The following is a 72,089-nucleotide window of genomic DNA, read 5'->3' on the forward strand; positions in this document are numbered from 1 at the left end:
TAGAAAGTAACATTAGAGAAATCTTTGTGACCCGGGGCTGGGAAGTACTTTTAAAAACACCAGAAGTATATAAAATGCATACAAGTACATAAAGGCAAAAGTGGATTAGAGTAAGGATATTTACTCAACAAAGAATTGCAGACACAGCTGACAGCAACAGACTGAGAGGTGAAGCATGCACATGTGTCGGCGAACCGGCTAGAGGTCCAAAGGCGCTTGCACCTCAACAAGAGTATCGGACCTCCAACAGACAAGTGGGGTATGAACAGGATGAAAGGAAAGTGAGGCCAAATAAACATATGAAGAGAGGTTGTAAATCATCTGAAATGGAAGAAGTGAAAACTAAACTTTTTTGTGTAGTTGTCAATAGAAGGCTGAGTAGGATGAGTGTGGGGATGGGGTGCAGGAATGCTGGTGGAGGGCGCATAGACTAAGGCTCCGTTTTGAACAGCAATCTGGCAGCACTTGCTTAAATTAAATATACATATCCCCTGAAGCCAAGCCGTTCCCTCCTGGGTGTACATCTCAGAAAAGTTTTTCCAGGCCCATCTGAGCACATGTACAAGGACGCTCATTATAGTATCATTCACGGTAGAGGAGGGAGGCAAACTGAATGTATATTACCCAAGGAATAGATACATACAGCATTATGGAATCATATTGTGAATGACAGTGACCTATTTAGACATAACAGAAAGGCTCTACCCAGTACAGTATGGCTGAATCTTAAAACTACAGTACTCAGCCCTGGCTGGTGTGACTCAGTGGGTTGAGTGCAGGCTGTGAACCCAAGGGTTGCTGGTTGGATTCCCAGTTGGGGCACATGCCTAGGTTGAGGGCCAGGTCCCCAGTGGGGCCACGTGGGCAGCGACCCCACATTGATGTTTCTCTCCCTCTCTTTCTCCCTCCCTTCCCCTCTCTCTAAAAATACATAAATAAATAAAACCTTTAAAAAATATAAAAAAACTATAGTACTCAATGTAGAAAGAAAACCAAATGAGGTCTATAGCATTTTATAATATATGTCAAGTAAAATACATGTATAAATAGTAAATAGCATATATACATATATATATATATATAGAGAGAGAGAGTATGTATTGTGTGTAAACCTCTCTCTCTCTTTCTGTTTATCATCTATGTATCTCAACGATATTCAGATGGTTGCCTGTGGGAGAGAGAAAAATAGGAGCAAAGATGAACACACAAAATGAACACACAAGTGGGACCATGCATGACCCAGTTGTATAGTGTACCCATAAGTAAGGCATATGATTAACTCAGTTCTGGGCACCTGAGATCAACACACACATACATGAACTAGGAGTTAATAATCAAGAAGTTTAGGAACTAACTTCACTAAACAAACCCCCATTAAAGACCATTCAGCAAAAATGTTTTAGCTCTGGCTGGTGTGGCCCAGTGGGTTGAGCAGCAGCCACCTATGAACCAAAAGATTGCTGGTTTGATTCCCAGTCAGGGCACATCCTGGGTTGTGGTCCAGGTCCCCATTTGGGGGTGTGCAAGAGGCAACCAGTTGATGTTTCTCTCACACATCAATGTTCCTCTCCCTCTTTCTCTCCCTCCCTCCCCTCTCTCTAAAAATAAATAAATAAAATCTTTTTTTTGTTTAAGACTGCTTTATGTGCAACAAGCAAGCCTCTGTGTTACAGAAAGATTTGCTGGCTTCTGCAAGCTTAGACTTTGATTCCTCTTGCACTGAGGTTGATGCAACTTTATTTTTGGCATAGAGCCACTTTTCTGCAAGTGGAATATCCAAGACATTCCTCTGTACCAGTGGTATTTGGGAATTTCACTTAGCTTCATTATGATAAAGCTTCACCCAAACTGAGAGCATAATAAGCAACTTCTGTTGAATTTTCTGTATTCATATATCTAAGGAAAGGTGAACTGTTTCCAAAATTTATGCAGATGCTAGAATACTAAGATGAAAAGTAGTGGGAAAAACAACTCACATGCCTCAGATGCAAACAACAACAGCAGGGTTTCAAAAACTGTTTCCAGATTTTCAGAAAGTCTTTAACTCCATCAAGGAGTAAATCAATTTGCAAGTGCTACTGGCAGCTATTTAAGGGGGAGGATGGAACATGTTGATCGAGAAGAGCAAATTAAAAGAGATAATGGGTTAACTCTTCATTCACACATCATTTAACCTATTTTTACAGACTTTTTATGTTTTTACCACATGTTCTAGGAATGTAATTATTAGAAGTCACTAGTTTTCAAATCAAATTTTACCTATTAGAAAACCCTAACCTGGAAGGGATTATAATGTACAAATTGCCAGATATAGAAACAGGCACAAGGATGTAAAGTACGGCACAGGGATGGAGTCAGTAATATTGTAATAACTATGCATGGTGGCAGATGGGTACTAGACTTATTGGGGGGATCACTTCATAAGGTATATAAATGTCTAGTCACTACATTGTACACCTGAAATACTATAATATTGTATGTCTACTGTAATTAAATTTTTTTTAAAAAAGACAGAAACAACTTTACAAGAAAAAAGGAGGCAAAAACCAGAAATGGAATGAATCACTCTCCAGTCTGAGATGCATTAAAACTTTCTGGAATCTAGAATATTCTACCTGCATTAGGGAAATGCTGTGTATTTATTGTGTCCTCTATGGGTCTCATACTAACAAACATTAAATAATTATTTATATGCATTAAAATAAAAGGTTAATTGAGCTCAAAAGGTTAATGGACTTTCATATTAGCAGAGTTTTTCTTAAAAGTGTTTCCTATGCCAGTGATTTGTATTTATTATTTTTATAGTTTAATTATTGATACACTCATCCTCAGATCTATTCTTTCATTCATTAAATAGTGAATGCCAGTTGTAGGCTAGGGACGGCCGGAGTTTGGTGTCACCCTCATGGCCTGCTTGTCCATGACAGGGTCTATGTCCAAACTCATTTCCCTAATTCTAGCACCAGCCAAGTCCATCAGAAATAGGCCACACATGGATCCCTGGTTGAAAGGAAGCTACAGAGTGTCACTTGGCCCCCATCTCCATTCAGTTCCATTTGGGACATTGTTCACTTTCCTTCTCAAGACTTTTTAGGGAGGTCTTTCCCCCCCAGTCCTCATATCTCTGTCACAGATTCTTGACTCAGTATTTAAGAACATAGGTGCTGTCATGGTATTTTTTACTCTTTGTGAGAAAACGTAGTACTTTATCATTGCTTCTCAGCATCAGAACAAAGGGAGTGAATGAGATGTTTACTCAGTGCCAGGCACTGTTCTAAGAATGTTCCATGGTTTATTCATGTTGGCCTCACCACATTCCTTTGAGGAGATGGAAAGCCACCCAGCTCTGAGCTCTCAGATGCTAAGCAAGTCAAAAACTGCTTCCAGATTTTCAGAAAATCTTTAACTTCATCAAAAGATAAATCAATTTGTAAGTAATATTGACAGCATTTATTATGACCATTTACAGATGAGAAAAATGAAGCCTAGAGAGGTTAAGTAATATGTTCAAGGCTGCAAGGCCAACAACGAGAGAAGACTTGAATCCCATCATGGGACCTGACTCAAATAGTTTTTCAAATCAGCCGCCATTCCTGTAGACTTGACCTGAGAGGTGGAGGGGTATTCTGTTCAGGCAAGAGCCTGTTGTCTATGGAAAAACAAACCTGTTCCCACCCTTGGTCTCCCTCCTTGTGGTCTGAGAAGATGTCATTGAAGGTCCCAGTGAGGATCCATTGCTCCAGCAAATGAATGAACCAAAAGAATCTCCTGAAATGAGGACTTTCCTATATTTGGTGGGAGAGGAAGGGGGTGAACTGGGAAAGGAATAAGGTTGGGGATGGAGGACAGACAGATCACACTGATGAAGTCATTGAAAAGGAGAGTGTGGGGGGCCATTAACAAAAAGTCACAGGGGAAATGCCAGCGCTAATTGGAATAATTTGGCTAATGAATGTGTGACAGAGTGAGTTGTCTTAGCAGGGGAGGAGTGTCACTGACCCTTTACTTTTTCTTGTCTGTCTTAGTGAAAGACCTTTGCTCCCCAGTTTCCTCCTGTGCTTGTCCTGGTCAAGGGGATTTTGTAAAGGGCAAACACTTTGCTTCTAAATCTTCTAAAAATGGGTTGCTTTTGTTTTAAACTCTAGTTTGTAGCTTGCAGAATTGGTAATATCTTATTGGGGCAGATGTGTGTGGAAAGTGGTAGCTGACAAAGAGTTATTTCTTATTTTTCTTCTATTTTCTTAAGTGAAGGGTTTCTTAGATGTAGAATAGCTCTCATAAACTAACATTTTGATGAAATTAGAGGCATACATATTAATGCCACTTGTTTTTCCAAATTTCACAGAGAATGGTCTTAAAGTATATGTTGTAGGTTCTGTCAAACTCGCATGTCAGACAGGGGCTGCTTGAGAGCTGAATTTATTTGAATTTATTACATGAATAGCCCCTCACTCCCCTGTCCCTGCTGCATGTATCCTGCAGTATGGCTTAGAATCTGCTAAGTCGTGGCTGGTGTGACTCTGTCAGGAATCCTGCCTATGCCTTTGGCTCATGATTGCTGATTGAAGAATGTGGCATATGTCCTCTATATATAGAAATGCACATATCCACACATGGCTATGTAGCTGCAGATAGACACACCGACACTCCCACACATGGGTCTGTGCAAGATTTTTTCTCGACTCTTTCCTTCAACCCAATGATTTCCTAACGATCTGTTACCCATCTAAGACAGATTGCTTTTCATGGTTCAGCGGGCCCAGCACAGACATTCATTTTAATCAATAGAGCAGTCACAAGAAAGAATAGATGTACTTGTTTTTTTCTTTTTACATTTAATTGAAAATTTTCAAGTAATTACCAACTTGTGTAGATCTTCATGATTAGGGAGCTGTAGTAGGTAAGTAGAACAAGTAAGTGCAAAATCATCAGCCAGCAGAATGTGGGTCTGCAGAGAGGCTGGACTCAAGTGAAGTGACGCTGACTGTTCCTATGCAACAGCCTGGCTCCCCTCTCTCCCACAACTACCAGCCACACACACCTAAGTCTCAGAAATGTCTCTATTAACCTGTCTCCTTCATCATTGCTGCTAACACCTTAGTTGAAGTCTTATCTTCTCTCTCTGTGCTCCTGCACAACTGGGCAATCCTTCCTTTAAACTGCTCATTGAATTTACTTTCTAAGGAAAAATCTAACCTTGACTCTTCATTGCCCATTGGCCTTGAGTGTGTTTCTTAAGCACTCTAGGCTCCAATATTCTTACTGACAAAATATGCCTACTAAGTCCAGAGGCTTTAGCAGAGAAGTCACAGTTCCTTACCTTCTGCCTGTAACTTTCTTTCCATGTGCTACTGGATTAACTTGTCTCTGAACCCACTATACCTTTTCACACAAATCTATCTCTTGCTGGCAAAATTGTACCCTTCCTTCAGGACTTGGGCAAAATGTCCCCTCAACCATAAAGTCATCATTTTTTTAGGGATTGAGCATCTCTCCATTTTGAGCTCCCCCGAAGGTTTGTTAGTTATTGCCTGATAACCACGCTGGCTATCGGGAACATTGATTGATGATCGCATAAACAGGCTTTGGACTCTATGAAAGGAGAGGCAGGCCTCATCTTTTTGTCCACTGTCACCTAGCAGAATGCCCAGCACAGAGTTGAGTCAACAGTATGAAGGAGCAAGGATATAATCTGGAAAGGCTCTTGTTCATATAGCTATGTCTAGAAACTGGTCTTTATGTCAAATTTTCTGCCAGGAAACTTAGAGAAAAGTTTTCTATTCAAAGTTTCTCTGTGGGTTGATGTTGGGTCAGAATCTAAGGCCCTCCCAGGGCTCCTAGATCATTGCAGACAAGTTATTAAAGGAGAACACCATTTTTGGGGGGTGATCTAGTTTGGTTTTGAAACATTTCTGTATTTTTCTTGATGTACTTCAAATGTGTAGATTATTTTCATCCACAGTTATTTTCAAACACAGACTATCCATGTATTTTCTTAATAGGAATATAATTTATTGAGGTACAGATTATCACTCTCCTTTTATGGTGGAGATACTGAGGCTTTGGAGGAATATCACTAGGAAAACTGGTAATAATTCCCACTACCCAGACCAATTATATCAGGATACTGAGGGTAGGACCAGACCTTGGTTTTTCCAAAGCTCCCCACGTAACTCCAATGTGCAACCAAGTTGAGAACCCTGCACTAGCTATAGAAAATTTAGATTCTACACTCATGGTGACTTGAAGGTGGTAGAAACAAGGCTAGAACCTGAGTCTCTGACCTGTGCTGGAACTCTTTGTTGTCTCTTCAATATAACTCCACATTTAGTACAGGCATCAATTTCCATGCCAGAGAGGCACCTTCTGTTCTCTCTTCCTGTGTAGACTAGATATGCTAATATTCTTCCTTTGCATAGGTTCCATATGAATCCAACTGAGTCTCTCACATGCCAATTAGAGGGACTCCTATAGAACCTTTTAAAAAGAATATTAGAAACTATAAAATTAGAGCAACTTAAGTCACAGAAGGCAGTAGAGATTATAATATTAAGAAATAATAATTTCTGCTATGAAAATAGATCTCTTAGAGTAGGTGGGACTTGGACATCTTGGTGAGATACTTGGAGGTCTGAGGTCCATGTATTCATCATTCTCCTCCACAGCAGCATTTGGAGCTGGGACCTTTGAGCATTGAGTATGTAGACCTAATCTCTAAGCCTCAACTTTGGGCAGGTGGCATAGGCTGAAACAATCCATGTCTTCTTAGTGAGTTGTTCTAGTCAGCTTTTTGCCTCAGAGCATATGGTAATTTGCCTACCTCCTATCCCACAAAAAAAGAGAGATCAAATGCAGACTGAGTATTCTGTAGGCAAAATCATACTTAGAGTGTCTCAGGTTATCAGAGTAAGTGGTAGTTGTCTGATTATAAAGTGGAAAGATATTATTCAGACATGGATATATCTGTAATCAGCAATGATGAAAAAGGAGGTGTACAGGAAGTGAATGGTAATTAAAGGGGATTAGGGACTTTTTTCTTGGGTGTATTGAGTCTGCCACATGTCTAGAGAATGACCCATTGCCTTTCCAGGGTCCCATCAGCACTGCACTTCTCAAATAGCTTGGGAATATGGATGCAAATACTCTAATTTTGGAAGGAATCAAACAGCAGCATTCATGAAAGGATCTAATAAAATAAATTTGGTTTCAGAAGATTATTAGGCCAAAGTCTGCCTACCAATGTGCAGGGGCCTCACCTGAGAAATCTGAGGCTGAAAGGATTTTGAGATGAATAATTTTACTTCAAAGGGAAAGAAGGCAAATAGCTTTATCTGGTCTTGGGACCATGAGCTCTGGAGCATGGAGACCTGGACCTAGTCTCATCTGCCAGCTAATTGATGTGCAAAATCATCTTTTTGTTGTCAGGCTTATGTAACTCTTAGCTGCTGAACAGACATATATTAATAATCAAGTAAGCAAATGTTATCTGGCTTTTTTGAATGCGGATACTTAAAATTTACCATGGAAACATGATTGATAGCTTGTAAAAGAACTCGGCATTCCTGCCCTCAGACTGATGACTGTGGTCAGAGAGTTTTGGGGGTCCCTGAGAGAGCACATGGTGACTGTCTAGACAACTGATGTGTGCTTGCACAGAATACTGCCATAAATGCTCAAGCAAATGCAAGGTCTCCTGGTTTTGTGACGGTGTATGAACTTGACCTCATGAACTGAGAATTTGTACAGACCTTCCCTCTAATTATGATCACTTCCTTTCATTGGGAGCAAAGCAGTGATAACCTTGTTTCATATGCAAATTGAAGGAAATGTTCCACCTGTCCCTGTGGTTTCCCTTGACTTGGAAAATCAGTCACAGACCTGCGACTGTCTGGAGGGGAACATTCACAAGCCTTCCTTGTCCCTTTAAATGGATGTTTAATAAGTTTAGAAATGGCAATGCTTCCAACATTGAAGAATAAATTAGAGCCTATTTCCTTGGATAAATATGAAACTTTAAAATAGTCCAAGAAGACCCCTGCAATCCCTACTAAATGAGATTTGATTTTTCTTTAAGCTGTTTTTAATAGCTGGAATTACAGAACATCGCTGTTTACCACCTAATAGGTTTGTGAGCAGGCAGCTCGCTTTGTGCTCATGGTGATGCCATTTGCACCTGTATTCAGGAAGCAAACCTGCAGGTCTCCTAGTAAACTGAAGCTGAGCACACTGCTTGCGCACGGCGTTGTTCCTGCCTGCTGCTTGTGTCTCCCTTTCTAGTCCCTGTTACTTCTCTGCACCTGTCTCTTCCTCTTTCCCTTGTTTCTCAGTATGTTTAAATTGTCTTATTATTATTTTCTTTGACCAAATTTTGTCTTTAGTTGGTTGTGTTTTGGAATCAGGAGATGGAAGAAACAAGAGCCCTTGTGTTTCATTAGGAGAAATATAAGACCCAGCTGACTAAATTTTGCTTGGCCCAGGAAGCCAGGTCTTTGGTGTACCTTTTATTCTGTGAGGAAGTGGCAGCTGGGGGCTTGGGTGGAATATGAAGAGGCAACCTGCTTTTAAAACTGAATTTTCCACCCAATATATTAATGATTAGTTTCAATGATTAATATAAATATTAATTAGTATTAGTACCATTTTGAACACTAACAACATGCAAGACCAGAATTTTGTGTACATCTGTCATTTGTATTCTCAACTGCTTTGAGGTATGGATGCAATTATTCCCATTTTCCAGATGGTGAGCCTGGATAACTTTGATGCCCGGAGTCTTGGGTAGAACTGGTGAAATGGCTGAACAGGATTTGAACAGAGCTCCACCTGACTCCATACATAGGCGATGTCTGTGAGGCTGCTGGCAGGGGCTGGCTGTGCTGGGCATCCTCCTGAGCACTCTGCATCTGTTAAACCATTCAGCCTTCACACCCTCCCTGTGCAGGAGAGACCAGCATTATATTGCACTTTACAGCTGAAGAAACTTAGGCACAAGGAGTTCTTTGTCTTGCCTAAGTCACATAGTCTAGTCAAGAGGTGGGGGTGCTGGGGCTATGGGACCGGTTTGTCTGCTCCTAGAGTCTATGCCCTTAAATGGCTATGCCTTACCTCCTCCACTTCTCTTAGTTCCAGAGAGAGTACCTACAGCTGTGTGAATTCACTCAACAAACATGTATTAAGCACCACAAGATTTGGTCTTTTTCACACTCATCTCTGTACACAGAAACAACTAGAAACACGACCTTGGGGCTGGATGGTTGCCCACATCCCTTTTCTGAACATCTTTAAGCTTTGATTTCAACATTCCTGTCTTTCAATGAAAGCTGCCAAGAGTGAGGTGTCCTTTTAAGTCGCTGGCCACCACCACACCCAGATGGGTTGTTCTAGGTCTCACACCATTCTGTTCATGGTCCTGTTTCCTGTGCTAGAGAGCAGGGGCCACAGGGAATAGAGTGGCGGAGTGAGGGAAAGAGCCCCCCAAACCAGCAAATCCTTCCTTCCTTCCTTCATCTATCTATTCTTCCCTTCCTCCCTTCATCCATGCAACAAAATGAACTGACTATTCTGCACCTATATTAGAGGCGGGTACTTGATACAAAAGATCAACCAAATTCTCTCTCTTTTTTTTTTTAGGAAGAAGAAGAAAGAAAAAGAAGGAGGAGGAGGAGAAGGAGGAGGAGGGTTGTCAGAAAAACCTTTATAAAATACATGATCTGGCATCTTCTAGAAAGGGGAGATGGCAAAGAGATTCATTAATATTTATAAATTCCCTGTGACACAGAGCGGTGGTTGGTCTTTTGATTCTCTATTGATTTAGCTTTTTCTGACCTCACTCATCACATCCATCAAGCCATTTTCCCTGTTTCCCTTACTCACCTTGTCAAATTCTTCTTCCTATTCGCAGTGTGTCATGGGAACGTGAGAAATAAGACACTGAAAACAGTGTGAAAGCAGATTAAGAAATCATTTTAAAGTATTAAAGTAGATATTAGTTTTTATGCAAAACTTTATCATTTATAACTTATTAAGCATGTTATTTGTCACCTGGTTAAGTAAGAACAACCAATATTTCATTGGAAGATCTGATTTCTCAGTGTCTTTAATCAACGTAAAATGGAAGTCACAGAACCTCCCCTGCAGAGAGTGGAAGGAGGCCAGCCTAGAGGTCAGTGGCAGCTGACCTTGGATTTCTTAGTTTTTTGGTAGATTTTGTAGACAGTCTGAAGCCCTCTGCATATCTAGGATGGGCAGTCATGAAAAGTGCACACGCCTTCCATCTCTCATGTGTCTCCCCAGCGGGCAAAAAAGGGCATGGGTAAATCACATTCGCAGCATCTCAGACTCTCCTGTGCTGGCCTTCACTCACCAAGTACTTACCAAGTGCCTACCAGGTGCAGGTACAGTGTAAGTGATTGGGATACATCAGTAAACAAATCCAACTGATCCCTGCCCTTGTGGAAATTATCCACTAGCAGGAGGAGATAAATAATAAAAAATAAACACAATAAATACATACATGTGATAGTAGGTTACCAGGTACTAAGTGCAATAGAGTAAAAAGGCAGGGGGGAGTGGAGAGAAAGGCAGACTGTATGGAGTGAGCTAATAGTCCTTGTTGGCAGACAGCAATGTTATAGAGTGAGTTTCTGGTATTTTCCTGACTGGAGAGGCATTTGGATCCCAAAGGACTACAGCCAAGTGCACAGTCCCCATCCACCAACTCTATGAGGTTGCTCTAGGGCAGGAAAAGTCCTCAAGGAGTCTTGTGAACTGTGTTGCTCAGTTCTAAGAGGAGGCTACTTTCTTCCCACCACCCAATCTATGCCCCCACCATGAAGGACTCTGCTAAACCCTGGGACCCTCCTCTCCCTTCTCCTTCTAGGAGGAAGGGGCAGGCCTAAACTGGAGAGGCAGAGTATACCATACATAGATATGGAAATGCAGAAGTGCCCCTTCCCTTTTCAAAGGAGGTTGAGGAAAGCCAGGGTTCAGGAACACAATGTCTGCCAGCTGTTGGGCAGTCTGGGGAGCCTCAGCGTGAAACTGCTCAGCGGTATGGTCAGCAAATGTCTTCATCTGGACAACTGCAGTGGATCAGCTCTTTCCTCTTCTCATTTGTGCTGGCTTTGGGGGATATCTGGATGGAAATATAAAACCAGGGGCTTCATTGCTGGACATTGTGGGAGAGCTTCTTAAGAGAATGAATATGTGAATATCCTCTGAGTCTACTTGGTGCAGGACTCTAGTCTGAAGCATCGCAGTGGTTTCATCTTAGAGGTGGGTTATGGTTCTAATGACTGGTCACAGGGCATCCCAGTGATGGGGGAGCTGGGGAGCAGTGGGCAGCACCTTGTTACAGGGCATTCCAGTGGTGAGGAGGTTGGGAAGCAGTGGGCAGTCTGATCACAGAGCATCCTGGTGGGCAGCACAAAAACCCCATCTTCAGAATCCACAGTGTCACATAAGGCAGAGCTCTGGAGACATGCGGTTGTTAAGAATCAGTGAGTGAAATAAGGAAGGGTTTATAGTTAGCATATGGAAAGTCACAAAATCATATATTTCATTATACTTAGCACAGTCTTTGAGAAATTTCTGGCTCCCCTGGTGGAAGTATGTCGGGTCTATAGCTGGCACTGACCAAATGCACTATAGTGGGGAAAAAAGTTGAGAATTGTTGACTTAGGAGGAGGGATGGAGTGGAAAGGGCTTACTTTCTCAGAGGCAGCTCAGTGTTTTTCAAATATGTCTTTTTATAAGAATCCTTTGAAGAGCTCAATGCAAATACTGATTCTTGGGCTTCACACCCCTGAAAAAACCTGTCAAAATCTCTTAGGACAGATGTGGGCATTCTGTCTTTAACCAGCACTCCTGTGGTTCCTCCAGGATGGAGCAGGTGGTTCTCAGCAATGATGCACGTCGGAATGAACCCAGGAGCCTTTAGGGATTGCTGACACTCAGGCCTCACCCTGAGAGTCAGCTGTAATTCACCTGGGTTGGGGCTGGAAGACAGCTGCTTGTGTTTTGAAACTTGGCAGGCAATTCTCACGTGTACTCAGGGGTGAGACTTTTGTGCAGGAGAGATGGGGTGGGATCCCTTCCTCACTCACTGTGTATACTTGGGTGAGGAACTTCTATGTGCCACCCCTCAGGACATCATGGGATGAAGTGGTGTTGTCCTTGCTCTGTCCCTCACAGGTCCTCTGGAAGAAGTGGTACGGGTGCCCTCCTCCATCTCCATGTGGAGTGGGCTCTCAGCCCTGAAGCTCCCCCTGGGTCTGCGTCTGGACCTCTCCACTGAGCCCCTCCTCCACACCCATACTTTTCTTTATGAGAAAGACAGAAGGCATGCGTTGTTTAGGTGACATGGTGACTGAGCCGGGTTCTGTCTGCAGCGGCCAGTCCTGGGTGTCTCTGGTAATGAGGAGGGAAGGCTCTGGGCAGGAAACGTGCTTTAGTGCTGCCCTGTCCACCCCCACATTATCCTGACTTATTACATTGTAATAAATTGAACCATTCCACTTCATTATTTCATATTTGAGGAGATTTATAGATTGTCCTGGTGGCTGAAGAGGCAGTGATTAAAGAAGCAGTGTGCTAATGAATACAGCTCTGCACAAAGCCAGTTTAATTAATGCACAGCCCAGGGGCTGTAAACCACTTGCTGATAACAAACCTGCCCATTGAAGACTTGAACTGACAACTTCCCACAGAATAAGGAATGATGGGTGACATGTGGAACTTACTCAAGTGGCAATTAAGGCTACTAAATGGAGCCTCCCTCCGCACTACCGGCTCACTGTAGCAGAGCCCAACACATGTTTAGTTTTTTTCTGCAAAAGAGATTCTATGCCCCCTGGTCCCCTGCCACCTACCCTCCTCCACCCTCTTCCATCCCAGTGGCTCTGGACTTTGTGGTCATACCTGAACTTTCTGAAAGTTTTGTACCTGTTATCCTTCACAAATCTCCTGTGATACAAGACAGTTCTTTTCCCCCTAAACTTTTTCCAGAGCTCTGGAAATTTAATTAAGTATGGTATTCTTTTGAAAGGCTGAATATCTTTTTTTTTTTTTTTTGCTCTTCCTTTTTCAGTTTTTTGGTGGAGAAATACCTGTTGGCAGCTTGGCTTTGCAGAGTTCCACCTCACCAGCTGCTCAACTGCTAAGCAACTTGACTTTCCTGTTGGAGCCACATGGGAGCGGGCTGGAGCCAGACAGCATCTCTGGAGCAAGTCCTAAATATTCTCTGTCCTTGTCACACTGCTCTGTACCTCAGAGTCTCTCAATAAATGCTGTTTCCTGACAAATTAAGTCCAGAGGGTGACGAGTAACACAATAACCTTTCTCTGTTCTTTTAATGGTTTCCTGCCAGGATTTGATGTTTGGAGACGTGAAACATTGTGATAAGGTGGTTTTTCAGTGAGCTGATAGCAGTGATGCTTTCTGCTATGAGACAGAGCATTATTAGCGGTATGATTAACGCTAATAATAGTGATTCTAATAACAAAAGGAATGCAGCCATAATAGATAAAAATCCCAGCCAGCAGAATGATTTGAGGAAAGAAATGATAATGAAGTGGGGTCTCTTGAATTAACTGTTCCGTTTAGCAGACACATCAGCAGAACCAAGGCCCAGAAGAATGAAATCAGGAGAGACTGGTGACAGCACTGAACCAGATGTAGCAACTGGGGAATGGCCAAGTCAACTCAGTTGTAATCTGGGTGGCCCCACTGTCACCCATCTCAGGGAAGTTGTGTGGCCTGGAAGAGACTTCTTGATGCCTGCCATGTAACCCAGTTTTATTTCAGCAACAAGATAGTATTGCTCCTGGCCTCCTCCCTGCAAGGACTCCCAGGGGCAAGGCTCTTCCAAGAGAGCAGAGCTCCTAGTCAAGAGGGGCAAAGCCACTTTCAGCCAGATAGGTCGGACCTGTAGACGCAAGGAGCTGGTTTTATTTCTCTCCCCTTTCCCTTGCATTAATGTACTCGGTGCACAGTGGCCCTAAACTGCTGCCTGCCTCTCTGGTGCACAGCTAGGGTCTTGGTTGCTTCAAGTTACCCCAAGATCTGTGATGTCACTTTGTAACTACCTTATTTTGTTGCCTAAATTTTCTCCTCTGCCTGCAATAGATCATCTTAGCTGTGTTGTATCCCCCTTGCTAAAGTCATGTCCAATCTCCTCTCAGAAACATATTGTTTCCTTCCCTGTATAAGACAGCTGCAATATTTACATAAAATTAAAGTTTTAAGAATTCCCAAGAAATAGCTGGGGTGGGTCAGTGAATCAGTATTTTAATGTAATATATTAAAAACATATTAATCCCAGAAACAATAATTAGCAGTAAGCATTGCATTCTTCAGCAATTGTACCTTTTCTCTTAAGTGTTCAGGGACTATTCCAATATTATTTAATTGACTTGCTTTTTATTAGCTCCATTTGACCCTTGGAGAAACTGAGGTACCTAGAAGGCATGTGAACAAACGAGGCATACTGGTACAGTACTGGCAAAACAGTGTGCAGCTCTAAGTCAGAACTCACGAGGGAGCTTTGCTGGCTTGGGGAATTCTGCATTATTTATCTCTGATTTTTGGTAGGCAATTCTGAATACTTTGCTGGGCATTTTATGACCATAATGAGGAAGTGCCTGAGACTGAGAGGTTGAGAAGGGGGATGATTAGCAAAATCTTGTGATTTTTTAGCATACTTATTCTAGATCCCACCTTCGTCAGCTTCACTGGATAGTAGGTCAACTATCAGGTGCATTTTGAGTTAAGTTGAGAAGGTGTGTACATTGAGAAATAGAACAGAATTCACTTCCAAATGACACTATAAGCTTTGTTTTTAATGGAGGAGAACACTATGCACACATGTCTATAAACATGGAAGACTAAGCAATGTAGAAGACAGGAATTTTAGCCAGCAGAGCATATAGTATAGGCAGTCAACTTCATGTTAAAGCCAAGGGGCAAGGATTTCTTAACCCAAGTACTACCTCCAACAACCTTACACTGGTTCAAATGTAAAGCAGGGCCTAGCTGGAAAGAAGACACTAAAGAAATTGAAATCCTGTATGAGGGCTGACCAGAGATGACTAGTTTTCTTATTTGTCCAGACAGCATTGGCTTCTAAGAGCAGCTGGAGATAGAGGAAAGAAGGTGGAATTATTTTTGCATCTTACCACAGGTGCTTCATCAACAGCAACCTGGGAAGAATGTGTTGATAACTCAATTATCAAACTCTTGATAATTGAAATTTTCTAAGAGGATATAGAAATGATTACTTTTTTGCCCTTAAATGCATATATGCTAAGCAGAATTCCAATAATTTTGGCCATCTCCAACCTTCTTCTGCTTTCTTGTATTCTTTTTAGAGCATGAACTGATTTATTCTACCTTCTCCATTCTTACCCTTTTGATTTATAACAAAGGTACCACCTTCTCAGGAGAAAGTTATTGTGTTATACATGCTTTCCAACACATCCTTCTATTTCTTGTACCATTGAGCTGATCAGAAGTATTGAATCAATATGGCATCTGCTGCAAAAGATATGAAATTCAGTATTTAGAAAGAACTATCAAATATCAACCAAAAAGGTGTGGCAAACTCACAGGCCTAAGGAAGCAGGGCTTTCACCTAAATGAGTGAGATAAACTCCACTGATTAGTGCTAAGTGGCTGTGACTAGGACCAAGTTTTATACCTGTACATTTTGAATTACTTTTTACAGTGTGTTTATAGGCAAAACCAAATGGCTCCAAAATAGGCAGAGAGCCATAACTTGTTTCAAGGGCAGCTAATTTGTTATCATTGGTGGCCATGTGCTTCTAAGCAAATGCACCTCCAAGTTGTAGAGGCAACTTAACTTCAAGGAAAAGAGGGCCTTGTACATTTTCCTGGGAGTCTTCACATCAAACGAATGTCTTTTATGCCCTTCTGCTCACCAAATGTTACCCTCTATCATCCCCCTACTCCTTCTTTTCTCCTGTTCTCCACCCCAAATATCCTCTTATTCCTCTATTTCCTTCTTTCTTTTCTCATTTTTTTAATAGGCATGTTTAGGCATAGATAGTTACCAGAGCCACTTGTGAGACGTGGTAAAAATAAGGAGAATGAGAGCCAGTGGCCCTTCTTTTAGATCATCTAAGATGGCAAACACTTAGGGAGGGTTACTTTACAAACCTTTGCCTATGCTTGCAATGGTTAATAAATTCTATTTAGAATTTATTGTTCTTTATCTAAACAATTTTTTGTTTCATTTTAAATAGTTTTCTTATTTTTTCTTAGATGGATTTAGAAAACAACCAATTATTTCTGTTATTATAATTAGTCCTGATAGATTTACTAACACATTCAACTAACTTTCGACTTTGTAGATTCTAATTCCTAAGTGTCAGGAGTCTAGTTCCTGGGGAAGCAGGAATTTGAGAGCAGGTGTTGGATGTGGGAGTGCTCCTGGGCACAGCATTTGTAAGGGAGTAAGAGAAGCAGGGCTTGGCAGTGGGAGAGGTTGACCTGCTCTTTAGTCACAAGGATACCCTCAGTTTATCCCATGGGACATTCCAGAAGCTGGAATGGCTCTTCAGATTTGCCTCTGATTGAAGCAAAGGAGCCAGGCCTTTGCATTTCCATATCAATTCCTCAGCTAAGCAGCTTCATTTGACAGGGTGAAATTCTGGAGAGGAAGGGATGAGATTCAATGGGAAACATTCTAGGGAGGGAACTCTTCTATTTCCAGAGAGGTGGGGTTGGAGGATCCAGTCTGTGTGCCAGAAATATGGACAGGTAAGATTCCCATCCAATTTCTCTCTGGATCAGGTATTACTTTTCTTGTGAACTATCATGTGGGATAAGATTAACTTCTGGCTTTAAGAGTCAGGAACACTGAAACACCAATATGACAATTATTTATGGATGAAACATCATGCTTTCTTCTTTTACCCTTTCCCTTTTCACTCTTTTTGCAAGTTTTGTGTACAATTCTGTGACAATGTGCAGGGTTCTCCCCCCGCAAAGCCTCCACTGGCTTCCTGCCAGCATGTTTTGTAGCTGTGTATAAGTGACACATAAAACCTGTTCCAAGGAAAACAAAAAGATATGCCACTGTATTTGAGGGCATGCACAGAACATTTTCTAAAGGACTCCCCCAGAGGAAGAAGTTTAAAAATGCAGTGCTGCCTGTGTTGTGAATGTTAGCAGATGCATGGTGCCTGTGCCACCCATGTTCTAATTAGAAAGGCTCACCTGAGGCTGAATTCTGAACCCTTGTTTCCCTTCACTTACATAGCAGATTCCACCTGTGTCTCTCGTCCACTGGTGTTTCCCAGGTGTGTCTGAGGTGAGTTGGCAAGGCTGGGAGGGGTGGTGATGTATCACATGTCAAGGATTGCATGTGAAAAGAAAACAAAATGCAAGAGACGGTGCCTGTGGTTTACAGTGTTGATGGTGTTTACTGGGTGATGGATGAATATGGCAAGTGAGGCAACGTGGCCTGATCAGGGTGAAATGGCTGAGCAGGAGAATGGAGAGTGAATCAATCATGAGACCTGCTCCACCAGCTGGCTGGGTTCATCAGTCTCACAGCCTCTCTCAACACGCTTATAAATTACCCCTGATGGAGGGGTGGCACGCTGGGCCAGGTTTCAGTGACTTCTCCAGCAGAGATCAATAGGCTGCGGTGAATAGAAACAGCACAACTCCAGTGGGATAGTTGGTGATGCACTCCAACTCTGTTTCATCACCCATGCTTGCTTTTATAAGCTCATATAGCTTTTGCTCAAGCTTATAGCCTCCATCCAAAACCAAAAATCTGAATGAATTTAACATTATATATGTAGAGTACAATAGTACTCAAGGACATAGCTTCCCGGATGTGAATTCTGCTCTCACTTACTAGCTCTTTGACTTGGATAATTCACTTGATTCAACTTCTTTTTGCCTGAGACTCCTCCCTTTTAAAAATGGCAGTAATAATAATAAATACTATTTCTTCCTCATAAATTTTTTCATAGAGCTGAATAAGTTAATATTCATAAATCAGTATTCCATAATTTTAGCAGTTATTGTTAGGGGCTTAGCTCTTATTGCCTGGTCAACCTCAACCCTATGTAGTTTCAGAAGATGAGCTTGTATCTTGCTTCACTGATAAAGCAATGCCTTGCATGTCATTCTAAATCATACACACCCACATCCATCCTCACTTATTTTCTTTCAGTTTGAGAGGAGGAAGTGCATCTTCTGTTATTCAAGGTCAGCCTCTCTATCTGTTGTGACACTCTATCTATTCCCTTCCATGTTTTTCTGGATCTGGCTTTACATCCCACATTTCTACTTACTGTTCTTTCCAAGTTTTTTTTCTTTTCTTTCTAATGATCTCAGATCCTTACTATCTATATATCTAAGTCTCTCCAATTCATAAACAATAAATACATCAAATACGTTTTTGTTGATGCTGAATTTCACTGTAGTTACTTTTGTATTTTTCTCTTTCATTTTTATTTAGACATTTTAAAAGAATGTTGTAAACTTTATATCTCTACTTCCTCACATTGTAGTTATTTATCTACCAATAGGATCTTAATTTTCTATTGAAATACTAAAGGTATTCTGCTCTATTGAAATTACTACAGCAAAATCACCAATGACATTTTTATTGTCAAATCCAACAAATATTTTTCCTTCCTTACCTTATAAGGTATCTCTTTGTAGCCATTGCTACTATTGCTCAATCCTTTCTTAAAATCCTCTGTTCCCTTCTATGACACCAATTTTTTCTGATTTTTTAAAAATTGCTTTGGATGTAGTGATTTTGTTATTGCTCTCATTATCTGATTTTAATGATTTCAAAAGTAAACATCAAATAGACAGTAATACTCCTAATACTCAAAACACCATCACAGACCATTTTTTAAATGTATCTTTGTACAGGGAAAATAGTCTTTTGTTTTCTTAAAATAATGTCTCTTTTAATTTAAGATATTTGATCGCCCTCATTTTCCTTTGTGTTAGATAAATCATCCACATTCATTTAACTTTTTTCTCATGCTCCTCTCTCCACCCCTTTACTCATTTTTCAGTGCTCTATCTTGTACCCTTTCTAATTTTTCTGTGCCTTTTGGAAAATTAGAATCCCCAAACTGAGCACAAAACTCTAATAAGGGCCATGTCTATGCCAAATATAGCTCACGACACTCTTTCTTGTCACTTGAGTGATAGACAACACTGTCAAGACTTCTCGGTAGCTTAACAGTTTCAAAAAGCTCACACCTACGTTGCAGACCCCGAGCTCAAACTTCAGGGATGTGATCGGCATGCACTTATGAAAGCAACTTACTGCTGTTATCGATCCTTCCTGGAGAATGAGGACATGTGCCCAGAATTTCTAGAGGATACATCCTGATGTGTCTCATATGTGGACCCAGGGGAGTCAGTACACAATCGGCATTTGGAAGAAAGCCATGGTGTTTGAACTTACAGGAGATAGATAGATAGATAGAACCAATTCTTTTACCATTTAGATGTGAGCCACTTTAGGGTCATCTTAATACAGTTACAATGACTCTAGTTATTTAGCTTGCATGACTACTTCAAGTTTTCTTCTTCTATAGAAGGAAGGCATTTATCTTCCTTAGTTGTAGTGTAGAAGATTCCACAGGGACTAGTGAGAAATAGAATCTGGAGCAGGAGGCAAATTAGTGCTGATAAGTGGTCTGATTGGTGTCCTGGAAAGTTTGAAATATTAGAGGCTCATTACATAGAAAGTACTGTGACTCAGCGAGCTATGGAACAAATGATATAAAGAAGGAAATTAATTTGGGAGTGTGGAGGGTGGAAGATCTTGCTTCAGATTTTTTTTTTAATCAGGGTGAGAAGTTTAGGATCATTGTAATGAAGACAGAAAATGGTAATTTTTGAGGAAGAAAGTGGATTGGGAAGTCAAGCATAGAGGTGCATATTTCAAGTGTGTTGCTCATCCAGCCATTTCTATGAGAGGCAGTTAGGCAGGTGGCAGATCTTGTAGCTAGACACCTGTGCAATGGGCAGTGCAGGCACATAGGCACTCAGCTGGCATTTGGAGACTCAGTAAGTTGCTAGGAGTATCCCTCACCACCTGATCCCAGGGGCAAAGGTGGAAGATGAGTGAACCATGTTGCTGACTACTATCCTTCCCAGCTGGCTCATGGGAGAAAACAAAGCCTTTCTTCTTCCTCTCCCTCTCCACTTCCTAGGTTGAGGCCCAGATCATGCTGAACTGGTTAAATATTCTCCAAAGTCTAGAATAATGGAGATTGGATTGTTTTTGGTTGGACCTAAATGAGGACAGGTGGTGCCACCAGCTTCAAGTGATTTCCTCCCACTTGGCTCTGGAGCCATCATTCTTGGTCTTTTTGCAGTGTGATGGGGTTGGTGGGGAGGGAACCAGAGGGCAGAGGTAGTAGATAAGAGAGGGAATCTGGAGGCATTCTGACAAATTTGTCAGCAAATCATGATGGGCTTTCACAGGTTGGCATTTTCATATGTTGCAGCAGATGCACTGGCATTGAGAGTTGGTTGTAGAAGGACATATTTGAATTATTGATGTTCTAGGATCCCCATGGAGGTCTCTTTCCACTGCCGATGCCTGAGAGCTTTCTGTGCTTCATCAAAGTGACAGGAAGTGCTTGTCTTTTTAGAAGATTGAAGCTCCTTAGAGCCAAGAGTCCTGATAAGGGACCCTCCAAAAATCCATTCCTCCTTTAGCTATCTTTCTGGTGGACAACCCCCTAGGCCATGGATCCAGGCCCAGAATCTATCTGACAACCTCTGTGTCTTCCTGAACTTAAACTACAGCAAGCCAGGCAGGCAAGCTTTCTCTGATGCCATAGGATTTAGATAGGTTGTCTATAACTGTCTTCATTTGTTATGAAAAGTGACAATACAGGCTCTTGAAAGCCCCTGTCATGTATGAAAGCCACACTTCCCGATGGTAGCCCAGCATTGTGGTCAGTATGGGGGGAGTTCTTGTGGGAGCTCCTGTGCCTAAGAGTGATTGTTGTACACAAGCTCTTTGGGCCTTCTCTCTTCATCAGCTGGTGAAAGGGATGCCTTGATTATAAATACCTGGCTGGAAGGGTAGGCACAAGGACCATGACCACCCCTGGAAGGAGAGAGGTTTTGGGGTGGGCAGAAATGACTATGCATACTGGGTGATTCTACTGACTAAGCTCAGACACTTCCTTAGCTTCCAAGGTCTGTGCCTGGCTCAGTAGGACTGCGGAGGTGTTGCTCTTGTGGAAAATCCTTAGGATGTTGACTTTGTTGTTGTTCTTGACCATATTTTTGCTCCCAAACCTATAATATAGCTCCATAGAGCAAGAAGAACAAGACATACCATGCCCATTCCTGAGAAATGTGATGATATTTATAGAATATCTACCATGGGCCTGATGCTAAGCCAGGAGTTTTGCATAAATTATCTTTGATCCTCACTATTCAGTGTCCCTATGCACTGGGTATTTCTGGATATTTCTACAGAAACTTGGGATGGGTGGGAGAAACAGTAGGTGAGGTGAGTTTCTTTGGGCTTTAGAGGAAGAGGGCCTTCTGGCTGGGGCAGGATTCCAGGCAGATTCTGTTTTCCTGGCTAATTAGATACTTGTTCACAGTGTCTTCCCACTCACAGGACCAAGCCACAAAGAAGTCTGCAGCATCTACAGGAGGGAAACAAAGCAAAAACAAAGCCCACAGCAGTGCAGTGCTATTAGTTCAAATTAATGACTCTCACCTACAAATGAAGTGGGTGCCTGACAGATTTCTAGCTCTTGGAGGGTGGTAGGTGAGAACAAACAAGGGGCTCTGTCCATCTGGGGAGGTGATCAATGCCCTCCTCACTGTTGTGGCTTCCCAAACCCACCTCTTACAGGTGTTCCCTGTCTTCTTCAAATTCTGCCTGCCTGCTCCCCTGCTGCCTGAGGAGGCCTGGAGTTTCAAGGGCTGGTCCAGGGGGTTTGCCTCCAAAAGAGACATCCACTGACTGCCCCAGATGCAAAGACACACAGATGGCAGTGCTGGTAATTTCTTCCACAGAGAGTTGAGTGCAATGGAAGTGATTTCTAGGTAGCACTTTGGGGGATGCATGATTACCATGTAGGCCCATTTCTGTCTCGATCTGTTGGCTGTTATTTATCTGGCTGTTATTTATCTCAGCCAAAGTAAAGATGGGTTTGATTTTAAAGAGCTTAATTCACTCATTCAGTCACCTGGGCACTTAGAGACAGATGAATAAGACATTGTTCTGGAGCTATAACTTGATCTTCACAAAACCATCTTTGAAGTAGGTAAGTTTAACTTTGCTTTAAGACTGGAAACTCAGGGAAGTTAAGCAATTATCCAGATTACTAGGCAAGTAAATAGTAAAGATCAGATTTGAATCCAAGTCCTCTCATTCCAAAGATTTTTTTTTTTTAATTTTGACCACAGTAACTACTATGCTATAATATTCCTTTGTACTCTTTGGCATGAAGATAAAATATTAAAATAACTAAGTTTTAGAATCACCCAGAGTTAGAACTAAAATAGTCCTTGAAAGTCACCTGATCTAATTCCAGACATTACAGAGACAAGTGGAAGCCCAGGCAGCAAACACATGCCCTGACCCATATGCTGTAGTGAGGTGTCAAAAAGTGAGGATACCCATGGCCCATATTCTTTCAGCCAGTGAAGACTCCCAAGGGGGAAAAGACTGAGGTGTGTGCATTTTCATACATGCAGCTTTATTCACAAACACATGAGTGAAGGCATGCAGGCCCCAAAGCCAACATGCACTGTTCATGTTACACACACACACACACACACACACACACACATTGTTTCTCTGCTATGTCAGGAAAGCAACTAGATCCTGAAATAGCTTGCTGCAAACCTGAATCTTTGGCTCTTGCTCATTTTGGAAAAACAAAACAAAACAATAAAAAATGCTTACTTTTAAGAATGAATGGAGATCCAACTTGCCCCACTCTTGAACCAGCCTCCTCGGATTATTTTTTTAAGATAAATTCAAATTCTGATTTCTGGAGACACTACTATTTAAACAACATGTTTTCTTTTCTGCAAAGAAGGAATCTCATTTTGCACAAGCTTTTCTATACATCTAACTGCAAACACAAAAGCCCCAGGAAAGTTAGTGGATCTTGGATTTGTCCCATGTTTGCTAATTGCCAGAGACCTTTCTATTTAAACAAGAGCTTCTTTCATTGCAGCCTTTGCACAAACACAGCTTTGGAGAGAGTTTATATTTTTAGGAGAAAGTAAATAGCTCTGCATTGTGCTATACTAGCAACTGTAGGTGATGTAGAAACCAGGTGCCAGGCACAGAATTTCCAGCTTTGGTAACTGTATCCAAATCTTTCTCTTTGTTATGTCATTTTTTTCATTCATTCATTATTTCATTCATTAACTCAGTAAATCCATAGTAAATGCCTTCTATGTGCCAGGCACTATGCTAATTCCTGGGGATATAGAGGAAAAACATTTCTAAACTGATATTTCACAGACCTCACAGTCTAGTGAGGAACAAAGGTCATAATACGGACGATTGTAGAGAGAAGAAAACATGAAATAAAAAGGGGGACTTATAACTTCTTCTGGGTGGAGAAAGGAGTTAGAGAAAATTCCTGGAAGAGGTAAAGTTTGAGTTAGTACTTGAAATAAGAAACAGAAGTGAACAAAATGGAGACATGAGGGTGGTCAGCACAATTTAAGGTGAATGAGCATAAAGGCTCTGAAAGGGAATAAGGCATTGCAAATAGTTTTATTTGATTACCTGTGGTCTGTGTGACAGAAAGATGTGGTGAGAGATTAGACTGGGGAGAGAAAGGTAGGGACCTAATTATAAACTATCTAGCCTAAAAGGCTGCTCCAGGTAGGAGGTTAAAAATTATCCAAAAACAATTGAGTGCCGTGAAAAGATTTTAAGTAGTAGAGACCTTAATTTATTTACATTTTAGAAAAAATCATTTAGAATTAATTAGAAAAAGTCAAGAACACTTAGGTTTGATGAAACAGTGGGCAAGTGGGGAAAGGAGGCCAGTTTCAGATATATTAAGAAAGCCGAACTAACAAGACGAGAGGATGGGTTTGGTGCAGGAGACTATAAGGGAAAGAAAGAATGATTTCCAGGGTCCTGGGATGGTGAACACAGGAGAAACATAAGTTGGGAAATTATTTTTTGAGGGGCCTGGGCACCATCAAAGTGAAGATGTCCAAGAAACAGTTGGTTTTATTGATCTGGAGCCCAGACAGAGATCTGCTAAGACCAGGTGAAACATTCCAGGAGCATGTTTGTTGGGGAGGTGCTGTAGAACATGGGTATTTAATAGATGAGCAGATGAAGAGGAGCTCATGAAGCACACTAAAACCCAGGCACTCAAGAACGAAGGTGGGAAATAGGTGATAGCAGTCAGGCGATGATAGAATTTTAGAGATGGAGTCCCTAAGAGTATCAAACTCTGCACAAACATCCACTGAATTTAAAAACTGTAGAGAACACAGGTAATCTTTAGAGGGTAAGGATATGGCTATGAAGATCTATGAAGCCAAAAATAGAAATGAGTCAGGAGCTAGAATGGCATGGGAGGCTGAGGGAACCAACTGCTCCCTCATCACATAGCACAGATCCTACATTTGTAATATCAAGTCTTGGGTGAGAATCAAGAGAATGATAGTAAAACCCATGTCACGAACTGGTCAAGCAGTGTGATGGTTGGCTTCAGAAAGAAGTTACTCCAAGTGGATCCAGAAAAAATGCTGAAGTTGCAACTAGTTAAAAACAGTTTCCTGATTCATGTATGAGGGAGAGTTTCTGATTGTGAAATGCATTTCTTGTGGTGTTCTGATTAAGAGCATAGACTCTAGAATCAAATTGCCTTGTTTTAAATTCTAGTTCCATCACTTATTAGTTGTGTGAGTTTGGGACAGTGTATATATAAAATATAATATAGTATATATAATGTATATTATAATATACATTTAATCTTTCTGTGCTTCAGGTTTCTTGTTTATAAAATGAAGGTAGTGACAAAATCTCCCTTGTAGGATTGCTGTAACAGTGACAGATATATACATTTAAAACACTTTATGTAGTTAGTAAACACAATTATCATTCAATAAATATTAGCTGTTTTATCCTTATAATATTTTGCATCTATACATTGTAAAAAATATAAACATATGTAATGTTAAGAGCTTCTGCTCACATTTATTCACATAATAGAACACACAAAGGGCACTAATTGTGAAAATGGTGCTTGATTATATCTGTATGGTTCTTTCATAGTTTAAACTGATTCATGTAAAATCTGGAGTCCAGGGCCTTAAGTGACTTGTCTAAGGTAATATAGTTTGTAGGTATAGCCAAAACCTAGACCTAGGTCTTTGGATTTCATGTTCCATGTCTCCAATTATGGATCATCCTAGAATGTTAGATTCGAAGAGGATTTTTAGTTTAGTAGTTGAGTGGGGACAGATTCCTCAAGTGAGGAATCTCTTGAGGAACTTGATAAGAGAGTCTTCGGCTCTACCTTAGAGATTCTGGTTAAGTCTGGGTGGGAACCAAGACTATTGTTTATAAATATCTCCCTTGATTCTGTTGCTAAACATTTAGTATGATTGGATTCAGGCTTGGCCATCTCCTTCCCTCCTTCTTTTTTTCCCTTCTATTCTTTATTTTTTCAGCATCTTTTATAGTCACTCTCATGAAAATCAGCAATCCCCACCCTTAAGAAGTTCATAATCTTAATCTTTTTTGTCATAAATTCTATTTTTATATTATTATACTACAAAATGTTTTTTGTTACATTTTGGCCAATGAATATTTTGGTTAATATACTTTTTCATACTTTAACTTTCAAAGTGTCAGCATGTTTTTAAAATACATCTTATATGTTTTGCATTTTCTTGTGCAGTGTCTAGCATACAACAAAACCTCCTTTATCTCCTTTTCACTACATTCCCCCTCTCCTCTTTCTCTTCTACCTCCTGTCCTCCTTTCTTGGCCTCATTTCCTAAGGCAATGATCCTCAAAGTTGATATTCATTGGAACTTCTTGAGGAAGTTGATAAGAGTCTTGGGCTTTATCTCAGAGATTCTGGTTAAGTCTGGCATGGGAACCAAGACTATTGTTTATTAATACCTCCCTTGATTCTGTTGCTGGTGGACTTTCCATTAAAAATAGGGTTTCCTGGATGTTTTATTTAAACCTTCTGCAGGAATTATAGTTGCTTAATGAAGACATTTTCACTTGAGGAAAAGGGACGTAAAACCAGAACCTTGGTGGTGTTTGTGGCCCATCAAGTCCCAGAGGAGTGCAGGATTTGAATTGACTCCAAAGTTTACATTTCCTAGTGTTATTATTAAACATAGAAAATAACTGATTCAAGAAAGGGACATCAAAGGGGGAAGTGTCTTCCGTGGGGAGAGCTGGAAATCCATTTGGCCCTGAGGGAAGAAAGTGGATACACTATTTTATGGCTATTTTTTCCCAAATACACAACTTAAGTAACTTTCGTTCAGACCTGTTGTGATGTGACCTGTCTCTCTATTTATTATTCCACTAAATAAACATTTATTGAGACAGCTTTTATGGTATGTGATAGAACTATGACCATAAGTAAGAGCTACATCTATTTTCAAGAAAATCACAGTTTAGTGGAGGTGTGATGAGCATAGGGCAAGTAATGTGAAGTAGAAGACACAGTAATTCAGAAGTGTAAACAAAAATTACAAAGGTGAGTAGTTTTCAGTTGTCTATAAAATTCTTTGAGAGTCTCCCAGAGAAGTTAAAATTTAGGCTGGCTCCTGATGACTAAGGAGAAGTTCACCAAAAATGGAGGGATATATTGCAGCAGATGAAACAGCTTCTTATATAGTCATTTTAGTATAAAATGACATGATTATAACTCATCATGGAGTTTTGTGAATAATTTTAGGAACTTGAAACTAATATTCCTCAAAATACCTGTCTGATCTCTTTGTCTTTCATGTTCACCTGGCATTTGTGGTGAATTATCTGTTTCTCTATGGAGCATCAGTTGCTCCTCTTCCCCTGACCGAGTGGTCTATGATTTGTTTGTCTCACTGCATTTCCATCCCCTGTCTAGCTAGCTCCTTGCTCCTGAGGATTATTTTCCTTGCCTCATTTAATCAGTGTTTTGCGAGCCTTCTATTTGTTGTGTTTGACTGCTGTAGACAACATCTACCTTTCCCTTACTCTCTCTTTGTCCTCTTCTCACTCTGCACAAACAGCTAAATCACCTTTGACATTGACTTATTATTTTTTCAGACAATAAAGTTATTAACTTCTCTGAAGGATGTCAGTAATTGAGGAAGATGAAGGGGGGGTTGCTGAGGGCAAGGACCTAATGGGGGATCCTGACTAACAAGGTGAAATTTCTGGGTGAGGATAATGATGGTAAAGATATAATCAAAATCAAGATTTGAGGCACTCCTTGAAACTGTGGCGGGGTGTGCTCAGGGGCTTGCAGTGTGCTGAATAGCGGATTTGCAAACAGTGCTGTAGTTGCTTATCTGGAAGCTCCCTGAGTTTCAAGAAAATTGGGGCTTAGAATGTCAGACAAACCTCTTGCTAAATCAGCAGATGCTCGATTCTGTCAGACAGTGTGGGACTTTCAGGAATTTTGATCTCTGTCCATCGCCTCCTTGCTTACCTCTTGTTTCAATTTCCTTCTCTTTTCACAGTTCATGTATGTTTATTTTATTCTTCCCAGTAGATATATGAAACCGAAAAACAGCCAGCCTGTATTTGGAGACCACGGCAGGTCAGACAGAAGATGGTGGGATCTGGCAAAAGCCTGCTGTCTGAAGCAGCTTCTGAATGTGCTGAGCTGACTGATTTCCCCTCTAAAAAGGATGAGACACGCTTCAGGCCGCAGGCAGGAGGCTGGTTTCCTGAGGATGGGTGGGAACCATGAGAGGAGGGGCAAGAATGTGAGATGCCTTTCAGTTCTTGCTCCTGCCCTCAGGGGGGACTTCAATTAAATCACAGGAAGGGCTGACTTCTTTTATTTTTATTTTTTTTTTAAATATCAGAAAAAGGCAAGTTTTGGAATATGCTTGTGAAAAAAAGATTTTATTGCTTAGTAACTTTTGCGTTAGGAAAATTATCATCATAATTAACAAATACTTACTGAATTTTAGTTGTCATTCATTGAGAACTTATTACTCATCAGCAACTCTTCTCAGTGTTTTATGTACAGGGTCCTGTGAAAGCCAAACAACAAGGGAATGAAACACTAGTAGACTTGGTGTAGGAAAAAGAAACGGAGGCTTAGAGCAATTACATGTTCCATGTCACATGGTCACGTGTGGCAAAGCCCTGATTTCTCTGAATCTAAAGGGCATGCTTCTGCTTGCTGCTCCCACTGCATACAGCACAAGACATGAGGATGTGTCTAAAAGCATAAGGCACAGACCCATTTTCAATGCACACATCCTGGATACAGTCTTAATTCTTCACACTTCATTTAGACCTATTAACTCTATAAATCTTAGAAAAAAAGAAAAGGTAAAATTATCTGTGTAATATTAATCTTTAATGAAGAGAGTTACTAAGTCACTTCTTAAGACTTTTTAGATGGTTAAAGAATCATTCTATAATCCATCTTTGGTGAATTGTCCATTATTGGTGTTTCCAAACTCCTACTGATGCCTCTTAACTCTGTGACCTTTGTGCAGAGAATCAGTATTATGTCCTATGGGAGAAATGAGTTCTCCATTCTCATAAATCATTCCTAGTATCATATTGGCCTTTTCTCTCTCCCTTTCCCACCAAACCTTCAAGCCCGAATCTAAGAACCAATAAACATGGTCTCTAAAATATTATTAATGAGAAGTCAGAATTGAAAGTTTATGGACATTTGTTAGCATTAGCTGCTAACACTCACCCTCTTTCCTTGCAATACTGCAATTTACTTCTTCCCTATCACAAATAGCCCATGAGAGCTGTTAACCAGGTTCTCTGCCATCCTCTAAGCAAGTTCAGGCACAGGACATAAAGGTTCATCCTTTATTCCCTCTCATACATATGAATCTTAAGCTGGTTAAAAGAGATTAAAAATGCCTGTGCTCATTCATTTGACCAAATGTTTCTGTCACATGATTACTACTTTCTTGCTTCTTTGACATCTAGGGCTGCTTTGGCTTTTATACATTTCCCACCTGAGTACCCACAATCCTTTCCTAGGATTCCTATCTGGTTAAATTGGCTAGATGTGGGTTCCATTGCTTGCACCCAAATTAGCTTCACTGAATTTCTTCTTGGTTACCATCCCCTGGTCATTGATTTTTTCAGTAAATATTTGTTAAGGGTCAACTCTGTTCCAGGTACAATGACTAGGACTAACTCTATACAGTGACCATGGCAGACAACATCCTGCTGTCAAAAGCCTTACACTCCAGTGTGAAATAGAGGAGAGAAACATGCAGTAAAAAACAATTTTTTATGGCAAGGATCCAAGTGCACTTCATGGAAGGTGTGATACTTTCAAGAATTTCATCAGAGAAAGTGTCCTGGAAGAAGTGAAACGTATACTCAAAGTGGAAGGATGTGTAAAAGTTTGCCAGGTGAACTCATGGAGAGAGATTTAGCTCAGATGAGGACATTAAGAAGATCTATGGAGGCCTCAAAGGAAGAGAGAGCAGGTGCATTTGGGGAACCAAATGGAATGTAGCACAAAGTGGCTGTGAGGGTGAATTGAGTTGACAATATAAGAAAAAAAATAGATTATTAAGGGTCCTGTAGGTCCTGTTAAAGAATTTCTACTTAGAGTCAATAGGAATACACTGAAAAATTCTGAACATATTGATGTTTTTATCTTTGTGTTTTAGAATGACATTTATGACTTCAGTATAGAGAATGCGTCCAAGACAGGCAGGCTGGCTGTGAGAGACCTGGTGCAGAAATCTGGGAGAGATTTGGCACAGGCTGACACTTAGAGCTGGATCACCAGGGATGGAGAAAATGTGACCACAGAAGTGACAAGATTTAGAATACTGAGGACATAGTGATTGTTCAGACAGGGGAGCTGAGGCCAGGTGAGTGAGAGCAGAGGATGAGTAAGAGTACTTATTACGAGCAACCAGAAAGAAAGTAGGGCTGTGCTCTGAGACGAGATCCACTGGGAGATGACTAGATGACTAAATGATGAGTTTACTCTCTGTAGGCAAAGTTGACCTATGTCCTGTGTGAGCTCATAATCTAAAAGTATTGGAGAGCATCAACAAGACAGGCCAGGTGTGTGTGTGTGTGTGTGTGTGTGTGTGTGTGTGTCTATGAGTAACGAAAGTTAATGTTTTTGTTCTGCTTGAAGACCTTGGATAGAAAATGCAGAGACTGGTTGCAGTGCTTGAAAGAAAGTCGAGGATCTGCTTTGTCTGACCATCCTACACAAAATGTGAAATGGCGAGGCTCCTGGGTGAAGCTGAGCTGTCAGCAGCCTGTCCTTTGGGGAGAATCATTCTGGGCCACAGCAGAGCTGTTTATGCATGCATTCCATTGGCTGCAGAGCCCATGGTGTGTGCACCCTAGGGCTGTTTGTCTCACTGAGAGCTGGGTGTGTGGGAGTGTTTACACTGGGGTTATTTCAGTCCAAGCTGGCAGATAATTAATGAGTTTGTTTCTGAGCTGGCAAGTTGGAGCTGACACAATGCCGGCAGGTGCCTTTGTCTCAGTCCCTTCCATCCATCTTTATTGGATTTGCCAACTCTCCTTCACTCTTTCTTTCTTTACATTGAAGGCAGCTGGGAATGCACCTGCAGAAAGATCCTCCTAGGACAGTTATAACAGTGGGAATGTCCTCTGCATGTGTGCCTCTTCTAATGATTGTTGTCCAACCACGACACATCCTCTACCTCCATCATGTAATGTATGTCTTCAGTAGAACAAGGAGAACTGCATTCTAAAGAGATAGTTGCCAGACATTTCGCAGGATGATTTCTGCAGTAATGAACTTAATTGGCCTCTCCCTCTTCTCTTTATCTTTCTTCAGTGTGTGACAAAAGAGAATAGGATATTTTAGCCATCGTATCATAACAGACTTATATGAAACATGGTTTTATAGCTATTTTCTTCTTTTTCTGAAAAAACCACAGCGTAACTTCTACACTCAGCCCCACTACTGTCTTCTGGTAATGTCCTCTCAACACTCCTCCCAGTTTTTTCCCTCTTTTCTTCTCTAGAAACAGTAAATGGCACAACTCAGTTGCTCAAGCCAGAAACCAGGAATCAACTTTGGCTCTTTTCTATTCTTCATTCCTACATTGAATCAATTACCAGGTTCTGCCAACCATATCCACATCATACCCCTTACTGTTTTTTCTTTTTTACCTCTATTCCTACAACACTATTTCAGACCAATGTCACTCAGGCAAAATTTTTAATTGTAGAATTACCAACTTAACAATTCAGGTGATTGTTATGATGTTTATACATACTATCACTATTTTCATCTGAATCATTTCAGCAACACTCTAATAGAAAGTCTTGCCTGCAGTTTTGTCCTGTTTGCACTTCCTTAATCCATGCTTGGAGGATCTAAACAAAAGCCCAATCTTTTTATTCCCTTGTTTAAAATTTTTCTGTGGGTTCCAACTTTGCTCAAGACTGGACAAACTACTTAACATCTAATGGATAAAGCGTGGCTTGCAGTCAAAGTGCCCTTTTCTTAAAAATATTGTACTTTCCTTTTCTTTGAAAGTTTGTGCTTTATTATAAATATGTCAAGCTTTACCCATGCACCTTCTACTTCCTAGGATGTCTTTTGCCTCATTTGCATCCTCTCTTGCCATCACTTGCTTAAATTCTACTCACCGTTCACTTCAATTTACATATCATGTTCATTGGAAATCTTTTCCTGCCTCCCCTTAGCCTGGGGACATGCCCTTCCCATGTGTTCCCAAGGTGCCCTGTACTTACTCATGTCCCTATTTACTACAGTGTATTGGAATTACTTCTATTGGTTTGAACTAGATTGTAAACTCTTTTAGGGCAGGGACTATATCTCATGCATCATTATTTTATTCTCAATGCCTATTCTGGAATATTAGGTGCTTAGCTATTGGAAAGTCATAAGCAACAATATTTATTTCCCCTGGATTCCCTACTGGGTAAGTTATTTATATATTTATGGAAGCATGAACAAAACATTGCTTTATAATTTTATGTTACATGCCTGCCTTTTCCACTAGGTGGTATGTTCCTCATTGGCTGGGGCTGTATTGTATCCATCTCTGTATACCTCCTGTGACTTAAGACAGGTCTGGACCAGAGTAGACAACTACTTTGTGCTGGTACTTGTTAGGCATTGCAGGTACTATGATGATTAAATCTTTATGCTCTAGGTCTTTACAGAATTTATGTCCCTGTTATTAAGTAGCTGTGCAGTCTGAAGAAACAGATCCTCATCTATAAAGTAAATAATCTTTAGTTGATCCTTAAAGCATAAGGCCCCTTCCAGTACCAGCATTCTAGAATTCTAACTGAGCCTACTGCACACCCTCCTTGTGTGGAGATTATGGAATGGAGGATGTTGGGATGTCTTGTTGTTCCTTCCTAATGCCTACTCTGTGCTGCAGCCTCTGCTCAATGCACATGGCTGAGACTGGCTTGTGGTGGGAGGTAAGAGGTTGGGTTCTGTTGCTCATATGCAGTCCCTCTTACACCCTAAATCCGGGCAGCCTCAGATGGTAGACCTGACAATCCTTGGAAGGTTTTCATGGAATGCCTCCTTTCAGCACCACTCTGTGCTGAGAGCCAGAGTTGAGAAGAAATGGGAATTCTTGTTATTGCCAAAGGTCTGGTAGCAGTTTCAGTGAGTTTTAGAGAGAAGCTGAGACTCTTAATTCTTTTTAACTTTTCCTAGGATGGATGCTGACTTTGGGAAGACAAGTTCAGTCTTTCCTAATCCTGCCAAGTGGGGATGATAAGGAGAAGAACGTCTGGGAATGTTTTGGCAGAAGAGGGTCCTGTGCAGCTTCCCAAGATCTTGATAAACATCTATAGAGATTAAGAGGCTTTCCATCCTGAACAGACACCCAGAACCTGTCCCTTTTCCATTTGCTATTGACACTAAAGGTACCTAGAAGTATAATTATGCTATACCCTACATCTCCTGTTTTCTGGAGGTTCACAATGAGCCCTTACAGCTGGAAGTTCTCTTTTTGTCCCTTTTCTGCATAGCACCTCATACCTCAGTGTCACTGCTCAGTTACCTCTTGAGCTCTCTGAAATAGACCTCACAGCAGCCTGGCTGGGAAACCAAATTCTGCAAATCCATTCAGGGAAAGAAAAGCCTTTTAACTTAATTTCTTCCGTAGAATTATTTATATCTCTGTTCAAAAAAGTGCTCTTTTACCCTTGCAGTGTCTTCTAAATGATGTCAGATGTTACAGATGTCACCCAGTGGCAGGATTCTCAAGTTGCAGGCTGCTTAATGCTTTGGAAATAATGTAAGGCAGAGAGCTGAGCAAAGTGCAGTGGTGGGGAAAGCTTGTTTCCAGGGTCCGGCTTCCTCAGCCCATCTGAATTAGGGAGAAGCATGAGTTATGGCAGCTGAGAAGGCAGGCTTCAGAACAGATGGCTCCCTCACTTGCTCAAGGCAGACCTAGGAGGCTTCATTTACCAAAGTGCCCTCCAGTGACTATTTTTCCTAGCAGGCACTAAATGTATGAAATGAAAAAGTCTCAGAAAACTTTTTTTCTTTTCTGATTTGGGTTAGTAGGGCCCTTCATGCTGAGGTGTATAATCTCTGATGGTTATAGGTCACGTTTAGTGGCCCTTTCCTAATATCTCGTTACCTGAGTTTTCCCCTGCCTGGTCTGACTGCCAAGGAGTGAACAATGGTGCCCCAAAGATTAAGATGTTTTCATCTGTAAAATGGGGATACTGAAAGCTTTTCTTCAGTAAGTATCTTAGTAAATTTGTGTTGTTAAAACAGAATACCACATGTGGGGTGGCTTTTAAACAACAGAAATTTGTTTCTCATCATTCCAGAGGCTGGGGAGTCCAAGATCAAGGTGTCTGCATATTCATTCAATGTCTGGTGAAGGACCCCTCCCTGGCTGATGGATAGCTGCCTTCTTACCGTGTCCTCACATGGTAGAAGGGGTGCCAGGGCTCTCTGGGGTCTCTTTTATAAGGGCACTAATCCCACACATGGTCTAATTACTTCCCAAAACCTCCAAACATCATCACCTAGGGAATTTCAAATCAGGAATATTGGGGAGACAGACATTGACTCCATAACAAGAAGTCAAGGCACTTTATAAGATGCACTTTCCTCAGATGTGAGAACTTTGACTTCAGAATTTCGGTCACTGCATTTACATCTTCTGAAATTGTCTTGTTTAATTTATGTTCGTTGTTTATTATAATGCCTTTTTCTCACAACATCCATAAAAATATAAAATCTAGACTCGAGTAATTCTGGATTTCCAGAATGTAACTATGATAGATTTGTTTGTAGCAGAACAGTGCTCTTTCTGAAAACAACTTAAAATTTCAAGTAAAAAACATCTATTTGAAGACATCAGAAAAATACTGAGGCATCCAAAACACACCCCAAAGAAGGAAATCTCAGAGCTGTGATTCACAGTCTGCAACTCTTTTTTCCCCTCAGGACATTTGCTGATTCTGGCCTTCAACAAGGGGCTAAGAGTTCGGAGGATGGTTTTCGGCAGAGGACCACTGCTAAGATACACAGAAACAGACAGGATGTTTGGCAGTCTTTTGGGAATGGAGAAACAAAAATTAGAGATTTGAGGGGCCTGGATCATAAGAGAAAGCTGGAGAATAAAGCCTAAAGCTTGGCCAGTTTTTGCTGAAAACACTTGCTGAAATCTTGGATTTCAACAGACCATGAAACCTCAGCAGAAAGACTTTGCAAAACAGAACACAGACTTTGATTAGCCTATAATGTAAAGGCAGCAAGAATTTGAGTCCAGGACACACCAGTGTTAATAGTACCTGGTAGAATCTCCAGGCAAAGGTATATAGAGCCTGAGCAAAACTATAATCTCTCCTGAAGGAGATGTGTTAATGTACCAGCTTCAGACTCTGTCTAGAGGAAAGAGCAAACCATTTCAGGAAGAATATAATATCATGTAGAGCTGCTACAACTTATTATTTTTGGTGTCATACACTTGGCAAAATATTATCAAGCCTGTCAATAAACAGAACTAAAAATCAAGAAGAAAAAAAAACTGGTAAAATATATAATTCCAATATTCAAATAACTGCTGGGTCTTATCAAACAAGAATTTTTTAAAAACTGTAATTAAAATTTTGAAGAAAATAGCTGGAAATGAGGGACAAAGTAAATTTCAAGAGAGAACTTTAAATGTAATTTTAAAAAATCAAATGCTGAGGTGATAGTTACTTAAATCTACACACATTAAAAAATGTCACAGACATCCACACACACATTCACAATCTGAATAACCTCTTTACTTTATTAATAGTTAATAGCATTGTATCAACATTATTGTCTGGTTTTGATAATGTATTTGGTAATATCAAATATTATTAGGTTTATGGGAGCTCTACTATTCTTGCAACTTTTTGTGAATCTTAAACTGTTTTAAAATAAGAAGATATAATATAACTGAAAAAATGAACTGATGGGGCTCAGTGGATTGAGAACTGGCTGTGAAACAAAGGATCACTGGTTCAATTCCCAGTCAGCGCACCTGCCTGGGTTGCAGGCCAGGTCCCCAGTAGGGGGCGCTTGAGATCCAACCACACATTCATGTTTCTCTCCTTCTCTTTCTCCCTCCAGTCCCCTCTCTCTGAAAATGAATACATAAAATCTTTGACAAAAAAAAAAGGAACTAAAAAAATCAAATGTAAGTTCTAGAACTAAAAAGTATAATTGCTGAAATTAAGAATTCAATAGATAAGTTTAACATTAGATTTGACATAGCAGAGGAGAGAATACAGGGTCAAAAATAATATGAAAATACAGAAAAGAGATTAAGAAACATATTGGACACAGTAAATCTAAAATAATGTAGTTCCACAAGTAGAAGAGAACTAGAATAGGTTAGAAACATATTTAAATATTTAGTATTTTATTCCAAACTGATGAAAGCCAGAAAACCATAAATTCAAGAATCTCTGTGAACCTCAAGCTGAATAAATACAAAGAAACCTAGGACCATCACAGTGAAGCTACAGAAAATTAAAAAGAAAATGAAAATCTTAAAACCTAAGGAAAAATACATTACCTTTAAAGGAGCAAGAAGAATATTCACTGATTTTTAAACAGAAACAGTGAAAGGCAGAAAGCTTAGGGCATCTTTAATATGCCAAAATAACAAACAAGCCCCTAAGTAACACTGTCAACCTAAAATAGTAGATTTAGAAAATTATTCTTTGATGCCCTGGCTGGTGTAGCTCAGTGGATTGAGCGTGGGCTGCAAACCAAAGCATCACAGGTTCGATTTCCAGTCAGGGCACATGCCTGGGTTGCAGGCCATGGCCCCCAGCAAGCACACATTGATGTTTCTCTCTCTCTCTCTTTCTCCCTCCCTTCCCTCTCTAAAAATAAATAAATAAAATCTTTAAAAAAATATTCTTTGAAAATTTAATAAAGATATTAACAATATCTTTAACAAATTTATTAACAAATTTAATAAAGATATTATTAATCTGAGATAATTTGTTAACAGCAAAGGTAACAGTAAAATAATGACTAAAAGGTTTTCTTCATGCTGAAGAGAAATATTCCCAAATATAAGCAAGCAAATACAAGAATAAATAAAAAACAATAATATAAAGTGTTAATATTGTGAATAAATATAAATAAATAGTACCTGTATGCAACAATAATAATAATGCCTTGCCTTAAGTGGTTTAAAATAAATGTAGAATTAAAATGCATATCAATTAAAATATTTAATATATATTCAAGTTCTCATATTTAAGAGAAGTACTGGAGCTATTAATTTCTAAATGGATGTAGGTAGTTAAGAATGTATGTTATAACCTCTAGGAATGCTTCCAAAAAAGTATAAATAATAGGCTGATAGAGGAGTAAGTTGAAATAGTAAAAATTTATTTACCAAATAATAAAATATGAATCAAAAATAAAAAAGTTAAGAAAGAAGAGAAAGAACACAAATAGATCAGTCAAATAGAAATAAACAGTAATCTAATGAAGAATTTATATTTTCAATAATTACATTCTATGTCAATGGTCAAAATATTCCAAGTAAAATACTAAAATTGTCAGACTGGAAATGTGGGACTACAAGAGATGAACCTCAAGTATATGATCACAGAAAGTTTGAAAATACAAGAAAGTGAGAAGATGAAACATATAAACAGAAGATTCAAATACATTATTCTTATTAAAACACTGATTGTAGTGAATAATCTTAAATGTTTTATGTGGCCTCCTATAATGGTATATTTGATTTAAGAATTCATGTTTACTATGTTGGTGGTCAGAGATAAACAACCCTAAGATGAAAAGCTTAACATTAATGTTTCATAAAGTTCATTATAAAGTAGGTTTGTTTCTTTTAAATTCACAGTATTGTATTGTCTACATATTTGGCTGTTAAAGATGTTCATTTATTGACTATCATTTGTGGTCCATCTTGTATTTCTGCTTGGTTACAAGCTCTGAAAGGCTGGGGTTAGGTTCAAACTAAATTCCAAGGATCCTGTACTCTAGTCTAGGACTAATGTCTGTGGGTATAATGAAAATGGTGGAGACATAGAAAGTAATAATAAATGAGGGGCCACTGAATGAGTGACTGGGTACAGAAGGTGATCTGGAAGAGCAAATGTTTCTTGCTTTCTGCAAATATATAAAACTCAAAGAAAGATTTCAAGTGGTGTCAGACAAAAATTTTATAGGAGTTTAAAAACACATCCAAGTATTGTGACTTTTAAAATTAATTTCTAAAAAGGCAGAAAATGATTCTTATTGTTATTATAGAGCAACATATCCACTGAAATTCATCTAGAAACTTATTAAGAAAACTTATCTGGTAATTTATCCCTTTTCACAGAAGTTCTTTCTTGTTCCTGGTGTTCATCTCTGAGTCAGTCCCATCCTCATTTATTGAAAGTAGCCATAGGAATGATGGGAGATGCTTTGGTGGAGGTCAGTGATTATGAACTGAAAGTCTTATTAGGTATTAGGATTGAGAATCTGAAGTTCAGGAAAGTAAAACATCATGTGTCTCTTCCACCCACTTATTTTCTCTCATCTCCCCCCACTCTCCTCTTTAGACCTTTCTCTCTTTTTATTTTTGAATATCAACACAACCCACAGAGTGTTTTCTTGATTAAGAAACTTTTGTATCTTTTAAAGTAAATGCTGTGTACACCAATTGTAGTTGATTGTTGAGCAATTATACATAGTGGTTGTATCGATCAGCAATAAGTCATTTGTGGGTTGAACCAGGATGTAATTTACTATGCTGTTACTTTATGGACTAACTGTGTACAATTGACCCTGACATGACCTTGTCTTTAAAATAGTGTAGAGCCAATAACAAACAAAAGAACAAGGACTACTATGTAAGCTATCCTAAAATCACATATTGAAAGAAATGACCTCAATGGTTTTGAACATTTCATGGTTACAGTCCTCTTTTACGATTTGAGGAAAATCACAAATGAGTGCTTCTCAAGCTTTAATGGAACTAGTATGCAAATTACCTGTACGCTTTATTGAAATGCTGAGTCTATAGATCCTGCAGGTCTGGGTGTGGATTGAGATCAGCATTTCTAATAAATTTCCAGGTAATGCAGGTGCTGCTGGTATTCAGACCACAATTTAAATATTCAAGTAGCTACTAAAGGACTATACAGTAAAAAACTTGTCAATTTTTTGTAACTAGTTAATAAATGACCCATTATGTTTTTTCTTTGTTTTGACCTAAGAACATCGTAAAAAAATGCAGAGATATCGAGTCTGCCAGTACTGAGGAAGTAGGCAAGCCTCTGGTGTGGTTTGTCTGCAGCTCCTGGAGCAATCACTCTGAGAAAGCCAGCCACCGTTTAAGAAGTCCAGCTACTCTGAAGAGGCCATGATCAGAGAAAGCCCAATGCAGCCATGTGGAAAAGCTACATGGAGGGAGAGGGATGCCCAGCAAACCCCTGTTCCAGTTTCTCATGCCAAGCACAAGAGTGAAGAAGGCTTTGGATGACTCTGGTTTCAGTTGCCATCTGACTACAGCCATGTGAAAGATTCACTGCATGAGAGCTAATAAAATGAACTCATCAACTCTGAGAACCATCGAAAAAAAAAAGGTTGTTTTTACTTACAAGTTTTGGGATAATTTTTTATAAGGCTATTTTTTAAAGCAGTTTGAAGTTCACAGCCAAAATGAGGGGAATGGATATTTCTCATACTCCTGCCTGCCTCCAATCCTGGTCTCCATCATTATTAACATTCCCAACCAGAGTGGTCCAGTCTTCCAAAGTGACTGTACAATTTAACACTCCCAACAGCACTGTACGAGAGTTCCTGCTGCTCTACACCTTTTCGGCCTTTGGTGGTGTCAGTGTTCCAGTTCGGCAACCCTAATAGATGTGTAGTGGTGCCTCATAGTTTTTTAAAACATCACTTTATTTATTAATTTTGAGAGAGAGACATATCTGATTTTTTGATTTGTTGTTCCATTTACTTATGCACTCATTGGTTGTTTCTTGTATGTGCCCTGACCAGGGATTGAACCCACAACCCTGGCATATAGGGCTGATTTAACCAAATGAGCTACAAAGCCAAGGCTTATAGTTATTTAAAAAAAACTTTTATTTCTCCAATGACGTACCATGTCGAATATGTTTTGATATGCTTATTTGTCATTTGTATATCTTTAGTGAGGTATCTAAGTTCTTTGGCATAGTTTAAAATCAGGTTGTTATTTTTATTGTTGAATTTTAAGAGTTTTTTGTATATTAAAACAGTACTTTATTAGATGTGTCTTTTGCAATCATTTTTTCCTGAGATTTTGGCTTGTGTTCTCATTCTCTTGATATTGTCTTTTTTTTCCAAATCATTTGTATTTGTTTAGGTGTACAGCATAGAATATTCACATAGTGGATGGACAACCATACACTTTACAAAGTGTTCCCCCTGATATTTCCAGTACTCACTTGACACCATACATAGTTATCAGAATATTATTATTAACTATATCCCCTGTGCCAGCAATCCCCAACCTTTTATTAAATTTTATTTTAATTGTTGTTCAAGTACAGTTTTCTGCCTTTTACCCCAATTCCAGCCCATCCCCCCAGCCCTCCCCATCTCCTTCCCGTTTCCACCCTACCTTGTTATTGTCTATGTGTCCTTTACACTTGTTCTTGCAAACTCTTCCCTTTTCCCCCTGAAATTTCCTCCCCTCTCCCTTTTGGTCACTGTCAACCTATTCTCAGTTTCAGTGTCTTTGGTTATATTTTGCTTGTTTGTTTGTTTTGTTGATTAGATTCCTGTGAAAGGTGAGATCATATGATATTTGTCTTTCACCCCCTGGCTTATTTCACTTAGCATAATGCTTTCCAGTTCTATCTATGCTGTCACGCTGTCACAAAGGGTAGGAGCTCCTTCTTTCTTTCTGCTGCATAGAATTCCATTGTGTAAATGTACCATAGTTTTTTGATCCATTCATTTACTGATGGGCACCTAGGTTGCTTCTAACACTTGGCTATTGTAAACTGTGCTGCTTTGAACAGTGGTCGGAATAGGTTCTTTTGGACTGGTGTTTCAGGGTTCTTAGGCTCAGAAAGATCCCCAACCTTTTTGGCACCAGGGACCAGTTTTGTGGAAGATAATTTTTCCATGGACGGGGTAGGGATGGTTTTGGGATGATTCAAGTGCATTATGTTCAAGCTCACCTCCTGCTGTGCAGCCTGGTTCCTAACAGGCCCAGACTGGTACCGGTGTGTGGCCAAGAGGTTGGGGACCCCTGCTCTATGCTGTACTTTACATCCGTGTAATTATTTTGTAATTACCAATTTGTACTTTTTTTTAATCCTCACCCAAAGACATGCTTATTAACGTTAGATAGAGAGGATGAGAGGGAAAAAGAGGGGGAGGGAAACTTCAGCATAAGAGAGAAAAGTTGATTGGTTGCCTTTCTAATGTGCTCCAACTGGAACCAAACCAACAACCTAGGCATGTGTTCTAACTGGGAATCGAACCTGCAACCTTTTGGGTTATGGGAGGAAGCCCAACCAAGCCATACCAGCCAGGGCCCAATTTATACTTCTTAATCCCTTCACCTCTTTTACCCAGGCCCCCAGACCCACTCCCATCTGGCAACCACCAGTTTGTTCTCGGTATCTGAGTCTGGTTTAATTGTGTTTGTTTATTTTGTTCTTTAGATTCTACATTTTAAGTAAAATTTTACAGTGTTTGTCTTTTTCTTATTTCAGCAAGCATAATACCCTCTAGATTCATTCATGCTGTCGCAAATGGTAAGATTTTATGTTTTTATGGCTGAGTAATATTCCATTGTATGTATGTATCACTGCTTTTTATCCACTTAGTTTACTGATGGGCAATTAAATTGCTTCCATATCTTGGCTATTGTAAATAATGCTACAATGAACATATGGGTGCATATATTCTTTTGAATTAGTATTTTGGGTTTCTTTGGATAAATACCCAGAAGTAGAATTGCTGGGTCATGAGGAAGTTCCATTTTTAATTTTTTTGAGGAATCTCCATACTATTTTCCATATTGACTACACCAACCTGCATTCCCACCAATAGTACACAAGGGTTCCCTTTCCTCCACATCCTTGTACACATTTGTCATTTGTGGATTTATTGTTAATAGCCATTCTGGCAGGTATGAGATGATATCTTACTGTGGTTTTAATTTACATTTCTCTGACAGTCGATGATGTTGGTATTTTCTTATGTGTATTGGTCATTTGTGTGTCTTCCTTGGAGAAGTGTCTATTCAGATCCTCTGCCCATTTTTAATTGGATTTTTTTTTGGTGTTGAGTATTTTGAGTTCTTCATAAATTTTGGATATTGACCTGTTATTGGATATATCATTAGTGAATATGTCTCCCCCTTTAGTAGGTTGTCTTTTCATTTTATTTGTGGATTTATTTGCTGTTCAAAGCCTTTTTAGTTTGATGTAGTTTAGTTCCATTTGTTTATTCTGTTTCCCTTGCTCAAAGAGATGCATCAGAAAAATACTGCTTAGAGAAATGTCACAGATTTTACCGCCTCTGTTTTCTTCTAGGATTTTATTTTTTCTTGACATTGTCTTTTGCAGTACAGGAAATTTTACTTTTAATGAAGTTCAGTTTACCAACTGTATCTTTTAAGATTTTGACTTCAGTGTTGTATCTAAAAAGTCAGATATGTTCACGGCCATCTAGATTTTCTCCTATGTTATCTTCTAGGAGTTTTATAGTTTTTTTGTTTTCCATTTATGTCTGTAATTCATTTTGAATTAGTTTGTGAAGGATGTATGATCTATGTCTAGATTCATTTTTTTTTTGCATGTAGATATCCAGCACCATTTATTGGAAGACTGTTTTTTGTTCTACTGTATTGCCCTTACTCCTTTGTCAAAGGTTAATTGACTATATTTGCATGGGTCTATTCTGGGCTCTCTATTCTGTTCCATTAATGTACTTGTGTGTTCTTTTACCAATAACACACTGTCTTAATTTCTATAGTATTCTAGTGAGTTGGGTAAGTTTTGAGATATTTTTAAAGAAGAAGTTGATAACTGGAACAGAATTTTGTACTTCAAAGTGAGGTGCTGCTATAACATAAACTTAAAGCATATGGCATTTGCTGTTGGACTGGGCGGTGAGTGGAAATTGGAATATCCACAAGGATTTTGTTAGTGAAATCTGAAAAGGCCTCAAAGAGACTGTTGGTGAGTACTTGAAAGACAGGGGAGAAAATGTTGCTAGAGATTAGAGCAGAAGGAACACTTGCATACATGTGATGGAAATTTTGATGACAGTGTCACGTGTGATAATGTGGAAAAAAGAGAGAGCACCAAGTAAATTCATGAATCTGGCCAGAGAGATTTGCAGACAAAAAGTAAAAGGTGGCAACTGGCTTTTTTTTTTTTTTAAGTTGCCTGTTATAAAATAGGATTGAAGATAAACAAAAGAAGCAACTATTTAGTTTCAAGCAAATTGAGAATTGTAAATGAACTGTGGCTTAATAGATTAAAAAATGTTACCCCCAATCTCTCCCAGCAAACACTACTCAAACTAGAAATGCTCTTGAGGAAGAGAGACAATAAAGAGCATTATGCATAAATTATGGTTTTAGAGTAAAGACCTCAAAGCTTTAAGGCCTTTTGTTGAGATCTCAGAAAGATGTAAGGGAGTGCCTTGGGCTTATAAGAATATTAAGTCTGTGCCTCTCACACTTTATTTGCTAAGAAAGAATCTGAAAGAATATCTCATGGGCCCTTCAAACTAGACAAAGGTTATCTAATAACCTTAACAGCACTACACCACAGCACTTGACTGTGAAAACAATGGATAAAAGGAAAAAGTGGCTGCCAAAAAAAATTACTATGGCTTTTCTGTAAGTGAGTGTATTTTAATTTGATATATAGGAGGACTACAAATTTTTTAACGGAATTATGTCAGCTTGGACTCAAAGGAACAGAAACAGTATAAAAAAAACCCTTTAAACTCCCAATCTTCCATGAGCACTAAGAAAGTGAGAAGTCTGTTTAGTTTAAAACAAGGGCCATTTCCAATGGAAATGAAAAGAAAATTTAGAGGATGAAACCAGGAGCTCAGAGGAAAGAATGAAGAATTATTTTCTGAGGAGTAGGACTGAGTCCCAACCAAGGAACCAGCAACATGTGCCCAATGGAATTTCAAAATTGTTGTGAAACAGTGACTCTTATCTACCACTTATTTCACCTCTTTTGAAACAGTAGTGTATATTATACTTGTTCAGTGCCTGTCCCACCAGTATATGTTTGGGGTGGGTGGGTGGGCAGATAATTGTTTAGTTCACAGATCTTTAGGTCAAAAGAAAATGTACTCAAGGAGTTATTCCAAAGGAGGCTTATTTGCACCTGAACCTTACTCAGATAAAATCCTGAATTTTGAGTTGTTTCTGTAATGGGATAAAATTATGTTGGCCTTGGGAGAGGGTAAGTGCATTTTGTATGAGGGACAGCCCTGCACTGTTGAAGCTTAAAGGTGCTCTGGGTCAGCCAGCCTCCAAGAGGGCCACCATTACTGCCTTTCCTGTACACATTACACCCATTGAGATGGAGTCTGTTTTTACCCTTCCGTTGAGTTTGTACTTGCCTTAGTAACTTGCTTTCCTAGTAGATATAGTGGGGCTTATGAGGTTAGATCATAAGAAGACTTGCAGATTTTTCTTAAGCCTTGTAGAAGACTTATCTTAGGATGAATAGAACAGTTCAGTGACAACATAAGTTTAATTTCCCTAAGACTTCTGGGCTGTAAAGAAGAAAAAACTAGCCACATAAAAGTTAGAGAGAGAGAGGTGGGGTGGGAGGGAGGAGAGAGAGAGAGAGAGAGAGAGAGAGAGAGAGAGAGAGAGAGAGAGAGATGCTCAACTAGCTTCTAGCACTTCCAGCCATCCCAGCCCAGGCAACAGGTATGTGAGTGAAGAGGTTGCAAACTGTAGGCTGGGGTAGCCCTCATCATCTGAAGGCTCAGTAAGGGCTAGAGATACATTTCCAAGATGGATCTATTGGGCTTACTCATGTAAGATGTTCATAGGAGGGCTTGTTCCTTGCCAGCTGGACCTTCCCATAGTGTTGCTTCATGAGTGTGTTCACAACATGCCAGCTGTGTCCCCCAGAGTGAATGATCTAAGAGAGAACAAAGCAGAAGCCACACAGGTTTTGACCAAGCCTCAGAAGTCACATACTGTAATATCTGCAGCATCCTATTGGTTTACATAGGTCAGCCCTGCTCCTTTTGGGAGGAGAGAGGACCACACAAGGTTATGAATGCTACATAGGGGTCATTTTTGAGGCAGGCCACCACAAAAGCCTAGAGTATATAAAATAAGGGAAGAGAGAGATCGTGAGGAGGTAAAAAAGAGAAAGAAAATATGGCATCAGTGTGATATTATGAAATCAAAGGGGAAAATTAACATATGGCAAAATGAAATCAAGAGATAGATGATGAAGCAGAGAATTTGCCATTTTCTCTATCTTTTGCCTGTTAGCACTACAGTTTCGTAGAGATTCTTATTCTCATGAATTGTACTCAGTAGAAAACCATAAATCTGGGAACTGATCTCACCTGCTGTGAACCAATTTTCTCTCCAGCATCCTGATACCATCATGGTGGTTCTAGAAGCATAGAACAGGAGTGGGAAAAGGACTTCACACATACAGCTGGCAAGTGGTAGGACTTGACTTCAAACTTAGGCTTGTCTAATACCCAAGCCCTTATTCATTCTACCACATTGTCATCTCATATTCCAGGACTGAAGGAAGCCTTAGCATCCCAACTTTTGGTGCCTTCACTCCTCTGAGCTTACCTGATCTTCCCCAGGGTCTTGGATTCCTGTTTTAATGTTGCAATCAAAGTCTTTCAGTCATTTTTGCCACCTGCAATCACCTTGTTGCATATTTCTCCTTCATTGGCTCCCCATCTTCTTTCATATCTGAGCCTCATACTTCTTCATTTATCTCTCCTGCTGTTGTTATTTTTCTCTGAGAACAGGGTTATTTATCCCCGTAAAGCATCTTGAAAGACAAAGATTGAAGGATGCTGCTGCTAAGTCATGGGGTGTTTAAAATACTCAGAGGACGACTCGTTGCAGAAACACCTCTTCATCTGACCTAAGTAAAAGCTGGATGACATGATAGGAGAGGTGAACTTTAAAGTTTTTTTTCCCCCCATGGGGAGAAAAGAGCTTAGACAGGAACAAATTCAGAGAAGCAGGGAGGTAAAAAATTCCTACATTTTTTGTTCTAAATTGAGATTATGATTGGCATTCTGACTTGTATCCTATCAAAGAGTTATATCCATTTTATAGAAATGGGAAAAAGAAGTAGGTACAAAAATTATGAGGCCATCAATGGGATCCGGAATATCAGAGATCATTGCTCTGTATACAGGAAACTATCTTCTCAAACTTGCTTCTTCTCTGTAGACACCCAAAAGATCCCAATTTAACATATACATATGCAGAGTGACGTATAAAAAGGCACATGTGCAGAGTCACATATAAAACTTACTTCTGTGGGATTGTAGGCTGAGGAAAACAGTATGGAATTTTCTCAGAAAACTAAAAATGGATCTGCCTTTTGACCTGGCAATTCCACTGCTAGGATTATATCCTAAGAACCCTGAAACACCAGTCCAAAAGAACCTATGCAGACCACTGTTCATAACAGCACAATTTACAATAGCTAGGTGCTGGAAGCAACCTAGATGCCCATCAGTAAATGAATGGATCAAAAAACTATGGTACATTACACAATGGAATTCTATGCAGCAGAAAGAAAGAAGGAGCTCCTACCCTTTGTGACAGCATAGATGGAACTGGAAAGCATTATGCTAAGTGAAATAAGTCAGGTGGTGAAAGACAAATACCATATGATCTCACCTTTAACAGGAATCCAATCTTCAAAACAAACAAACAAGCAAAATATAACTAAAGACACTGAAATTGAGAATAGGCTGACAGAGTGACCAGAGGGGAGAGGGGAGGAAATTTCAGGGGGAAAAGGGAAGGGTTTGCAGGAACAAGTATAAAGGACACATGAACAATAACAAGGGCAGGGGGTGTGGAAATGAGAGAGAGATGGGGAGGGCTGGGGGAATGGGCTGGGATGGGGGTAAAAGGCAGAAAACTGTACTTGAACAACAATTAAAATAAAAATTTAAAAAAAAACTTACTTCTGGTTGGTGTATTTTAGTTTCCAGGCTTCCCTCATCCTTTAACTCTCTGCACTCCCACTGGGTGACAAACAAGCTCTGACCTCCCACTGAAGAAGGGCAACGCAGGGCTTGACCTTCTGAGAGACTGGTAGAGTTCGTGTTTGAAGAGGCACCTGGAAGTAACAAAGAAGCCTTAGATACGACTTGTTGTAAGGTTTTATTGGAGTGTCTGTCAGAATCTTATGAGTTTGTTTTTTTACGACAACAGCATTAAATGAGTTGACATGCCACAGACTGTCCTGCATTGTACCATCAGGGAGAGGAACAGCTGAAAGGTAAAGAAAACATATCCTGGACACAATCCAGCATCCATTATCTTAAATTGCTAACGCTCTGGGTGGTTCAGGTCAGGTTGCTTCTCTTTTACACCGCAGGATTGAGAGAGCCACAGAAGCCATTGTGGTCAATGGGTGTTAGAAAGCAGACGATCTGGGTGTCTAGAGCTCCCACTGAAATGGAACAAGTGTCAGAATGTCCTTTGAGAAGCCATCGACATGGGTTGCCAAGGGCTCTCCCTTCCTAGAGATTTTAAGGAATCATGCAGATCCCTTAAATATTTGCTAACTTTTGTGATGTAGGATTCAGTCTTTAGGTAGAGGATTGGGTTGGTCAGTTTGGTTAGCACCATGGTTGGTAGCTTGCTGGCCCAGGAAAATCCTTAATTTGTGCCCTACCCTCCCTCCTCTTCTCCCTTTCCCAGGGCTTAGTGACTCATCAGAGGCAGTGGCAGTGTAAGAGTGAGGCAGGTCAGGCCTGACCCGCCTGTCTGGCATTTTCACAGAAATGGGAATTTTATCCTTGGCCACTTGAGGGCTGTTGAGTTTTCTGAGTGTGACCTAACAGTAGGCTGGCTTTCATAGCATTTTAATTGGATATAGGAAGGGTTAATTTCTAATGCTGCACAGTGGAAAAAGAACATGCACCAGACACAGACCTTGAGATTCCCATTCCCTTCAGCTCTTCATGCTGCGAAGCTTCTCAGCACAGCACAATACAGCATGGCTGGCTGGATAATAACCCAGGTAGGACCTGGTGGAGGACCTCCCAGGTTCCAACTGGGCACCACATATGGACCCAAAGGTGTGCGTGAAGCTGAGAGTCAGGGTCATTTTAGAGGCCTGGATCCTGTTCTTGCATCTCAGGGTAATCAACCATCTTTAAACTCTGCAAAGAAGTGGGAGCCTTGAAATTAAAGTACTTGGGACCCTAGGACTGCATGTCAATTTCCAGGAGGGCATGACGATCTGACCAGCAGAGGAGGGGGCCAAGTGGACTGGATTATCCACTCAGCACTAAGATTAAAGAAAAGGCCCCTGGATAACATCAAACCATCTATAAGCTTCATGTTTGCCAAAAAGGGGCCTCTTGCTGAGAAAACAATTTTTCTGTGTCCCTGCAATGAGGCCCATCTGCTACACTGTATTTAAAGAGCTCAGGATGTCCCCTCTCACATTACAGAGACTGCAACAGTCAGACATTCTGAAGAAAGAGAAAGGGAGGAGAAGGGTGCTGTGGAAGGGCCAGTCCTTGACTCCAGTAAGTACACAAGTTCAGGCTGAAGTGCGCCAAAAGGTGGCACTCAAGGATGTGCCTTTCGTCCTCACAACAACAGTTCCCTGATCAGGGGGCAGCAGGCTGGCAGTGGGTGCATTAATTTTCGCTTTGTCACCAAGGCCATTGGAATTTGCACTTGGGTCATTCTGTCTGATGGGAGGATGGCCCTCTTTTTATTCCTTGAAGTGTTCTGCCTTGTGTAGGGGACGACTTTGATTTCCAACATCACAAGGTTTTCTTCCATGTGACAGATGAAATGAAGATTTTTCTCCTTTTTCTTTAAGGCACAGTGAGGGGGCAGAATTTGTTTTTCACAGGTATTTCCAGCTGCCTCAGGTTTGATTTTATATGAACCCATCAAGATATATGTGCAGAAATGCACATGTACAGACACAAATACCTCCTCTCCGGAGGCAGAAGGGTGCAGTGACTGATTGCGTGGACTCTAACACAGACTGCCGGGTTTGAATACTGATTCCACCACTTATGAGCTTTGTGTGATTGTTATTTCTCTGAGCCTCAGTTCCCTCATCTGTGAAATGGGGTTGCTAATAATACAGGCCTGATAGTGTTGCTATAGAAATTAAGTGAGTTAAAATATGCATAAAGTTTTTTAGGACACTCTATGGCACAAGCAGGTCCTAAATGTTAGCTCTTATTTTATTGTTACTTCTTTCTTTACTCCATACATATAAACTTTAATACACAAGTGGTTGACATCTCAAAAGCCAGGATGGGTTCTCTGATGAATTTCCTAGCCCTTGGAAACTTGTGCTTTTTACCCATTCTCTTTTGGGTCATGGTCCCTTGGTGTGGAAAGGTTAGGACTTCTAGGACAAATCTATATTTGATCTCCTCTTCAGCCTCCCTCCACACCCATATGGCCTGGCTCTGTGTTACCTGCCTCCTTCCCTGCAGTGAGGGAGTGAGAAGGTAAAGAAATGAAAGTCTGACAAGGTCTCTGCCCTATTATAAAGTTTAAATTTATATACAGATTTGTTAGAGATATGATATAATCATTTTAGTTTATAATGCACATGCAAAACTCCTATATTTATAGGCAATTTAGGGTGAGAATCTAATGTGATATTTATAAGCAGTGATACATAGACATCAAGGTACATATAAACTTCATTTCATTGTGTCTGCTTGTCTCTTAGTACCGTATCCAACATGCTTGTTATTTTTGCATTTGAAAGGCTTTATGAAATAGATAACGATCATGAAACACCTCAGAGGTGATACAAACATAACTTAGATTTGATATATTTATACCTGGGGAGGTTTGTAAGTTGAAGCTTCCTTCTGTATAAGTTAATAACCTATATTAATAAATATGTGGGGCTTGGCTGTGTATCAGCAGGCTCATATTTGCTGACCAGTGGAGGTAGAAACAGCATGATGCCATAGAAGAGGTGCAGGGGTTGGTGGGAGAGGCTGGGCCCCCAGGTGTGGCTATGTCCCTCCACAAGGACCCTTGTCTGAGGGGCAAGGGTGAGACAGAGCCAACCTGTGCTCCATCCACTAGGCAACTCAGTGGTCCAGCTCGGCACTGTCCGCCACAGGAAGTTGCATCTTCCCAGAAGGGGCGTCCATTTCTAACTGGCATTTTTTAAAATACTTTTCAATAAATGATAAAAATGGGCCTTAATGGGTATGAGTGCAAGTCCTGGCAAACTACTAGTGAACACTCTGATCCTGGGAAAGTCAATCTTCTGAAAGGCATACCCTACCTATAGCTTCTTCTATGTGAGAAATGAGAAAAGATATGTACCCAATAAGATAAGTTATTGATCCCCAAACTTACATCTCTACCTTCACGTTGAGTACTGCTGTAAGTGCTAGGAGCTCAGTAGTGAACAAGACAAAGCTCTTGCGGTGGCCACCAGAACATTTCCTTGATGGCCCCCAGGGCATCTCAGGCTCACCATGTCCAAACTGGAATGAACACTCTTCTTCCCAGCCTGCTCCTATTCCTGTGTCCCCTATCTTACAAACTGGCATCCTATCAGTCAACTGCCCAATTCAGAAACTAGGGAATTATGGTAGATGTATTCTCATTCATCTTCACATTTAATCATGAAGATCTGATGCTTCTTTCTACTTAAAATTTCTTTTAATCAACTATCACTTCTTTGGTTCAATTTCTCATCTCTTCTTAAAGAAATGGAGACGATAAAAATAATTATATGGTGGCATTGATTTATTTATGTGACAAATATTTACTGAGTGACTATTGTGTGTCAAACCAATATTTTCAGGAGAAAAAAGTATTCAACATCATGAATCTCAGGAAAAAGCATACAACTATGTACTTATTATTTTGCCTAAAAACATCAACAAACTTATAATTCCAAATGCTGACAAGGATGTGGAACATCTGGAATTCTTACAGACATTTTTTTTTGTGGAAATGCAAAATAGTCTTTTTGAAAAAGAGTTGGGCAATTTTTAAGTAAACTTAAACATACAGCTTAATAATCCCTATCCTAGATATTTGCCCACGTTAGAAGGAAAGCCATATTTACATAAAACTCTATGTGGATATTTATAGCCACTCTATTTATAATGTCCAAAAAATTGGAAATGACCCAAATGTCCTTCATCCAGGGAATGAATAAATAAACTGTGTAGTGCTACTCAGCAATAAAAATGAAGAAGTTAGTGATACATCTAACAATGTGGATGAAACTGAAATGCATTATAGTAAGGGAAGGAAGTCAGACTCAAAAGGGCTGTGACTATATATAATTCCATTAATGTGGCATCTGGAAAACGCTAAACTATAGGGACAGAGAACAGATAAGTGGTCTCCAGGGGCTGGGTGAGGGGATGGGCTGATAGAAAGGGACGAGGAGGGTCAACCCAGGTTTGATTGTTGCACAGACTTTCCCTGCAGTCTCACCACTGCTCTTTCAGCTCCTGCTCTTGGCACACCTGGAATCCCACCTCCTCCAGGCTGCTAACATGACCCTTCTAAACACAAATCTGAGTTTAGGATTCTAGTAGTGAAGAATCTCTCAATGGTTGGCCATGGCTTTCCATATGCAAATACCTCAGTAGATACTATTCAGTGCCTTAGCTTTTAGGGCACAAGGACCCTTTCATATTTGTCTTGGTGGCCTCCCTTCCTTTCCGTCACCTTTCCACAGACATTTTATTTCTTTTATTGCTTTCTAACTACTTGAAGTTTACACTATTTGGCACTCCTTAGACACCCCTGTGGGTCTTCTCTTTGTCTGGATTTTCCCTCCTTTATTTCTTAGTCTAAGTACCCTCGGCTCTTCCTTCACAAGCCAGTGGAAGCCTATCCTGCTCCCCCAGTTTAGGAAGTCATTTTGTCTTTGTTGCACAAGCGTCCTTCACACTTGCAGCCCACTGATGTGTTGACTTTCTTGGAGTCTGCCCACCTGGATGCTGAGTTTTTATGCAGGGGCTGTGTCTCAGCTACTGAAGCAGACACCAGCTGGCAGTGCCGTGTCATTATGGATGAAATGAGACATTCACACGGATTACTGAATCTGGTGGAGGAAAAGGGACAGCATGGCTTTTCTCTCAAGGGAAGCAAATGCTGCGGCCTCTGCCATGACAGGCCTTGACTGGGTTTATCTGTTCATTACATGATGGTCCTCATTCACTATGCACAGGTTCACTTTAGGTGGTTACCTTTTACAGAAAACAAAGGAGCCAATGCTGCTAATCACATCACAGAAGAGGGATATTTGCAAATGAAAAGGCAAAAGTAGTTGCACCGGTTACAGTCATCCTTGGAAGGTTTAGCATGGTTTTTAGGAAGTTGCTTTACAGTAAATGTCCTCAATTCAGGGTGAGGGAGCAGGGCCCACACCATGCAGAATAGTCTACTACAAGCTACCCCAACCCCTGGAACAGTCCTGGACACAACACAGCACAGACACCCAATACATGTTTCTTGAAAAGATTGCTTTCTAATTATAATTTGCAACTATTACCTTAGAATGAAGCCTCTGTCATCTCAGCATGAAAACAAGTATATGTGATACATCTGCTTTAATTTGTTTGGATTTACTTTGGTCTTTTCTTGTATCACTGTGACCAATGGCTTAGGGTCAAGGACTGAGGGGGGAATGAGTGCAGGTGCAGGGTATTGAGCTCACGTTTACTGATTTTCCCAGGAATCATCTAGCTCTGGTCCCAAACTGCATTAATTTTGCAAGAAAAAGATGAAAGCTAGTGATGAAGATAAACATAAAGTCCTTGCTTTTTGGAAAATATGGCTGGTTAAGAATGTTTCACCTGTGTGAAGTTTGTAGCATGAACCCAATGTTTACAGGGTGGTTTGCTTGGAAAGTAATTAAAAGAGGTGGTCAGTCATCTGCTTTAATGTGAAACAGCTGATGTCCATGGAGGACTGCTTTGTGGTTAATAGGCTGAGGTCTGCAGCACTGAGACATCTGACTTCAGTATCACTAATAACTATTAGGTGAACTTGGGCTCTGCAAGTATTCAGGAGGTGTGGACGGACCCCCCAGTGATTCTAAGCTGTTCTCTGTAATTCCCCTAACTGCCCTTGGCTGACCTAGTTATTAAGAAATCTTAATTCCCCAGTCTTGTTAGCTAAGCAATCACTCCTGCTTCACATGTACACATATACATGTGTTTTCACTTTAGTCTCTCTTGGTCTTAAGTTTAATTTAATAAAAATGGATCTTCAAACTTAGAGGATGTTTTGATATACTCAGAGTCAACACCCATTACTAATATTACAAGATACGATTTCTCAACACGTGCATCTCTGGGTGGGGGAGGGGCAGGAGAGGGAGCTGAGGAGAGATGGGGGCAGGGCAGAGGGCTCAGTTCCAAACTTGCCTGTGTAGAAGCAGCTTCTGCACAGCCCTGCTTCCCCCAGAGGACCCCACAGAAGCAGCGTGCTCCTGATCATCCATGGAGCTTCTGAGATGAGCTCTCCTGACTGCCATGTTGAAAATGTCAGCCCCAGATGGTCTGGTGGTTACATTTTCTCAAAACAGTTGGGAGCCTCTGCCAACTTCTCCATGGAATGGAAAAGATAATTTTTTAAAATGCTGATTAACAGAGCAAAATGTACTTGAGCTGGTAACAGATTTTTTTCACTCCTCTCTCCATCCACTTGCTGCAAAACAACCTATGATGATTCAAAACTTGAGAAAGAATTTCATGGCTTTACCGAGAGACAATATTTCAGAGAAAGAGCAAATGTGGTGGCCAAAGAGGGGGAAACAGCACCTATGGGTTGTAACTGTCAGATGCCTTCTCCTGTTTACAGCCACAGCTCCATGAGGCTCTGAGTGCTCAGCACCTGGCAGCTGCGATTCTGAGGCTGGTCCCGTGGTTCAAAACCCAGCAAGTCTGCCAGGCGCCGAAACCTTCTCTATGCATTTTCTTCTCTCCTGCTAGGCCTTCTTGTGGGATCTGAAATTCATAGGTGCTCAATGACTTCTTGTGAAAAGAACTAAAATCCTAAGAGTTAGGGTGTAGTAAGATGGGGACTGGGGAACTGAAAACACTTTTGTTCTTTCTGTTCTTGATGTTTATCCTCCTTTGTTTCCTGACAAAGTTGAGAAAGCGCAACCCAACACTCCAGCCCATCCTGATTGCAATGTGATCCGCTCGTCCAGGTTATTTTATTTTATTTTAATTTTATAATTTTATTTTAATCATTGTTCAAGTACAGTTTTCTGTCTTTTACTCCCATCCCAGGCCACCCCTCCGAGCTGGTCCAGGTTTGCCTGAGGAGATCAGAAGCCTGACTGCTAAGTGAGTGATTGACTACAGGTTATTTTCTTTGAGTCAAATGTTTGAACACTTGTGTTTCTGGTAGTGCCTGGTGTCTGAATTCCAGCCCCTGTTCTGAGATTTGAAGAATCTCACCACCTACTGTTCCTAACTATCTATGCAAAGCTCTTCAATTGTCCTAGAGAAGGCAGCCTAAGAGCCTTCAGTTCCGAATCCATAAACCTGATGTACCTAGAAAAACTCTAATTTTACCTATGTATATCAAATATGGATCTAAATCAAGAGAATGGACATGGTAGCATAGTGGAAACTTAGTAGTAGAGATCACTCAAATTCCTTCGGGATCTTTCTTTGTACAGAAAAGGGATCTGAAGTGTCTGGGTATATGATCCAGCAAGATGATTGATGTAAACCCGTGGAAGTTAGTGTTCCCTCCCCTTGAAGCCACCCAGATTTGGATTTCAGGACCAGAAATGTGCCCCATTAGCAAACATGCAGCAGATGTGGGGCTCTGCTGTTCTGTGGCCCTTGCTCCACAGCGGTAAGGTGTTGTGATTCAGGCTTGGCCCTGGGCCATCATGGGCTCATCTTCTATTGTCAAAGACCCTTGAGTGTCTGCCCCACATACTCTCTTGTTTTGATGGGGGCCTTGCCTTCCTCTCTGATGTTGCTCATATAAGAAGGTAGTTGTTTTGTGGCCTTCTCTGCTACTCTTCTCCCTCTGACATCAAGGGTCCAGGAGTATGTTAGTGTTTAGTATGAAGTCCTTAGCCCCTAGCCCTTCAGAGGGGAGAAAACTGTTCTGTTCCTGCTATGATTTCTGTCTTTGACTCTGCTCTTAGGCTGTCCCCCCTCTTTCTGCCATCTCTTTTCCTTCCTGGTGTGCTCAGGTGCCCTCTCTATGTGTACCTAGTGTACAGAGTCACTATTTGCCTATTGATCTGTCATCTGCCAACAGTTGTGGGAGGAATGTGAGTTAGCCCAGCACCTTAGGAGTGATGTGGTATTTAAACAGCTAGATTAGCCTTCCCCAAATCCCCACTCTGACCTGCGTGTAGCGGGGGATGGTTAAAGTTGCATTAGCTCTTTCAGGGCCTTGAGTCAGAATGTAATGACAGAGGTGAATTCCATGGAACCTTCAAGGCCCTGATTTATGCCAACCCCAGGACATCCTTAATATTTTTTTATCTTTACATTGACTCTTAGTTCACAATATGCTAATTAGCGTTTATTTACATGTTGCTTCCTTAAGACTTCCTTTAACTTTATGGCTATAACCATCTCTCTCCCTCTCTCTCACACACTCTCTCTCTTCCTCTCCCCCCATGACACACATACAACACATATGCAAACTTATTTACACGTACGTACATTCTTTCAGTTTTTATAAACTAAATTGCAGACTCCCTAGCAATACCTTTTATTGTTTTACTGACAATATCTGGTAACTTTTGTTCAAAGGCACATTAATTAAACACAGGTATTATCTTTGCCTTTATGAAACATTCAAACACCCCAAAATCCCAGTTCTAGATATAGTCCCAACAGAAATAAAATACATATGTCCAAACAAAAACTTGTTCAAGAATGTTCATGGTAGTGTTATTCATAGCAGCCAAACAAGAAACAATCCCAATATTGATGAGCTGATGAGTTGGTGAATAAACTGTGGGACAGTCATACAATGGGATATGATTTGGCTGTGAAAACAAGTGATGTACAGAGACATGCTGTGCGTCCTTAGCCCCTAGCTTTAAAAACATTATACTAAGTGAAAGAAACCTGGCACAAAAGACCAAATAATGTATGGTCCCACTTACATAAAATATCCAGAATTTCAGTGCAGATAAGTAATCCATTTGTGATTGCCAGGGGCCAGGGGAGGGAGGGATTGGGGGGAGGGGTAAATGGGAGTGACTGCTAATTAGTATGCTGTTTATTTTGGGGAGATGAACATTTCTTAACATTACTTGTGATGGTTACACAACTCTGAACACACTAAAAACTGTTGAATTGTATACATTAAATGGGTGAACTATATGGCATATACATTATATCTCAATAAAAAACAAATGGTCAAGCAGAAGTCAGCACAACCTTCTACCTAAAATCAAAAATAAAATCTGCAGGATTACTTCTCCCTTGAAGTCCCCACGGATGGGGACTGTCTCTTGGCAGGGGGTTGGGGGATACCATCAGCAAGGTGACCAAAGGGATGCTCCTCACCTGGTAGCCTTCTTGAGCAAAGCACAGGTGTCAGGACTGGCCAGAAACAGACTGAAAGCCCTGAAGCTGGAGCAAATCTATCTCCTGACATTTACCACTTCTTATATAACAAGTTGAAAGATTTCTATCTCCAGGTTTTACTGTGCAAAAATAGCATTAATGCTGCAATATTCTCTCCTCTGGGTTGCTTGCACTCTATTTCTTTGATGAGCTGGGAAGAGAAATGGAGACAGCATATTGGGAAGATGTTGCTTTTGCCAGAAACCTGGGAATTGTCTCTGACACCTCTTTCTTTCTCTTGCCCTCCAGAATCTAATCCATTGCCAAGTTCTATGATCTACATCACTTGAACATCTCTATTTCTCTCCATCTCCACTGCTGCCACTTGAATCAGAGATGCCACCCTCCTCCTTCCTCAGGAGCATCATTGCCATCTCATTTCTGAATTACCATAATAACCCGTTGCCTGGTCCTCTTCTACTATGCCCCACTTCCCTCTCTTCTCACCTGCCACATCCTCTCAGTCTATATTTGGAATTGTAATCAGAAAAAAACATTTTAGGTGAATACCTGATCTTGGAATTCTCTTTTCCAAGAGAACTTGGAAACAGATCTTTTCCAAATTCTTCTAGATAAAGTCCAGGATCCTCTTACAGGTTAGAAGATCCTTTCTACCCTACCATTTCACTCTTCCTCAGTTATACAGGTCTTTTTCAGAACCTTGTACTAACCTACAAATCTTCTTCCACATGCAAGACTGGTGTGCATATTGTTCTGTTTGCCACACTCTCCTGCCATCCTCTTCTTTTCCTAATGAATTTCTACTTGTGCCTCAAGTTTCAACCCTAATGTTATTTTCTTGGAAAAGCCCCTGCCCTCCCTGCCTCCCAGGGTCTCATTATATGTTATTTCCCCCCAGCATGTTCCCTTCATGGCTTTGGTTCTCTGGTTGCAGTTAAACTAAATTTTTATATAATTGTTTAATATCTGTCTCTATAACTAGACTATATGCTTCTACAGAAAAGGAATGTGTCAGAATGATTCTGCGGTGTACCCCCAGTGCCTGACCCATTTTAGCCAATAGTTTATGCTCAGTTACTAGAAGAAAATGAAGACAAAACAGAAACCAGAGAGAAATGGAGGGAGGTAAAGAAGGAGGGAGAAGGGAAATCTTGGAAGGGAACCCAGTCAGCAGTATAGCTCCTCATCTGAGGAGGCCACCCAGTCACTGAAGCTTGCTGAGCTGGTGCTGGCCCTGGCCGTGCTGGGCGAGTCTGGTAGAGGGGCCAGTGTGAGTGCAAGTGCTGGGTGGGGCTGAGTGGGGAGGGCTTGCAGAGGCTTCTCTCATACCCAGTGTGTTCTGGCAATGTCAGGGAGTGTGGAAAGGTGCTGTGAGGTGGCAGGCAGGGAAGGAGGCAGTTTAGATGGCCCTGTCACTGGTAAGACATCCTCTGAACCTAAGTGATGAGGAGAAGGTCTTCAGCATGTCCAGGAGAAAGCTGGCATTTGGGGCTGTTCTCTTCTGTGGGAGGCACTGCCTATCTTCCTACAGACATCTGCTCCAGGCCATTGTTGGTGGCAGAGGCTGGTGTTCTCAGGATCATGCATTTCTTTCACAGCCCTGCTCTGGCGGAACAGTCAGGGTTTTCATCCAAGAAGGGTCATGTTTTAGGCACCAACCCACAGGGACACACATCTGCCTTGCCTTATGCATCTTTCAAAATCAAAAGCATGGGCCTACCCAAGGCAACCATTGCTCCCTAGCTGGAATCGGACAGGCACAGACACAAACTTCAGCAGCATACTGACCACGTGAGGCGGCACAGCTACCGCTTGTGATCCACCAGATCTTTGGTCCTTTATTTGCAAATTGGACACAGTAATAGTACCTACCCTTAAGGTTATCATAAGAGGACAATGAAATATTCCATGTAAAAAATTCAATAAATACTGGAGACTTTATTAGAAATTTGCTCTAGTGCCTCACTACCTTTCATGCAAAGACTTATTTCATTATAATTGGCGAGTCGACATTCTTTCAACCCTGCTTTATGCCAATTTCCTCCTGCTGCTCTTCAGGTGAGTGTGGGAAACAGATGGTCGACATCCTCTAACGGCACCTTTGAAGACAAGTGTTCACGAGGTCAAGGACTTGGAGCTTGTCACTGTCTAGTTCTGTTGGCCTTTCCCTTAAGTCTCAGGCTGCCTTACTAACTCTAGCTAATTTGTTTGGAAAATGCAGAAGATGGCTATAAAGAAGTCTGAACTTAGAAAAGGAATCTCACTTTTGCTGCTCACTGAAGCTGGAACCCTAGGCAAGCTGCATAATGTTTCCAAACTCCACTTGCCTCATTTATAAAATCAACATCCTGGTATCAACCTTTTCCTCTCTGGGTTGCTGAGACAATTAAACAAAATCATGTGTACAAAAAAACCTAGAACAGAATCTGAAGCATAGCAGTCAGGTTAAGCAGGTTCTTAACTTTGGATCTGATTGTGCTTGGTCAATATCAATCCATGTACGAGTCTGGAAAACACATTTTGAGCCTTGTCTCCTACTCACTGGAGTCTTAGCCACACTGTTCTCTGTGTGGGCAAGGTGTATTACTTTCATTTACATAACTGTCTCATTTTAAAATTTTAACTCTCCAGTTTAAAATTCTTCATTGGCTCACTGTCACTTTTTGGATAATGCCTCTTCCTGCCCTGGTTGGTATAGCTCAGTGGATTGAGTGCTGGCCTGCGAATCAAAGGGTTGCTGGTTCATTTCCCAGTCAGGGCACATGCCTGGGATGCAGGCCAGGTCCCCAGTGGGGGCATGGGTAAGAGGCAACCACACATTGATGTTTCTCTTCCTCTCTCCTCCACTTCCCTTCTGTCTAACAATAAATAAAATCTTTAAAAAAATGGCTTTTTCTAGCCCCATCTTGCCATTGCTTCCTAGGTACCCTGCACCCAAGCCACACAAAACTAACTGCAGTTTTTAGATCTGTCCAGCCTCTTTCACATCTTCACTGCTTTGTGTTATTTTCTCTTGGAACGACTTCTGAACTAATTCCACAACTTAATTTTCACAGCTTGTCTTTCAAAACTCAGCTCTGAGTGAAAATATAAGCCTCAAACAGGGAGAAAAATATTTGCAAATCATGTATCTGATAAAGGACTTGTATCCAGATTATATAAAAGACTCTCAAAACTCAATAATAAGGAAAAAATAGAGAACTGGACACAAAATTTGAATAGATGCTTCACTAAAGAAGACACACAGATAACAAAGAACCACATGAAAATATGTTCAACATTGTTAGTAAACAGGGAAATACAAATTAATACCATATGAGCTATCATTACCTGTCTATGAGAGTTGATAAAATTAAGGAGATTGGCCACAGTAAGTGTTTATGAGGATATAGAATAACTGGAGCTCTCACACAATACCACTGGGAATATAAATTATAGAACCACTTCAAAAAATATCTGGACAGTTTATTAAGACAAATTGAGTGTACACCTACTATACTATTCAACCATTCTACTCCTAGACATTTAGTCAAGAGAAGTGAAAAAGTGCATATTCACATAAAGACTTATGCATGAATATTGATACAGTTTTGTTTGTGGTGGCCAAAAACTGAAAGCAACACTGAATGTCCATGGTCAGGTGAATGAACAAACGAACTTGGGCAGAGTCCTGCAATGGAAGGCAAGTAGTGGTAAACAGGAATTAGCCCATCATACATGCTACAACATGGGAATCTCAAAATAATTATGCTAATGAATGGAGGCAGACAAAAAATAATGTGTCTTACATAATTCCATTTACATAAAATTCTAGGAAACTTGAAATAATATATAATGACAGAAAACATCACAGTTTTCCAGAGGCAGAGATTACAAAGTGACACTAGAAAACTTTGAGGTAATGGCTATGTTCATTATTTTGATTGTGGTGTGGTTTTATGGGTGTATGCATATGACAAAACAGCAAAATGTACACTCATGTATATTAGGTTTATGTCAAGTATATCTCAACAAAGTTGTTTGTTTTTTAATTAAAAAATAACAGTAGAAGGAAAAAAAGGAAACCTTAGCTCTAATGTCTCCTCTTTGAGAACCCCTTCTCTGGCCACTGCTCTCAGAGCCAGGGTGTGTTTTCTTAGGACTCTGTGAAAGCATCTGTCCAGTACTTTCTGTACTGGACAGGAGTTTCTAAGGCACAAGCTCTCTCTCTCACTGTAAGTGACTTAAAGACAGGAGTGTTGATATTTATGTCTGTGAAATCTGAGTGAGATCCTCAGTGCCTGAGAGGTGAATCCAATAATCATTTGTCTCCTTTGAAACTATAACCTAAGATAATTTTTTAAAAATGTGGAAGCCATATCTTTTAGGCATCTTTTGAGCAAAACTAATTCTTTAGTGAAATTCTTTTGAATGAAAATGGTAAAATATATGTATACATATATATTTTAAATTTTTTGAAGGTAATGGCTGTGAATTCTAAGGAAGTTCTAGGCCTCTGAAGGAACATAAATTCATGTAGGAAAAAAGTGAAGCTCCTGAAGGTGGGTGTGGCTGGGGAGAGGATGTTTAGTGCTGAAAGCCACTCAGGATAACTTTATTCATGAAAGCAGCAAACTGACCAAGTGGTACCTCCAAATGATCCATGCAGAAATTTTTCACTTTGGAAAGCAGGTTTATTAGTGAAATTATTACAAGTATTAATGTCTGGAATGTGATTTTCTTGCTAATGATGCTGTAATGGGTTGCACTGGGATAATATAACTGCTCCGAGCGCATAACTTACCAAAGCTGCCTACTTCCATGGTGATGCATGGGCTTTGGCCCTCATTAGTTCTGTTTTTGCACTGGCTGCCACTGAGAGCCACACTCAGAGCCTTGTGCAAGGTTGGAAGAGCCTCAAGTTTAATGTCATAAATGGCTGCATAGTAAAACAGTCATTGTTTGTTACAAAAACCTATAAACCTGCTTTTTAGGGAGACGTTAAGCAACAGTACCCCCAATAAAGGGGGAGTAAGCTTGACAGCTGCCAATATCAAAACTAGTGTTAGATCACAGCTCCGCACATGAGATGGTTGTGTTCAAAGAAGTCTTTTGGCTGCCATAGACCATTCTTTCCACCTGGCAAGTGGGGCTATGAACAAGTCTTGCAAAACTTATTTAAAAATTGTAGCATGTAATGCCTGAGTACCTTGGACTAGTCATTAGTCACAATGCAAACATTTCATTTCTGGCTCTTATATGCAGGGGATTCCACGCCACCCTGTGCACACTACAGAATGCAAATATATGCACATCCCTATGTGTTCTGAAAGGATGCTGCTCACAGAATCGGTCCACAGAGTGAGTCACCACCGTGGAATGAATGTGTTGCTCAAAGGCTCATACTTGGTGCCAGGAAATAGAACTGAGGGAAGACAACACAGAGTGTGTTTTACCTTAAGATGCAATTTGATGTTATTACCCTGAATATCACCAGAGTCCTGTGTTGTTTTGCGGAAAACCAATGGAATGGCTGGAAGGTCACTGGGAATTTGGTGGCTTGGGGCCAATGCATATATGCTCTTTTTATTCTTTTTGAAATTTTAAGCTAACATATTTGTTTCCAGCAGTCCTACTAAAGACACCAAATAGTCAAGTGTATGACTTTCCAGACTCTTGTGGGGAATAAAGCTCATCTGAGATGGTGAGGAAAACACAAATGCAGCTGGTGGCAGCAGAGGTTGAGCTTTAGGATGCATGGGAATATTAGGACATGAGAAGCATGGATCTTCAATTTTTGGAGAGGCAGCAGGGAGTGAGGGATAAGTGGAGGGAGAGGTGTCAGACTGATCTGAGCTCTGATTGCAACTCAGCCACACAGTAGCTGTGTGTTCCCAGTCAGGAGGCTTATCTTGGTTTCCTGAATCCATGTAATGGAAAAAACAGCATCTACCCTCATAACCTTGTTGTGAAAATTTAAACAGATAACATGTGAAAACATGAGGGTGGGAATTGGCATGTAGTAGGTGCCAAAGAGGTACCCATCTTCCTCCCATTTTTGTATCTTTCCCTGATCAGCCACCCTGAAAATGACTGTTGGGCTTCCCCATCTTCTTTTCCAGCAGCAGCAGCAGCAGCAGCAGCAGCAGCAGCAGCAGCAGCAGCTCAGGGCTGCTGATCTAATCTGCCCTCTTTTGACTTTGAACAGCAAGTTGTGAATGTTTGAGTGTGGAAGTGGGATGTGACCAGAGCTCCACCCTCATGCCTCCATCAGAGAGACATCATCTTTTCCCTAGATGATGCTGGACATTGGAAATTGAGGGGAGCAGAGGCACCAGCCAGAAAACCCATTTTAATCACAGTCTAACTGAAAGTACTAGAAGTGGAGATGTGGACATTTTCCTTTCAGCCCCACCCCTACATACCAGCATTTGGAAGCTCTTTGGCTCATTATTACCCAGTGAATGTGCACAATACTATTGGAGCCATATTTCATTATTTGGTTCATGGAATTTCTATTTCTGGAGTGGATAGCCACTTAGCATATTGGGGAGACAACTGAAAGTGAAGTGGGAGGAGCTGGTTTAAAAGTTTTAATGGTGTTATTTTTTTATTAAACTTTCACCTGGTGTTAGGTTCTGTACTAGATGCAAAGAAAACAGAAATAATGCATGGTTTCTGCCAGAGGGAGGTGAGATTCACAAAGGACTGGTAAGTATACACATGATTTTTACATGATGGGACATGAAGGTGAAGGGGGACCCCAGCTCAGCCAGTGGCTGGAGGTGTCAGGGAACTAGAGGACCTTACCCTTGAACTTAGTCTGAAAGACAAATAGGAGCTAGTCAAGTGGGAAGAGAAAATGTTGCTTAGATAAAACTTATCTATGTGACCTTGGGCAAGTCATTGACTTACTACAGGTGACAATCACCTCAAGTGATAAATTAGGGAGTTCCCTTGGCCACTGTAGTCTTTCTTGAGTCTAATGTGTTGTGACTTCATATTTGTTCTAAAAAGGAGCTTGCCCTTTCCTCCAACTGGAGCCTCGCCCATTCTGGCACCTTGACTGTCAGGGCCAAGGAGAGACCCTCAGTGATCCAGTGTGGCTTGCAGTGGCCATCAGGTGCACCAGATACACAGAGCCCCTGACCTCCAGGACTCAGCCCTTGTGTAGGGAGGCATATCATCAAGGGCTGTCTGCACAGTTCCGAGCCCAACCACAGACAGCAGCCAGGAAACAGGGACGTCCCTGAAGACTGTTGCGCAAAATAGAAGATTAGGGCTTGGGAGTGTGAGAATATAAGGAGAAGAGAATATGTGAGTGGGGTTGGCCCAGTGGGAGCTTCTCCCAGAAATCCTGCTCCAGGCCTTTCAGATAAAGTATCTAACAGCCTTTTAGCAGCAGCTTTTCCTCTACAAACAAAAGCCAGTGTTTTACATCTTATTGCAGGCACCCGACTACTGATAAACCTGTCAGAACAATCGAGCCGCAGTGCAGATAGGCTGTCAGCCTCCTGTCTGCTGGGAGTTTCAACTTTCAGAGCAGCTCCCTTGCTCGACAGCAGGGAGCAGAGGAGAGGGGGACTTTGTTTCCATCTCTTTTCTTCCCTGGTTGCTCTAGGATCTTGAGATCTGCCACTAAAGTGACACAATAATGGCCACAGTTTGAGCAAGTGGACAGAAGGGCCAGGAGACAAGGATGTCCCCACAGCCAGTCCAGCATGGTGATAGAGAGCTTGCCTAAGCCAGAATGACCAGAATATTGTAATTCAGACTCCACCACTTACTAAGTGTGATCTTGGGCACATTGTTTACCTTGCTGAGCCTTGACTTTTTTTCTTACTAATAAAATGAAGATTTGAATGGCATTCCTCTCACTGGGCACTTTGGAGGATGAACTAACATAAATGGTATGTGCATAGCATAGTGCCTGACAGAATATTGACAAGCCACAGTGTTACCTCATCATCACCATCATCACCATCACTCTTGCCACTGTCTGCCAGAGACTAGAAAGAGTTAAACTCTGGGTGGAAGGAGCAATAAAGCAAGGGCAGGCCAGGAAAGAAGACATCTGGACTTTACCGGCAGCATCACTCCTCTAAGAGAACCCCTGCCCAAGCCAGGTGAAATAAGAAGATGCCAGAGAAGTACTTCTCCTGCTGCTAGAATTTAGCAGCAGCACCTTGTATCCTACTTCAGCATTTGAAATAATCTTAGGCGTGGTAACAAGAAACAAGGCAAGCCATGGAGTTTCTCCAAGACTCTTGGATGCCAACATCCCATATCTCTATTCAGAATAAGAACCACCCCCGGCACCCAGCATAATTTGTGTAATTTGCAGAATTAACTGACTTCGCCTTGATCTCACTTATTTTCAGAATTGGGGGTCTAGCTGTGGAATGTTTTTTTTTTTTTATGGTTCTTCTCTTTTCCTTTCTTGATTCCCTTTCTTTGTGATTCTTCCTGTGCAATTTTCTATCCCTCCTCTGAATGGCACTTTATATGATACATAAGGATTTGGATATTCAATAGCATCTTATTGTCTTTGGAATTTCAAGTGATGACCGAAGAGATACTTGGGACTCAGTGAAGTGACCTTCGTGCCTGAAATTGGGGTGATTAAAGCTTGTGTCACCACCCACAGATAGCTCAAATCATAATGGGCTAATTGTAGAAGCATGTTAGTGACTTGTTGCTTCTGTATATTATTAAGACCTGGCAAATCTCTATGCTAGAGAGGAAAATGCTCTCTGTGGGTCATAGGGATCTAGAAGTTCTACTTATAAATACATTATTTCTCAATCAAAATAAAGTAACCCCCCCCCTAAGGATTTAGGGTAGTCAGAAAGAGAACATTCTTTTTGTATTTTTATTCACAGTTCAAAGTTTGGCCCACTTGCATCCAGTCACATTTAATACTCTGGCTCACCTCCTCACTTCTCTTTTTATTTTACCTTTGCTAGTTTGTGGCAGAATATGTTGGTGTTCCACCATATTCATGGGATTGTCTTCCTGTCTCATTCCCACTTTTGACCTTATTTAGTCTGCTCAATGGGATGTAGAAGAAAGCAAGTACACCAATTTCAGGCCTGGTCCTACAGTCAATCAGTCAATCAATCAATGTCTCTGTGTTTCTATTAGCCCTATTGACTGGCTGAATGCAGAGGAGTATGAGGAGACCCTAGGAAATAACTGAGCCCTGAAGAAGAAGGAACTTGGGCCCTGGAATCATGAAGTGACTGATTTGGGAGACTATTTGTTATAGCAGCTAACATTACTTACAGTGACATATACTCTTCTTTCCTGTAGCACAAATAACTTAATTGACACTGAAATAGCATGGATATAGACATTTCCTTCTGCTTCTCTACTATAACATCTTTATGAGGATAGAGACCTTTTTATTGTTTATGTCTTTAGTCCTAACACTAATCATTGACACATAGTCTATATTCTACAAATACCCACCTCATCTGTGTGTGTGTGTGGGGGGGCGGGTGTTCTAAGACCTGCAGTGGATGCCTGAAACCATGGATCATACACCGCTTTATATATATATTTTTTCTCTACATATACCAATCAATGATAAAATTTAATTTAAAAATTAGGTATGAGATAAACAACAATGACTAATAAAATAGAATAACTATAAGGATGTACTGTAATAAAAGTTATGTGAATGTGGTCTCTTCTGTTCTCTCAAAGACCTGGGAAGTATCCTGATCACTGAGTCAGCTATGAAGTGAGTGGCAGGTGGTGGTATCTACAGTGAGGGCCTGCACACACAGGACCAGGGGCAGCCTCACCTCCCGGGCAGGATGGAGTGTAGTATCATGACGCCACCCAGAATGGCAAACAATGTAAAACGTATCAAGTGTTTAATTCTGGAATTTTCCATTTAAAATTTTCAGACCAAAGTTTACCATAGGCAACTGAAATCGTGGATAAGGAAAGGTAAAAAAAACAAAACAAAACAAAACTTGCTGCGTCTGGCAGCCTCACGTTTCTGGCTAGAGAGTACTGGATCTTTCTGCAAAGCAGTGAGGGACATGGCTGCGAAGGACTGAACACCCCAGGGTTTTCCTTTATTTTCCTTTGACACCAGCCCCAACCAGCCCACATCTTTTGGGGCTGAAATTTAGTGTGACTGCCTTTGTGAAGTTCTGTTCAACAGGTGTCCACCCTCTGTGTCTGTAATTTCTCCTTAGACTTGGGGATAAAGCGGAGGGAGCTTTGTCTCCAGCACACAAAGGCTCTCATCTCTGGAGGTCCCAGCTTACTGTGAGCTGCTCCCCAGGGTTCTGCTCAGACCCCCACACTCAGAGCAGAGTGTGAGAGGGGAGAGGGGAGGGAGCAGGATGGCTCGCACAGTTAGCTGACCCCCACCCAAGAACGTCATTTCTCTACCTCTAAATATCATTGACCCTAAGGAAGAGAGGCTGGAGATCTTGATGGAAGCCTCGATAATATAGTGTGTGTATGTCCAGGTGGAAGTTGCTTCCTTGAACTCAACGTCCTGTATGTTTTTGGGGAAGAGCAGTAACTGTACCCCTGGGATGTTTATATAAGTCACTAGGAGAGCTCTGTAAAATTGCAGGTTTCTAGATCTTGTTAAGGTCTTTTTAATCAGTGTTTGCAGGGCTGGGGCCTGGAAATCTCGTTTAGAATGCTCCATGGATTCTGATCACCCTTTTGGCTATTAAAGCTATTCTTAACAAATGCTTGCTCAGGCCAGGTTCTTGTGTGGGTATCTTTCTTTGATTACCTCTTTAAGTACTCAGAGTCACCTTATGATCAGGTGATTTTGCCAATGAGGGAACAGACTGCAGCAGCTATCTTACCTAAGAAAGAATCGATGCTCCCTGGCCTTATAGACTTTCCTCATAACCATTTCCTTTAATGTAGCAAAAAAAAAAAAGTATGGGATTTAAAACCAGAAAACTCAAACTCTATTTCTGGTTAGGATCTTTCCCGTATTATCCTGAGGCTAATTTTTCTCCTTGAGTGAACTGTGTGTGAATAGTTGTGGACTGCAGGTTTCCCTGCAGTTTGCACTGCTCCTTGGTTTGGGTGAGTGGGTTGTATATTCCCTGTCCATGAGGACGTGGCTATGGTGGTATCAATGCCTTTTCCTCCTACCTGCTGCCAGCATGCTTCCTCCATTCCTGGTCCAGGAGCTTTGTTCCACTGAGGAAGCAGCTCTGCAGAGACCAGGGTCTGACTCGGGGTTCACCCAGCATGAACTGAATACAACTGATCCATGGAGATAGTGAATTGATGACAGAAAGAGGAGCTATAGAGAGAAGAGACTCTTTGCAGGCAAAGATGCATCAAGTAGAATCCTTCCACATAAAGAAAATGACTCACTTCTCCCTGAATTCTTTTGGATGTTGCTACTCCCTCGGGCTGGAATATTCTCTCCCTTTCCCTTTTCTCTCCCCAACCCCCTTTAACCTGTTTAACTCCAATAATCATTTAGGTTTCAGCTTAAATGCAACTTTCTTCTGGAAGCCTCCCCTCACCTCAAGACTTTCCCTGGCACATATTACACAGTTGTAATTTTTTAAGGGTCTCTATTCTTTGCTAGACTGACGTCCCTCTCTCTCTAATGCCTGGCACAGGGCTTGGAACATAGAAGACAGTCAAATATTATTAAATGAATGAAAAGCATCTGCACTTTCATTTCTAGCCCAGAAGATGTCTTTTTTTTAAATTGAGATATATCTGACATATAACATTGTGTTGATTTAAGCTGTACAACATGTTTATCTGATACATTACATATTGGATAAGAATGCCATTTGTAAGAATGCTATTGTAGTGATAGCACCTCTATCACATCACATAATTTTTATTTCTTTTCTGTGGTTGGAATAAATGAGACCTAGTCTCTTAGTAAGTTTGATGATTATAATACAGTATTGTTGTCTACGTTCACTATAATGTGCATTAGCTCTCTAGGACTTATTTATGACTAGTTGCATATTTGTGCCTTTAACATCTCTCTTGGACTGCTTTTAGCCAGTTGACTATTGGATGGATAGCTCCAATGTGAAGAATGGCCTATTGCAAAGGCCCTTCAAACTCAGCATGCTACAAATTGATGTCACCACTTCGCTCACTCCCTGCTTTGCATTAAAATGTACTTAGGTAACACAGCTAAAATGCATTCAGGTGCTAACCAAATCCAATAGGTCCCATCATCTTAACATATCTCTCTCTCTCTCTCTCTCTCTCTCTCTCTCTCTCTCTCTCTCTCTCACTGCTAATGGCTAAGTTGATTGGAGCATTGTACCATACACCAAAAAAACAAAAATTGTGGGTTTGAGTCCCTGTCAGGGCACATTCCTAGGTTGCAGATTCCGTCCTGGTCAGGGTGCATATGGGAGGCAACCATTTGATGTTTCTCTGTCACATCGATGTTTCTCTCTTTCTCCCTCTCTCTCTTCCTTCCTCTGTCTGTAAAATTCAATAAACACACCCTTGGGTGAGGAATAAAAAGAAAGAAATTTCTTGATGTTCATTTTATTTATTCAAAACTTTATTTTTTAAAATCTTCACCTGAGGATATGTGTGTGTGTGTGTGTGTGTGTGTGTGTGTGTGTGTGTGTGTGAGAGAGAGAGAGAGAGAGAGAGAGAGAGAGAGAGAAGAGAAGAGAAGAGAAACATCAATGTGAGAAACATCAATCAGTTGCCTCCCTTATACTCCCCAACCAGGGATTGAACCTGCAACCTTGGTACATGCTCTGACTGGGAATGAACCCACAATCTTTTGATGCATGGGACAATGCTCCAACCAACGGAACCACCAAGTCAGGGCAAAATATTTTTAATTTTTTTATCAGTGTATGTTCAATATTATTTTGTTAGTTTCAGGTGTACAATGTAGTGGTTAGACAATCATATACTTTACAAAGCGTTCCACCTGATAATTTCAGTACTCAGCTGGCACCATACATAATTATTACAGTATTATTAACTGTATTATTCCTTATTATTCCTGTTATTCCTTAATATTCCTAATACAGGAATATTATTATTATTCCTTATTCCTGTATTATTAACTTATTATTCCTATGCTGTACTTTGCATCCCTTTAACTATTGTATAACTACCAATCTGTACTTCTCAATCCCTTTACTATTTTCACGCAGCTTCCCACCCCCCTGCCCTCTGGCAACCGTCAGTCTGTTCTCTATATCTATGAGTCTATTTCTGTTTTTTTGTTGTTGTTGTTGTTGTTCTTGTTCATTTTTATTGTTTGTTGGAGTCCACATATAAGTGAAATCATATCATAGTCTTTTTCTGAAAAAAAAAAAAAAAAGATCCCTCTAGGTCTATCCATGATGTTGTATATGGTAAGATTTCATTCCTTTTTATAGCTGAGTAGTATTCCATTATATATTCCACTCATCTATTGATGAGCATGTGGGTTGCTTCCATAGGTTGGCTATTGTAAACAACAATGCTGTAGTGAAGATCAAAGTGCATATTTTCCTTCAAATCTGTGCTGCAGATTTCTGTGAGTATGTACCCTGCAGTGGAATCACTGGGTCATAAGGTGGTTCTATTTTTAATTTTTTGAGGAATTTCATACTGTTTTCCATAATGGCCACACCAGTCTGCATTCCCACCAGTACACTAAGGTTCCCCTTTCTCCACATCCTCACCAGCACTTGTTTGTTGATTTATTAATGATAGCCATTCTGATGGGTGTAAGATGGTATCTTAATGTGGTTTTAATTTGCATGTCTCCGATGATTACTGATGCTGAGCATCTTTTCATATGTCTATTGGTCATCTGTATATCCTCTTTGGGGAAGTGCATATTCAGGTCCTCTACCCATTTTTTAATGAATTGTTTGGGTTTTTGAAGTTGAGTTGTATAAGCTCTTTGTCTATTTTGGATATTAATCCCCTATCAGATGTATCATTGGCAAATATGTTCTCCCATTCAATGGGTTGTCTTTTTATTTTCATCCCTTTTATGCATCTTCGCCTCTGCATCTCCACAACCATCTAGATATAGCAAACTCTCATCCTTTCTGTTCAGAATTATCAGAATGAACTCTCTGAACCCATCTTTTTACTGATCATCCACCCTCTGACAACCTATCAGAGTGTTTTATCTTAAGAATGTGAATCTGGCCATGGTGTTGTCCCTAGAGCATCAGTAACCTCTCACAGCTTGACAGGACAGGATCCTGTCCCTTAGCAAGCCAATATAATCTGCCTCCATGATCTGGCCTTGAGGTCAGTTTTGTCACTTGCTGCTCCTTTCCTGGCATCCTGAATTCCAGACATATTCAATTATTTGCAACTTTCAAGGTATACTATGTTGTTCATGATGGATCTTTAGCACCCCAGCACCCTCACTGACCTGTTCACCTGGGAAACACCTCCTCATCTTTCCAGACTCTGCTTGATACCACCCCTGTCTTACAAACCACTTATGACAGACACCTCTCCCATTTAGTTCACTTTGTGATATGAAGGGTTTGTCACAGACATTTAATATCTCCTTGCTCCATTTGTTCACACATTTGCTTCCTTCTATCAGATAGCAAACACCATACGATCAGGGACCACCTCTAACTTTTTTCACATTGAGGGCTTAGCATATAACTTGGTACTTAGTAAATGCTCAATAAATGTTGGCAGAGTTATTGAATTCTACATGAGTGCTAAAAACTCTGAAAATCAATTTCAACTAGCCACATGCAAATTCAGACTGTACCGAGTCAGGGAACAAGGGAAGAGAGGGTCTTGTACTTACTTGTGTGGGGACCCTGTGGTGGACATGGGATCACCCTTCTCAGGTCTCCTGCTTGGGGTGGGAGACTAGTTCATGCTGCTGTGCTCTGACACCTATCACCACACCTGTGCCCAGACCACACTTCCCATGGCTGCACTGGTCAGTGAAGAGTGGAACAGGCAGGCCTGTTCTTGGGAAAGGCAAGACTAGACTCTCAGAGGTGTGCCTTTGGCTTGAGGACACCCTCTTCACCTCATCAAATCTTTCTGAGAACCACAGTGTACTCCATACCTCCTTTTTCTCTCTTCCTCTTTCACGGGACACCTGCATCAAGGGCTGATACGTCTCCCCTACTCTTTTCATGTTTTCCCCATTTTCTTCCCAGCTGTTCCCCAGTAAAATTTTTGTTTATCTAATCCCATATTTGTAGCTGCTTCTTGGGGAACCCAAATTTATATAAGTTATATCAAAAATAGGCTTAATCCAACTGCCAGGTATATAAGAAATTCTAACTACATAGCCAGGAACTAAGGAAATAGCCATTGGGTGGATCTGTGGACCCAGTGGGCCTACTGGACGCCACTCTCATTTTGTATTGCTCGACCCCCATAAATTCCCACACTCACAGGCATGATGACACTTTGGGTCTCTGAGTTTCACTGCACCTAGATGCTATGTTCACTAGTCCTTAATGTGTCTGGATATTTCTCTTTCTCCAGTGTACCTGATACAGTGGTTATAGCTCCCTTGGGGAAAGAACTTGGGAAATCATCACTGTCTCCACCTGCCATAGCATTGCTAGGTCCTACCTCCTAGCAATGCAGCCAACTCTTCACTCCATGGTTCTGAAGCTG

Source organism: Phyllostomus hastatus, unplaced genomic scaffold, assembly GCF_019186645.2.
Source record: "Phyllostomus hastatus isolate PE091 unplaced genomic scaffold, TTU_PhHast_1.1 phas_scaffold_193, whole genome shotgun sequence".
In the NCBI taxonomy this organism is placed as follows: domain Eukaryota; kingdom Metazoa; phylum Chordata; class Mammalia; order Chiroptera; family Phyllostomidae; genus Phyllostomus; species Phyllostomus hastatus.